The sequence below is a fragment of the Nicotiana tomentosiformis genome, chromosome 3 (genome assembly GCF_000390325.3).
Source record: "Nicotiana tomentosiformis chromosome 3, ASM39032v3, whole genome shotgun sequence".
Taxonomy (NCBI): Eukaryota; Viridiplantae; Streptophyta; class Magnoliopsida; order Solanales; family Solanaceae; genus Nicotiana; species Nicotiana tomentosiformis.
Window position 1 is genome coordinate 76842462 of NC_090814.1, and position 72089 is coordinate 76914550.

The following is a 72089-nucleotide window of genomic DNA, read 5'->3' on the forward strand; positions in this document are numbered from 1 at the left end:
AATCACAGCTAACAACATCAAAATCATGAATCACCCTCCAATTCAAACTTAAAGAACTTGAAACTTCAAATTCCTACAACTGATGTCGAAACCTATCAAACCATGTCCGAATGATCTCAAATTTTGCACACAAGTCATATTCAACATTTTGGACCTACTCCAACTTCCGGAATCGCATTCCGAGCTCGATATCAAAATTTTCACTATCGGCCGAAATCGCCGAAAAACTAACTTTCGCCATTTCAAGCATAAATCTACTACAGACCTCCAAAACACATTCCGGACGTGCTCCTAACCCCAAAATCACTCAACAGAGCTAACGAAACCAACGATATTCCATTTCGGAGTCGTCTTCATACAGTTCTGACTACGGTCAAAATCCTAAGACTTAAGCTTCTGTTTTAGGGAGTAAGTGTCCCAAATCACTTCGAATCACTCGATAATTGAATTCATCCACGCACGCAAGTCAAGGCACATAATACGAAGCTGCTCAGGGCCTTATGCCGCCATACAAGATTAAAATTATCAAAACGACTGGCTGGGTCGTTACATCCTTCCCCTCTTAAACAAACGTTCGTCCTCGAACGTGCTAAGAATCGCCTCGAAGTCTTCAATCACTGAAAGCACATATTCAACATACACCCGCGGGGGACCCAACGTCACCCCAATCCACATAAGCCTAACGACACCATCCCAACTATAATTTATCCTTTCTATCAACACCGATAAGCCTTAGAGTCAAAATTCTCACATTCCATTTGTCTTAAAAAGACCCGATTCTAAATCCATAATCGATATCAGTCTAACTCATGCCTACACCCACAAGGTATGACCACACAACAAGACACACCACACATAGGCCCATAAAAATTTCTGATCATAATAGTTGCCCGTAATCAAAACCATCACCAGCAATTAGCCTCATATCCGTTAGAACCCTGTTCAAACCTCCACAACACTTACAACGATGCAAGAAACAGGAAGACCTCTTAACTATACACTCGAATCAACAAGTCACAACTAACACCACCGGGCACACACCCCGCAAGCTAAAACTCAAGAAGCACAGAACGAAATTGACTGAATATGAAAAGAGAAACACATAAGGAAACTACCAAACAAGCCCGACAGGCACAACTCTCTATCAATACTAACCTACAAAACAATATAACAAGGAAAGAATTACAGCATATGTACAATCACACAAGCTAATACCCGGCTAGGCTATGAAATATCCAATCCCAAAAATTGGTTGGCTAAGGCCTGAACATTCAAGGCTAAGGGCCTCTCAGCTGCCGGAAGATATGCAAAACTCCCCAAACTCTCTGCCCGGCGACTCAAGGCATCGGCCACTACATTGGCCTTCCCTGGGTGGTATAATAGAAAACTTCTAAATACAACTATCCATAAATAAGAATAAATAGTACAAAACGAAAACTTGAAGGTGACTCCGAAACCTGCGAACGCAGCGGCAGGTTTACCTTAAGTCTCCGTAGCGACAGTCCCCACAGCTAGCTAACGAACAAATACCTGGGTCTGCATAAAAAAAAATTGTTCAAAAGAGTAGCAACGATTCCACAATATTCAAGTCAACAATAAGAAGCCAACACGAGTCGTATAGTTCCAAATAATGGAAAGTCAACTAAGATATAGGTTATCTAAATTCCTTTTGAGGTTGAGCAATTACGAGGAATATTCAACAATTCAAGTAAGGATAAGCAGCGGAAGATAATCATAACACCAATTAAGACTAAACAATTATAGGATGAGAAAATAATGATTTCAATTAAAGATAAGCAGTTATGCAAAATATAGCACGACGATAGAAAAGGTAAAATCTTTGGTTAAGTCGAATAAGGGTCAAATAGACAGTAAGAGTGAATCCTAAAGCAATTATCTCTAATCAAAGCATGTAGAGGTGAAACTAGCAAATAGGAATTCAAACGTATCAAAAACAATATCATACACGGTGAATATAAGGACATAAGAACCCTAAAAGGCCAACTTTCCACAAATAAGTCCGAGCACGCACTTGTCACCTCGCGCACACAAACTACAATCAACATAGATGACTCAAATCCTAAGGGGTAGTTCCCCCACATAAGGTTAGGCATGATACTTACTGGGTACCAGTGCGGTGTACTCATGCCCTTTCCTGCACATGTTTTCTTGTGCAGATCCAGGTACGAGCTATCAGCCTTGGGGTTAGTGTGTGCTGCTAATTCTAGGAGACTTCAAGGTACTTCTGCTTGCGTCCTCAGATCTTCGGAGTCCCCTTCTACTCCCTCGCCTAGAGGCTTTCTTTATTACCTTCAGACTTTTGTATAGAGCTACATAGATTATAGCAGCTTGTGACTTAGTGATATTCTGGGTCTTGGGAAATCATTTTGTATATGTCGAGTGGTACTACTCTTGGTTATTCACGATATGCTGTTTATCTTTAAAAATGCTGTATTTTCTTTATATTTTTCGTAATATTAGGCTTACCTAGTCGTAAAGACTAGGTGCCATCACGACACCTTACGGAGGGACAATTTGGGTCGTGACACTTTGAATCTTCCAACTTCCAAAACTCGTGTCGAAACGAATCAAATCAATCTGGAATTACTTCAAATTTTGCACACAATTCATAAATGACATAACAAAGCTACTGAAATTGCCGGAACCGATATACGAACTCGATATCATAAAAGCCAACTTCTGGTCAAACCTATGAACATTCCAAACTTTCAAATTTTCATTTTTTGTCGATTAGTACCGAGACATTCTAGAAATATCCAAATAAAATTTTGGGCATACGCCCAAGTATGTAATCATCATACGAACATATTGGAACCTTCAAATCCTGATTCTGTAGTCGTTTACTCAAAATTCAAACCTTAGTCTATTTTTCCAACTTACACCTTCCGAAATTAGAAATATTTTTCCAAATCAACTCCGAACTTCCCGAAATTCAATTATGACCATGCGTACAAGTCATAATACCTGAAGTGAAGCTACTCAAGGCCACAAAATGCTAAACGATGTGCTAGAGATCAAAAAGGCCGGTCGGGTCGCTACATTCTCCCCCACTTAAACATACGTTCGTTCTCGAACATGCCAAGAACTATTCGGGAGTGGTCCAAAATCACCATTTAACACCTCAAGCACCTGCCCATGCCACCACAACCCAGTGGAGCACATTAGCTCTAGCCAGACCGATGATCCTCCCTATAACCTTAGCTAACAAGCCTTTGAACCAAATTCCAACATCCGGAATCCTCCATGAGACTCGATTCTAACATACGAGCACCGCATCAATCACTATACACTATACCAAAACATAATCGTGCACCTATGCTGAAATCACACCATGCATCACATAAGTCGTTTGCCCATAATAATATCCTCAGACAAAAATAGCTATAAATTTCATGAATCTTGTGCCCGCAATATACCTCATAACACATATAAGCCATGTTCTAACTCTCGTAATACTGCAACGATGAAAGAGATGCACAGGAACTCATAACCACTCATCAAATCAATAACTCTCAGAGTTTCTTTGCTTGACAAGAACCGTTACCTCATTCTGAATTACATAGGGACATTCTCTCTTTATTATACTTTACATAGATCTGATCGCATCGATTTCAAGTCCAATTATCTCATCTCACCCAGTACAAGTTGCTCGGGCAATAAGCCGCATCAAATACTGACCAAGATCTCATATGACGCCATAAATGCGCCGACAAGTCACAACTTGAATATGACACATAAGGAGGAACGAACTCTGGAAAAGAACTACCCATCACATGTAATGAATAAAATGGCGGAATAGATGCTGTGAACTACCTCAGGGATGAAAAACAAGACTCAAAAAATGAGTGTAAGGAACTATGCTCAATATCTCACTGTTATGGCATGCAACCCGATCCAACATGGCACTGTTGCAGTGTGCAACCCGATCCACATATCATGCCTGCAGCGGCGTGCCACCCGATCCAAACAATATACCCGTGGCGGCATGCCACCCCATCCACACATAACAATCAAGAAGAAAACACAGGTCAAGACGTAACGCTTGTACTTACGAAATGCCTGAATATTGACCATAAGCATGCCAAGTGCACAATACAAATCCCGGGGACACGGATAGCACCATACTCTACGAAACGCAAGCACAACTAAGGTGCGATATATGATATGCATTTCGATAGTCATCCTACTCATATAACCACACGAGCTACACGGGACCCCAACATACGTGCAAATAATCAAGCTGTCTCACAACCCACATGGCATAATAGAGATTTCCATGAAGTAGCTAACAACGGGAATATCATCCAATGCCCGAAGACTCCTCCACAAGAAATGCTATGCCGAACGAATGCATCCGACCTGATGTAGAGCACACATTCACATTAGACCCACCAACAGACCTCAAGCCGATTCCAATCATCCCATATTGGGCTAACAACCTTTCAAGGATCCACAATGGCCTTATTTATGACACACATGAGCAGTCGTCCAATCTGGAACAACATCCCACAGTCCACAACCAAAGGAATAGAGCACCTTTCAGGCATAAACTCTCACATTAGCGATAGTACCAGAATCTCCATACTTGGTTTCAATCCTTAACAATCGAGTGACTAACATGTCACACTCATAAAAATTTCCCTGTGGGGTACACTCACACGGCCTTCCGCACCAGGTCGCAAAATTTGGACATCTATACCACCAACAAGACTAATCTGTAAAGAAATTCAAGAACTCGTAAATCAATACACAATGCTCCTTCCACATAACACCATTCCCAGGCGATACTAGGATGATGTCATCTTACTCTGAACATCTAAATTCTCCCTGGCTCACCCGAGCTCGTGACATTCTTGACAACACTGAACCGCAACCTTGATCCTCAACTTTCAAATTCCCATTTCGCTTGCTAGAAACCTTTCGCTTAGATCATTTCAGAAGAACCAATGCAACACGCAACTGAATTCCCAAATCGCAAAAAATACAAATCTCAAGTCATGATCTAAACTGCCATGACTCTTCTAGAATCTATTTACACAACAAAGCCACTCGAATCAAATACCTCCCAAATCAATCAGGGTATAGTGTCTGTCAAGCCCGCACGTACAACCACAAACCACATGTATAGCTTCACACGCTGAAGGAACTGATCATTTCCACAATCATACTGATTCAACCATTACTAACCGACCCAACTTCTTTGAATTTACTCTTGACCTGACTTAGAAATAATAATAATAGCTCTATTCATAACATAACGAACTTAATCCACACTCATCCTGAGTGACCCGAATCGCGAGACCACATTGTCTCAATACCCATGAATCATCTCATACCCTTCTCAAAAGCGCAATAGCATCTCCAACTGGTACTCCCATTCTGCAAGACCTTCCGCAAATCCGAAGCTATTTCCCTATTTCCTCTAATACTGCACCGCATACCCTATGATAACATAAAACATTCCAAGTCCTATTCATCATCCACTGCAAAAACTCCCTCCTTAACCACACAACGGACCCGAAATCCTTAGGCATTGCACTTTAATTCTTGAACCCACTAGTACCATTGTTGAGAGTCACCCACTCTGACCTGATCCCGAATATAACCAAATGTCAACACTCTGCTAGCACATGAACAGACTCTCAAAGAAGAAACCAGCTAAATTCCTTTCCTTGTACATTACATCCATAAGAAGCATAAACTCGGAGTCTTCCCAAAACTGCACATGAATCGATAAGGCAAAATATAGCACACATTCATCAAATCCTTTGCTCGAACTACCCCCGGTGTTTTCTTTTCTTAGTCATAAATAATCCACCAATGCACTGGTAACCAGAAGCTACACAAGCAGACAACCACGCGATATAATTGTAGACGGTGGGCTCCCCTACTTAGCTTTAAGCTACCATAAAATAATGTAGAGCCCATAGTTGCCTGTTACACTTTTCATAAAACATCCAGAATAATCAGCCACAGTTGCCTGTTCGACCTCCCACTGGATAGTAAGTAGAACTCTTCGTAGAAACTTCATCAAAATCACGTAACCGTCAACCTGCTCACTGGAGATCGCCCACCTGTGGAATTCCCTACTGACCTCTCCCAACGATGTTGCACTAAGTACAACTACCACGAATTCAGTAGACCCTCTTGAGCCCATGCTCGTCCATCAGCTGTACAAGTTTAGTCATTCCCCATTGACATCAACTAAAAGTCCGACAATACGTTCTAAACTCAAAGTCATGTTTCACACCTCTTCATTTCAAGCAAACTCCTCTCCGCCATATTCAATATTCCTCAGTATAGTAGCTACCAGCCCAAATAAAATCCGTAGACCTAGTCACTATCCACCATGATTCCTAAATGGCTCTAAACCTTTCTCAAGGCACGTGGATATCCTACCACAGAATCCATATGCTACTCTGCCACTCCCACTTCGGTTAAACCATTTCCTTTAAGCAACTTCTCGACCTCCGCTTTTCATACTCGGCCTGCTAGTAATTCAACCACCGCGAGATACCTCCCACCATGTCCTTCCTCATATTTCGCTGCCCAAATGTGCCTCAAATCAAACCCATACATGTAGCACCAGAACTAATGAATTGCTACCAACTCTGAACCTCCTAAAAGATCATCTTTCTCTAGCCATCAACATTAGAAATACCAATTTGATTCTGAACCGCTACACCTTGCTATCTCTGACAACTGTTTCTCAGGCACCATTTGACAATACCCTCCCCCGATCGCAAAGATCAAAGAAGACCATAATACCGGGGAACCCTAATGCGTTCGAACAAGGACGATGACACCACATCACAAATGAGAATTCCATCATGCTAAAAAATATCAGGTCTCATTACTTCATCACCCAAACCTGGACATCCATAGTCTGAATGCCTTTCCTCCGCTGGAATTAAGTGCTGAACCTCTAAATCATGTACTGAGAAATCCTCCTATCAAATCATCCACTATCTCGACATATAGACAAGCACCCTACCATTACGCCAACATTGTGCGATAACAACGCATGAATATCATAGCAATCCATGCATAGTCTCAAGACCATAGGAAGTACAGATACTGAACTAAAATGATAGAACACCCTTCCGCAAAGCGACAAAAATAACATGCCCAAACACGCAGGGAAAAATATCCTGCACCACGTCTGCAGTACCAATACAACTCCTGGACATCGAATTGACAACAAGCGCTTCACATCGCAAAAGATTGAGTAGGAAGGAAATAAAGGCACAAGCCTCAATGGAATCAAACTGCACGATGAGGAAATCAAGAAGGGAAGTGCTCCTAATAGCCCTGTAGCATCTCGAAGATAAGTACAGACGTCTCTGTACCGATACACAAGACTCTACTAGAATTGCTTACGACTCGTGAGACCTAAGTGAACCTAACGCTCTGATACCAAGCTGTCACAACCCAAAATCCACTATAGATCGTGATGGCGCCTTACAGCCGCCGTCAAGCAAGCCAACATTGATTTATCAATTTATTTACTCATTTTATTACTTTTGAAACTCATAATCTCCATTACTTAAATAGTATAAAATGGAATTTACAAGGTAAAATGATAATATGTACATAAACTACAATAACGAAGAACTAGTAGGAACCCCCAAAACCCGATGTCACAAGTGCATGAGCATTTTCTAAGGAGTACAATAATAATATAACATCTGTCCCAAATGTAATAAGACAGAATAAAATAAATAGTACAATGGATACTCGGTGGACTACGATACATAGCCTGGAATGCAGCTCATATAAAGTCTCATCAACAGGTGCGCATACGCGCCAAGGTGATCATCAAACCGCCACCTTTGGCGACGTGATCTTTTCTTATTCACGTTCTCACCCTGTCCCCGAAACTTTTGAAAAAGTATTCAAAGCATAGTTTACGAATTTTGCTTAGTAGGGACCTAAACACAGGAATTTTTTTTCTCAGAGTCAGACCACGCCTTATGACGAAAGGGGGAGAAAGGACGGATCACCTGTCGATCTGTGATCAAAGAAAACTATACCTGAAGAATGGGATACAGATTGACAAGCACAAAAGGGTAGGCTTGGCTATTAATCTACGCTCATTGATGAGACGGCGACATAGAGAAGAAAGTATACCCTTTGTCACCCCCTTGTCACTTAAAAGTAAAGAAGAGTGATTATCTCTATTTCAGGTATTCGGGGAATCAATAGGTCAAGGGCGCGTCGGAACGGTCGGTAGCTGCATCTATTCAATAGAAGAAGTTGTTCGACCTTTCTTTCATTTAGTTTGAACCACCCGAAACAAAAGGAAAATCAGGCTAGGAGATGACTCATAATCGATCCGGCTGTTGGACCCTGGACCCACCCGGCCCGTATATTTCATAAGATGTGTTTCATTCGGGAGGATGAACTAGACTTTTTTCATCGCCCCCTTTCCTGCGCTTGTCTTGTATTGAGGTATACCGAAGAAATGAGTAAAAGTAGGTAACAGAAGGGGAGGGATTGCTGTTTTTTATTAGTGAGGACAAGCTTATTCGCGAGAATTTCTTCTCTCCGGTCTTGTCTCCTCTAACCTTTCTCTTTTTTAATAATACTCATTTTTATAAGCAGGTAAGCTTTGAAGCTGGCTGCTTATGTAGTGGTCGGCCTTATAAAGCTCGCTAAGCCTCGCTTCCCTCTCCCCTTCACTTATTAATTAAGTGGAAAATAGTCGTCGGCATCCGGATGATTGATGGAAGAAACACCAAACATATCCCAAACTTCTCGCTCACACCGGCCGGCTGATGGAAATAGCTAGCTTTTGACTTATATGGCGCTTAGGCTTAGCTCATCAAACAAGTGCGCCAAAAGTGGGGAGAAAGATTTATCATCCGAAAAGAGGAAAAAACGGAGTCTTTGTCTAAAGAAATACGTTGAGAAAGCGATTCCTTCGGATCTTAGGTGCGACCTTAGGGAGCTTGTTTTGGCAACGGGAATCGGGAAGTTAGCTCTTGTATGATGAGTTGATCACCCTATACATACGGCTTTCTTTCTCTTTAAGCTTCAGGCATTAGAGAGATCATAGTGATTGATGGCTCTTTCAGTCCGCCGGGGTATAGACGGTATCTCTTTATTCTTCGTGATATTGACCACATTTCTGATCCCTATTTGCATTTTAGTGGGTTGGTCTGGTATGAGAAGTTATGGGAAAGACTTGACGTCATCCCCACCTTCCTCCAGTATATCACTGGCAGTCCTTCGTGAGTGCGGCACGCATCTTTTTGTTTGTTTCGGAGCCGTTTGTTTGGGCGGGGCGTACTAAACCCACTACGTACCACACCACTGGGTGGCTCGCCTGAATGCCGAGTCTTTCTCTGCCGTCAACTCGACGTTTCACAACTCTGAAAGCCGAAGACGAAGCTGTCCACTTTCTTCATCCCCCTCTATCAAAATGATCAAAAAGGAAGGCGAGCTTGCTTCTTATTCCCGTGTTTGATCTCTTCCATCTCTGCCTGGCTCGTTGTCACCTATGTTGAAGAAGGTTTGGAACCCTGTAGAGAATGAAGAGGGCCTTTCTCGCTTGTTTGAAGCCATATAAGGCTTTCTTCAATCGGCAAGGGAAGTCTGATCCCGTTCTTTTCTGGTGCACTCGCTTTATATCTCCGACACACAAGGAAGGACGCGGTGGGAAGGAAGCAGCCCTAGCCTCCGTTTCACTAATGGCATGGGGGACGGGCTGGGTAAGATTTCCAGAATCGATAAACTTTGTGACCTCAAACCCCTGCGGTCGATACTGTAGGTCGAAATACTTCTCGTAGTTGAATAGCAAAGCCGCTAAACGCTCTATAACCTGTCAGATCATGCACATTTAGTGCAGAAGTGCAACATGAGTACGTAAATCAATGCATACCCAGTACGTATCTAGCCTAACCCCGGAGAAGTAGTGATGAGGGGTCGACATCGACACTTACTAAAGGTCCAATAAAGCAATATAATGGGGTAAATCTGTAAGTTACATAATCTTCCAAATTACTTCTTTTAAAGCATGAATTTCTAAACCATGTATTCTACCTTAACAACTCAAAAAATGTCAAGTGTTAATATCAAATAAATAAGGAATACCATATAAAATACTAGGCATCAGTGGAAAGATTAGCTCGTGAATATTCGGACTACTAGCGATATAATGCACGATTCTGCTGAGGTCGTTCGGACTGATCCAGAATAATGTGTACACTGTCGAGGGTCGTGCGGCATGAATCATAGATGCATCTATATAATGCTGAGGCATTCGGCCCGCTCCACAAAAAAAGGAAGGAAGTTATCGAATTACGAGACATGTGCTTGCAATACAGTACATGAGCACAAAGTGAACATAATCTTTACCGTTTCTCAAATAACTAGCCAATAACTCAAAGTTATAAGGCTTGGCCTAGTATACTTTTTCTTTTTTCTAAGTCAATTTTAGTTATAACTCTAATTAATTAAGTCAGCAGAACAAGTTCAAATAATCCAATTATTACGTGATAAAGTCCTAAGTCTACCCGAACATAAACATGCTTTAGCTACCTACGGACTCTCATTACCTCGTGCGTACGTAGCACCCACAACTAGTTGTATATAATAATAAATATCACCCATGGGTAGTTTCCCCTCACAAGGTTAGACAGGAGACTTACCTCGCTCCGAAGTTCCATAACCGTCTCCAACGCTACTCAAACACCTCAAACTGATGCCCATCTCTCCAAAATTAGCCAAACAAATGTGCAAATCCATAAATATATACTCTATTGCCAATAATTTAACAATTTACAAAAATTGCCAACTCCGCTAGAAAGGTCAACCAAAATTTAATGGTGGGGCCCACGTCTCGGAATCCGACAAAATTATAAAATTCGAACACTCATTCAACCACGAGTCCAACCATACCAAAATTAGTCAAATCCGATCACAACTCGACCTTCAAATCCTCAAATAATACTTTATGAAGTTTATACAATTTTACCCAAATTTTCATCTCAAAATACTAATTAAATAATTAAAACAATGATATATTCATATATATTAACCAAATCCGAGTTAGAATCACTTACCCCGATGAATTTCTTAAAAAATCAACAAAATATCGTCACAAACCGAGCTCCCAAAGTCCAAATGTGAAATAATACTCTAACCCTCATTTATAAAGTACAAAAATCTGATCTCCCATTGTGTTGACTGCCCATTTTTGTGCGGTCCGTACATTCCAAGTCCCGCGGCCACGATCCAAATTATGCAGTCGCACATCCACAGTGACTGCACTACTAGGATTTAGTTAAATTTCCATAACATTCTGTACAAATGTCCAAATTATGAATGGTTTATCTTTCTTGAAACTAGACTCAGAGAGCTACAACTTTTATTTTTGGATCATCTCCAAATTTCTTATAGATTAAAACATATAAGTTTCAGAAGTCAGACTATCAAACCTGCAGATTCCCCTTTCTGCGGCCGCAAGAGGATTTTTGCGGTCCGCACATTTCCTCTGTTGTCCGCACATTTCCTCTGCGGTCCGCACATGAGATTTTGCCTCAGCACTGCAAAATGTTCCCTTCACACTTCAACTGTTCCAGAACATCAGCAGAGTGCCGAAATGCCAAAACTCGTTCAAAACTCACCCCAAAACACACCCGAGCCACTCGGGACCCCATCCGAATATACCAACAAGTCTCACAATATATTACGGACCTACTCGAGGCCTCAAATCACACCTAACAATATCAAAATCATGAATCGCACCTCAAATCGAACATAATGAACTTTGAATCTTCTAACTTCCAAAACCCGTGCCGAAACGTATCAAATCAAGCTGGAATTACTTCAAATTTTGCATACAAATCATAAATGACATAACGAAGCTACTGAAATTGCCGGAACCAAAATACGAACTAGATATAATGTCAACTTCTAGTCAAACTTATGAACACTCTAAACTTTCAAATTTTTAATTTTCGCCGATTAGTGCCGAGACCTTCTAGAAATATCCAAATAAAATTTCGGGCATACGCCCAAGTCCATAATCATCATACAAACCTATTGGAACCTTCAAATCCTGATTCCAAAGTCGTTTACTCAAAAGTCAAATCTTAGTTAATTTTTTCAACTTACAACTTCCAAAATTAGAATTTATTTTCAAATCAACTCCGAACTTCAAGAAATTCAATTTCGATCACGCATACAAGTCATAATACCTAAAATGAAACTACTCAAGGACACAAACCGTTGAACGGCGCACTAGAGATGAAAACGATCGGTCGGGTCGTTATAATAAGATTGATTTAGTTTTGCAATTTATTTTAAGTTTTAATCATCAACTCACAATTATACAACTAAATTTAATTAAACATTAACTAAACCCTACTTTAGACAATTAAAATAATTAAAATTACTTAAATTTTAAAAATATAGATAACTAACGTTGAAATGCTATTAGCACCTAAGACAAGCATCTAGGTCTTCCAAAATATACAAATCCAAAATTATACAAAATACCAATTCACAAAGAGGGGCTAGAGTACAAATATGAACTCTTCTAATATAAATAATCCTAAATGATAAATGATAACACATGAAATATTTCAAAGGTTCAATGAAAAGGCAACTCACAATTATACAACTAAATTTAATTAAACTTTAACTAAACCCTAATGTATACAATTAAAATAATTAAAATTACTTAAATTAAAAAAAATATAGATAACTAAGCTTGAAATACTAGGATAGGAGGTTTAATTTTGGGTGGCGGAGGACACAGTGGGGCCGACGGAACAGTAGCGGGGTAGGGGAGGCAGACATCAAAGTGCTTTGTTTTGGGTGAGGATGGAAATAGGAGTTGATTTTGGGTGGGGATTTGGGGGAATCGTGACAGTGGGGAGGAGGAGAAGAGAAATAGAGAAAAGAGAAAAATGAGGGGAAACCCCGTCTGGTGCTAACCTAATTTAAAAATGTTCGACCGAAATCGGTTGGAAATTTCGGTCGGTATGTTTAAGTGGTCTTTGACCCGTTTAACCACGACCATTCCGACCGAAGTCGGTCGGTAATTTAATGTTAAATTAAAAATATTATTTAATTTAATTACCGACCGAAATTGTGTATGTATATATATGTATATATTCACACACACACACACACACACACACACATACACACACACACACACACACACACACACACACACATATATATATATATATATATATATATATATATATATATATATATATATATATATATATATCAATCGTGAGATTTGACCGAGTATATGTTGTTGTTGCTACAACTTAAGGTTTAATATAGCACTACATCTTATAACACTATACATTTTGTTTTTAAGTGTGTTATAGCATGTTGGATGCTGATACTTAGACTCAAGCGCTCCAACATTAAAACTCAATATATATTTAATTTACTAAGGTCGACAGTATGCCCGAAGTCAGTCGGTTTTAACCAAGATTCAAATTATAGGTAGTATTTAATATTTAATTATTTTTGTACGTACACACACATACATACACATATATATATATATATATATATATATATATATATATATATATATATATATATACACACACACACACACTCCAATCGTGTGATTTGACCTAGTATATGTTGTTGTTGCTACAACTTAAGGTTTAATATAGCACTACATCTTATAATACTATACATTTTGTTTTTAAGTGTGTTATAGCGTGTTGGATGCTGATACTTAGACTCAAGCGCTCCAACATTAAAACTCAATATATATTTAATTTACTAAGGCCGACAGTATGCCCGAAGTCAGTCGGTTTTAACCAAGATTCAAATTATAGGTAGTATTTAATATTTAATTATTTTTGTACGTACACATACATACATATATATATATATATATATATATATATATATATATATATATATATATACACATACACTCCAATCGTGTGATTTGACCTAGTATATGTTGTTGTTGCTACAACTTAAGTTTTAATATAGCACTACATCTTATAACACTATACATTTTATTTTTAAATGTGTTATAGCCGATACTTAGACTCGATCGCTCCAACATTAATTGTAGGTACTATATAATATATAATTAATTGTGTATGTATATATATGTATATATTCATACACACACATATACACGCATTCACATAGTGCAAGGAGCCACCCTTCTCAGATGCTCGAGCCTTCTTTATTATCTATTTACTACGACACTAACTGTATCATAGCATGTTGGATATAACGACTATTTCAATTAAACTCGATCAATTATATTTATAATGTTTATCATCAGTGTGCTTTTTCATAAATTACACTTCATATCCGTATACGTGTGGTAGATTGTAATAAAGTGTATGATTTTATTTCATATATGATTATTTACACTTACATATATATGACAAGGGTTGATGATTTATTCTCAATTGTTCATTACATCGCTCGAATGCTTGATAGGTGAATAAATAAGAAAATATATCTTGAAGTTTAAGTGACTACATGCTCAGGTATAATAAGTGACTAGAAGCTCCAAGACGTATACAATCGATATAGGCTAGAATGTTTTATTCTCGATCACCTTATTAGTACTTTGCTCGAATACTTCATTAGTGGATCAATTGAAAATTCAATTATATTCGATTAAAACTTACTCTAACACATTTTAAAACAATGTGTATAGTTCTTTCCTTCTTAATACTACTCATTTATTACTACTTCATTGGAATCTCTCAATTTTCCTTTGCATTACTTCCGTTTTCTCTTCCTAAAATGAATTAATACCACAATTATGAGTGAGTAATGCATGGGCATTTTTCTTCCAATTCTTGCTTACAAATGCAGACCGTAGATGCCTTTCCTTTTAACAGGCGTCGGTTCCTCTTCTCTTTCCTTGTAATACCCCCATTGAAATGGATCAATAATTGCTTGGGATGAAGATGTTCTTGAATCTCTAACATCATGGTATGGTAAAAAGACAAAACAGTGAAGAACAAGAAGCTTCATCAGTCTGCTTTGTCGTTTGTATCCTTATTTAGCTTCTAAATTTTCTCTATGTTGGGAATAAACTCCCTACAGAAATAATATTCACAGTAATAAAAGCGAAATAATAATATAGTACCGAAATATGATAATTAACAAGAATAAAAGAGTGACAATGGCACCTATCTCAATACTAGGCAAGCCGACAACCTCAATAAAACATAATATCTTTTCTGTTTGAAAACATAATGTTTGAATGCAATAGAAAACCTCACAAATATGAATATAAAATACTCCTAAAACCCGGTGTCACTAAGTGTATGAGTATCTAAATAATAACAAAGTCTGGCTGATAAAATCACTGTCTGAAAATATAGAACAGTACAATAACTGAAAGGAAGAGAGTCAAGGTCAGCGGACGCCAGGAAGCTACCTTGATAGTCTCCAACTGATAACACTATGAGATCTAACAGTCGCCGTGTCCTGAAGCACCTGGATCTGACACACGAAGTGTAGAGTATAGTATGAGTATAACCAACTCAATAAGTAACAAGACTAACTTCTGGGCTGAAAGTAGTGACGAGTTCCGCAAGTACAGCCCAATATATAAATAACGGTACGGAAGTGAAGGCATACTTTCAAGTTCAACAGTTAAACTTAGTATAAGTAAAATAGATCAATATTACATGATATGAGGGATATGACATCTCAGTGGAAAACCTCGTGTACTCTTGATCACTAATCGCTCGGTCACTCGGTACTGCTTAAGGCCAATCCAGCCCAGGAATATTCTATCCCGTATATATATATATATATATATATATATATATATATATATATATATATATATATATATATATATAAACTGACAGTCAGTCACTCAGTACCGTATAAGGCCAATCCAGCACTGAGGCAATTTATCTCCAAATATAAATGTTTCGGACAAAATCCATGTCTAGGGAAATGCATCACAATTTTAAATAAGTAAGTCAAGTACATGCCCAGCGATGTCCATCCTGTATATATAAATCATCTACGCTCACTGTGGGAGGTGCAGACTCCGGAGGGGCTCCTTCAGCCCAAGCCTGATATAAAGCTGATAAGGACTGGTGCTGGCGGACAGCCCCGATCCGTATAATGATAAAGCTGATATGGCCTGCTATAGGCGGGCATCCCCGATCCATATATATATATATATATATATATATATATATAAAGTCGATATGGCCTGTTGCAGGAGGGCAGCCCTGATCCGATAAATATCCTCACAATTGATGAACATGACTGAGTATCAAATGTACATTTAAAAATAATTAAATTCAACAGCAACACGATCCTATGGGTCCCAAAATATCGGCACGTAGCCTAAACGTGATCTTTAATACGAGTCTCAGCTAAATTTCCTAACACATGGAGAATATTCGGATAATAACATGATTCTTTAAAAATACAAATTCACATAATTTATTTAAGTCACAATTTCTATGGTGCACGCCCACACGCTCGTCACCTAGCATGTGCGTCACCTTCAAACAATTGATATTACACCAAATTCGGGGATTCATACCCGCAGAATTAAGTTTAGAAGTATTATTTAACTCAAACCGTATAATTCTTTACTCCGCTATGTCTTTGCCTTGCAAATTGGTCTCCGAAAGCCTCGTATCTAGTCATAATTAATTCGATTCAGTCAATACAAATCATAGTAATTTATTCCAACATATTAATCATAGGAATATAATTAATTCGATTCATTCACTACTAATTTTCCAACAAAATTCAAAATTTAACTCAAAAATCATCCGTCATGTCTCGGAACCCGAAAAAAGTTTTAAAATATGAAAGCTCGTTCAACCACGAGTCTAACAATATCAATTTGGCCAAGTTCCGACATCAACTCGACCTCCAAATCATCAAATCTTATTTCCAAATCCATAGGTCCAAATTCCCAATTCACACCTCAAAAACACGTAATCTTGTCAGATTAGACGATGATAATTCAATATTATGGAGTAGAAATGATCACTAGTGACTTACTTCAAGTTTTGTCGGTGAATTCCCACTAATATTCGCCCCAAAACCGTGCTTGAAAGCCCAAAAATAGCAAAACTCGGAACCCCTTCGAAATGTATATTGTCCAGCGGTTCCGCACCTGTGACTCACTTAGCCTCTTTTGCGGTCTCGTGCGAGAAACCAACCGCTTCTGTGACTGCCCTACTTCCACGGACTCGCTTCTGCGAAGAAGCGTCCGCTTATGCGGTTTTGCCCAGCCTTCCTTACCTCCGCATCTGCGACCTTGGTGTCGCTCCGCGAGATTCTGTCCGCTTCTGCGAACTTCCTGCTTCTACGATGCCAGGTTTGCTTCTGCGAGCTCGCACCTGCGAGCCAAATTCCGCATGTGCGATTGCATCAGAAGGCAGAAAATTCCAGATTTCTTCCAAGTCCAAAATTTAGTCCCTTAACCATCCAAAACTCACCTGAGGCCCCCGAGACCTCAACCAAATACACCAACAAGTCCTAAAGCATCATACGAACTTAGTTGAATCCTCACATCACATCAAACAACACTAAAATCATGAATCATGCCTCAATTCAAGCTTAATGAAACTAAGAAATTCCAACTTCTACATTCGATGTCGAAACATATCAAATCAAGTCTGATTGACCTCACATTTTGCACACAAGTCATAAATGACAACTGACCTATTCCAATTTTCAGAATCGGATTTCAACCCCGATATCAAAAAGTCAACTCCCCGGTCAAACTTTCAAATATAAATTTCTATTTTAGACATTTCAAGCCAAATTTAACTACGGACTTCCATATAATTTTTCGAATACACTCCTAAGTCTAAAATCACCATACAGAGCTATTGGAATCATCAAAACTCTATTCCGGGGTCGTTTACATATAAGTCAATATTCGGTCAACCTTTTCAACTTAAGTTTTAAACCTTGGAACTAAGTGATCCAATTTATTCCAAAACCTCACCGGACCCGAACCAATCACTCTGGCAAGTCACATAACAACTGTAAAGCACAAATTGAGCAATAAATGGGGGAATGGGGTTGTAATACTCAAAACGACCAGCCGGGTCGTTACATTCTCCTCCTCTTAAACAAACGTTCGTCCTCGAAGGGGTTTAGAATCATACCTGGAGCCTCAAATATTTGTGGATATTTTCTTCGCATCTCCCGCTCAATCTCCTAGGTAGCTTCTCCGGCTGGCTGGCCTCTTCACTGCACTTTCACTGAAGCTATGTTCTTTGATCTCAACTTTCGAACCTGCCGGTCCAAAATGGCCACCAGCTCCACATCATAAGTCAGTAATGAAATCCAAAATATGAGATGGATCTCCGACATACTTCCGGAGCATAGATACATGAAACACTGGATGAACACCCGATAGATTAGGTGGAAATGCAAGTTCATAAGCCACTCCTCCAATCTTCTTAAGTATTTCAAAAGGTCCAATATACCTAGGACTCAACTTTCCCTTCTTTCCAAAGCTCATAACATCCTTCATATGCGAAACTCGGAGTAGCACCTTCTCTCCTACCATGTAAGCAATATCGCGAACCTTTCGGTCGGCATAACTCTTCTGTCTAGACTGCGCCGTGCGAAGTAGTTCCTGAATCAATTTAACCTTTTCCAAAGCATCCTGAACTAAATCAGTACCCAATAGCCTAGCCTCACCCGGCTCAAACCAACCCATCGGAGACTGACACCGTCTCCCGTATAAAGCCTCATATGGAGCCATCTGAATGCTTCATTGGTAGATGTTATTATAGGCAAACTTTGCCAGTGGCAGAAACTGATCCCAAGAACCCCCAACATCTATAACACAAGCGCGTAGCATATTTTCCAATATCTAAATAGTGCGCTCGGACTGTCCGTCCGTTTGAGGGTGAAATGTTGTACTCAATTGTACCTGTGTGCCTAACTCTCGTTGTACTGCCCTCCAAAACTGTGATGTAAACTGAGTTCCCCGATCAGAAATGAAGGACACTAGCATACACCGTGAAGGTGAACAATCTCACGGATATAAATCTCAGCCAACTGTTCCGAAGAATAAGTAGTACCGACTGGAATAAAATGCGCAAACTTGGTCAACCAATCTACAAACACCCAAACAACATCAAACTTCCTCAAAGTCCATGGGTGCCCAACTACGAAGTCCATGGTAATACGCTCCCACTTCCATTCCAGAATTTCAAGTTTCTGAAGCAATCTGCCCGGTCTCTGATGCTCGTATTTCACTTGTTGACAATTTAAACACCGAGCTACAAACCCAACTATATCTTTCTTCATTTTTCTCCACCAATAGTGCTACCTCAAGTCTTGGTACATCTTAGCGGCACCCGGATGAATGGAATACCGCGAACTGTGTGCTTTCTCAAGAATCAATTCACGCAACCCATCCACATTCAGCATACAAATACGACCATGCATCCTCAATACCCCATCATTCCCAATAGTAACATCCCTGGCATCACCGTGCTGAACAGTGTCCTTAAGGACAAACAAATGAAGATCATCATACTAACGCTCTGTGATGTGATCATATAAAGAAGACCGAGAAATCACACAAGCTAGAACCCGACTGGGCTTTGAAATATCTAATCTCACGAACTGGTTGGCCAAGGCTTGAACACCAACTGCCAGAGGCCTTTCACTAACAGGAATAAATGCAAGGCTACCCATACTCACCGCCTTTGTACTCAAGACATTGGCCTTCCCGGGATGATACAGAATAGTAATATCATAATCCTTCAGCAGCTCCAACCATCTCCGCTGCCTTAAGTTTAGATCCTTCTGTTTGAATAAGTGCTGAAGACTCCGATGATCTACAAATACCTCGCACTACACACCATAGAGATAGTGCCTATAAATTTTTTAATGCATGAACAATAGCTGCCAACTCTAAATCATGAACAGGGAAGTTCTTTTCATGTGGCTTCAACCGACGTGAAGCATAAGCAATCAGTCTACCCTCCTGTATTAGGACACACCCAATACCAATTCGAGAAGCATCACAATACACCGTATAAGAGCCTAAAGCTGAAGGAAAAATTAGGACTGGAGTTGTGGTCAAGACAGTCTTGATCCTCTGAAAGCTCTCTTCACACTAATCCGACCACCTGAATGGAGCACCTTTTTGAGTCAATTTGGTCAAAGATGATGCAATAGACGAAAAGACATCTATAAAGCGATGATAATAACCGGCCAAGCAGAGAAAGCTCTGGATTTCAGTAGCTGAAGATGGCCTGGGCCAACTCTGAACTGTCTCTATATTCTTCGGATCCACCTTAATTCCTTCACTGGACACTATGTGTCCCAAGAATTCCACCGAACTAAGACAGAACTCACATTTAGAGAATTTGGCATAAAGTCTCTCCTCTCTCAGCCTCTGTCAAGATATGGCAAGAATACACTATTCATCAAATGCATAAATGTTGTTGGGGCGTTGGTCAACCCAAAAGACATCACGAGAAATTCATAGTGGCCATAACAACTCCTGAATGTTGTCTTTCAAATATCCGAATCCCAAATTTTCAACTGGTGATACCCGGATCTCAAATTAATTTTGAAGAATACCGTCGCTCCCTGAAGCTGGTCAAATAAATCATCAATACGCGGCAAAGGATATTTATTCTTGATTGTAAATTTTTTCAACTGCCTGTAATCAATGCACATCCACATAGTGCCATCTTTCTTTTTCACAAATAGAACTGGTGTACCCCAAGGTGACACACTCGACCTAATAAAATCCTTATCAAGAAATTCCTGAAGTTGCTCTTTCAATTCTTTCAATTCAGCTAGTGCCATACAATACGGAGGAATAAAAATGGGCTAAGTGCCCGGCACCAAGTCAATACCAAAATCAATATCCCTATTGGGTGGCATACCCAGCAGGTCTGCAGGAAATACATCTGGAAAGTCTCGCACTAGCGGTACAGAATCAATAGTAGGAGTATCTGCATCAACATCTCTTACAAAGGCCAAATATGACAAACACCCCTTCCCAACCATACATTGAGACTTCAAGTAAGAAATAACCCTGCTGGGAACATAATCTGGAGAACCCCTCCACTCGACCTTCGACAATCCCGGTATCACCAACGTCACGGTTTTTACGTGACAGTCCATAATAGCATGACATGGAGACAACCAATCCAACCCAAGATGACATCAAAATCAACCATACTAAGCAATAAAAGATCATCTCTAGTCTCCAGTCCCCCAATAGTTACCACACACGACCGATACACACGGTCTACAATAATAGTATCGCCCACCAGCGTAGATACATGAATAGGTGAAACTAAGGACTCACGGGGCATATCCATATAATGAGTAAAATAAGATGAAACATACAAATAAGTGGAACCAGGGTCAAATAATATAGAAGCTTCCCTGTGGCACCTTGAGACAATACCTATGATCACTACATCTGAAGCAACGACATCTGGTCTGGTAGGAAAAGCATAGAATCGGGCCTGACTGCCACCTGATCGGCCTCCCCCTCTTAGGTGACTCGTAGCTGACTAAGCCCCACCCCGAGCTGGCTGGGCGGGTGGTGGAGAAACTGGTACATGAGTTATAGTCTGACTCCTCTACTGAACTGGACCTCGCAAAAATCGGGGACAATATTTCCTCGCATGACCCAGCTCTCCACACTCATAGCAATCCCTCTCAAAAAATGGTGGCGAGTTCTGAGGCGGACCTCGAGAACCAAAATAACTACCAGAAGAACCTGGTATAGATGAACCCTGAACTGATGGTTCACGAGATGAACTCTAAGCTGGAAGTGCACCAAAAGAAGGCTGACTCTATCGAGCACTGTATGGACCATGGCTAACTGATGCGCCACGATGAGATGAATGAGAAATCTAAGCGAGCCTATAAGGACGACCCCTATTGTGTTGGGGTTGTCCCCCAGAAGGAACACCGCTGGAATTTCCCGGACCACGAGACCTCTTGGCCTCCCTCTCCTCATGCTCCTGAGTATGGACCATCTCTAGCCGTCGAGCACTGTCAACCACCTCGTCGAATCTAGCACCTGCTACATTCCCTAGAGGCATAATAAAATGGAACTACTAGTTGAGGCCATTAATGAACCTCCTGATCGTTTCCCTCTCAGTGGGAACCAACCAAACTACATGACGAGCCAACTCTAAAAACCGCATCTCATACTGAGTCACGGACAAGTCCTCCTGACGTAAATATTCGAACTGCCTGCACAGTTCCTCTCTGCAAGTCTGTGGCACAAACTTCTCCAGAAATAATACAGAGAATGGATGCCATGAAAGTGGTGCTGCATCAACTGGTCTGCTTCTCTCATAAGTCTCCCACCATCTGAAGGTTGCCCCAGAAAACTGAAAAGTAGTGAACGAGACCCCACTCATCTCCAGAATACCCACTGTCTGAAGCATCCGCTGACACTTATCCAGAAAAACTTGAGCATCCTCTGACTCAGCACCGCTAAATGATGAAGGTCAAAGCCTCCCAAATCTCTCAAGTCTCCTCTACTCATCATCAGCCATAACGGGGACTACCGGGGCCTGAGCAGCTACAACCGGCTGGACTGGTGGTGCCCCCGGTATCTGAAGTCCCTGCACTACCTGCTCTGGAGTACGGGCAATAAGGGTATGAGTACCTCCCCCAGCCTGAGAAGTGGCAGGTGCGGCCTGAGCCAAAACCACTTGAGCAAGGCCAATGCAAACAGTCAACATCTGAGTTAAAGCCTCCTGAAGGCTTGGAATCACAACAGGCACAGTTGGTGCTTGAGTTGGTCTTGTCGACTCAACTATATCTGGAATCTTCTCCTGAGCTGGAGCAACTGGTGGTGCTACAGGTGCTGCTCCGACTACTGTACGAGCTACACCTCGACCTCTACCTCGGGACCGGCCTCTACCACGTCCCTAGCCTCTCGCTGCCCTAACTGGTGTCTTACCGTCCGATCTGATAGTATGTGTCCTCACCATCTGTGAAAGAATGGAATAACAGCAATTTAGTTTCCGGAATTAACAAATTCGCATGACAGGGTACAAGAAAATAAAATTTTCCTAAGGGTTCGGCAGCCTCTCGAAGATAAGTACAGACGTCTCCGTACCGATCCGCAAGACTCTACTAAACCTGCTCATGACTCGTGAGACATATGTAACCTAGGCTCTGATACCAACTTATCACGACCCAAAATCTGCATGTCGTCATGGCACCTATCTCAATATTAGGCAAGCCTACAACCTCAATAAAACACAATATCTTTTAAGTTTGAAAACATAATATTTGAATGCAATAGAAAACCTCACAAATACGGATATAAAACACTCTCAAAACCCGGTGTTACTAGGTGAATGAGCATAAAAATGATAATAAAGTCTAACTAATAAAAACACTTTCTGAAAATATAGAATAGTTCAATAACTGAAAGGAAGAGAGTCAAGGTCAGCGGACGCCAGGCAGCTACCTTGATAGTCTCCAACTCATAACACTTTGAGATCTAACAGTCGTCGTGTTCGGAAGCATCTGGATCTGCACACGAGGTGCAGAGTGTAGTATGAGTACAACTAACTCAATAAGTAACAAGACTAACCTCTGAGCTGAAAGTAATGACGAGCTTCGCATGTACAGTCCAGTATATAAATAACGGTACAGAAATGTAAGCATGCTTTCAAGTTCAACAGTTAAACTTAGTACAAGTAAGATAGATCAATATTGCATGATATGAGGGATATGACATCTCAGTGGAATACCTCGTGTACTCCTGATCACTAATCGCTCGGTCACTCGGTACTGTTTATGGCCAATCCAGCCCATGGATATTCCATTCCGTATATATATATATATATATATATATATATTATCCCCAAATGTAAATATTTTCGGACAAGATCCATGTCCAGGTAAATTCATCATAATTTTAAATAAGTAAGGCAAGTCCATGCCCTGGGAAGTCCATCCCGTATATATAAATCATCTACGCTCACTGTGGGGGGTGTAGACTCCGGAGGGGATCCTTCAACCCAAGTTGTAATATAAAGATGTATGGCCTTCTGCAGGCGGGCAACCCCGATCCGTATAATGATAAAGCCGATATGGCCTGCTGCAGGCGGGCAGCCTCGATCCATATAATAATAATAATAATAATATATAAAGCCTATATGGCTTGCTGCAGGCGGGCAACCCCCATCCCATAAATATCCTCACAATTGATGAACATGACTAAGTATGAAATGTACATTTAAAATAATTATATTCAACAACAACACGACCCTATGGGTCCCAAAGTATCGGCACGTAGCCTAAACGTGATCTTTAATACGAGTCTCAGCTAAATTTCCTAACACGTGGAGAATATTTGGATAATAACATGATTCTTTAAACTTACAACTTCACGGAATTTATTTAAGTCATAATTTCTATGGTGCACGCCCACACGCTCGTCACCTAGCATGCGCGTCACCTTCAAACAATTGATATAACACCAAATTCGGGGATTCATACCCTCAAAACCAAGTTTAGAAGTGTTACCTCAAACCGTGTAATTCTTTACTCCTCTATGCCTTTGCCTCGCGAATTGGTCTTCGAAAGCCTCGTATCTAGTCATAATTAATTCGTTTCAGTCAAAACAAATAATAAGAATTTATTTCATATGAAAATACTAATTTTCCAACAATATCCGAAATTTAACTCAAAAATCGCCCGTGGGACCCATGTATCAGAACCTAACAAAAGTTTTAAAATATGAACGCTCGTTCAACCACGAGTCTAACTATACAAATTTTACCTAATTCCGACATCAACTCGACCTCCAAATCATCAAATCTTATTTCCAAATTCCTAGGTCCAAATCCCGATTTACACCTAGAAACACGTAATCTAGTCGGATTATACAATGATAATTAAATAATATGGAGTATAAATGATCACTAGTGATTTACCTCAAGTTTTTCCATTAATTCCCTCTGAAAATCGCCCCAAAACCGTGCTTGAAAGCCCATAAATGGCAAAACTCGGAACCCCTTCGAAATGTATATTGTTCAGGGGTTCCGCACTTGTGACTCACTTAGTCGTTTATGCGGTCTCGCAGGTGCGAGAAATATACAACTTCTGCGACTGCCCTGCTTTTGTGGATAAGAACTCTGCTTCTGCAGACTCGCTTCTGCGGTTTTGCCCAGCCTCCCTTGCCTCCACATCAACGACCTTGGTGTCGCTTCTGCGGACTCGCTTCTGTGAGATTCTCTCTGCTTCTGTGGACTTCCTACTTCTGCTATGCCAGGCTCGCTTCTGCGAGCTCACACCTGCGAGCCAAATTCCGCAGGTGCGATTGCATTAGAAGGCAGAAATTTCCAGATTTCTTCCAAGTCCAAAATTTAGTACGTTAACCATCCACAACTCACTCGAGGCCCCCGGGACCTCAACCAGATACACCAAAAAGTCCTAAAATATCATACGAACTTAGTCGAAGCCTCAAATCACATCAAACAACACTAAAACCATGAATCATACCTCAATTTAAGCTTAATGAAACTAAGAAATTCCAACTTCTACATTTGATGCCGAAACCTATCAAATCAAGCCCGATTGACCTCAAATTTTGCACACAAGTCATAAATGACATAACTGACCTATTCCAATTTCCAAAATCAAAATTCGACCCCGATATCAAAAATTCAACTCCCCGGTCAAACTTTTGAACATAAATTTCTATTTTAGGTATTTCAAGCCTAATTTAACTACGGACTTCCATATAATTTTTCGGACACGTTCTTAAGTCCAAAATTACCATACGGAGCTATTGGAATCATCAAAACTCTATTCCGGGGTCGTTTACACATAAGTCAATATTCGTTCAACCTTTTCAACTTTAGTTTTAAACCTTGGAACTAAGTGTTCCAATTTATTCCAAAACCTTATAGGACCCGAACCAATCACTTTGGTAAGTCACATAACAACTGTAAAGCATAAATTGAATAGTAAATGGAGGAACGGGATTGTAATACTCAAAACAATTGGCCGGGTCATTACATTCTCCCCCTTAGGTACTTGAGTATCAACTTGACTGCTTCCCAATGTTCCTTTCCAAGATTTTCAAGGAATCTGCTGACAACACCAACTGCATGAGCAATATCAAGTCTGGTGTATACCATTGAATACATCAAGCTTCCGACTGCTGAAGAATATGGAACTCTAGCCATGTTCCCTTTCTCATCCACTGTTGTAGGATACATCTTCTTGCTCGACTTCAAATGACCAGCAAGAGGTGTGCTGACTGGCTTAGCATTCTTCATATTGAAGCGTTCCAGTACACGTTCAATGTACTTCTCCTGAGACAGCCACAACTTTCTGCGTGTTCATTCTCGAACTATCTTCATACCTAGAATTTGTTGTGCTTGACCCAAGTCCTTCATATCAAATGACTTGGACAAATCTCCCTTCAATTTTGCGATCAGACCCTTGTCTTTTCCTACAATTAATATGTCATCCACAAACAACAATAATATAATAAAGTTATTCTCAGAAAATCTTTTGAAGTATACACATGGATCAGAAATAGGTCTTTATGTATGTTTGACTTTTCATGAATGAGTCAAACTTCATGTACCACTGCCTTGGTGCGTACTTCAAATCCTTCTGGTTGCTCCATATTAATCTCCTATTCCAAATCTCCATGAAGAAATGCAGTTTTCAGGTCCAACTGCTCCACTTCAAGATCTAGGATAGCTGCTAAGCTCAAAATTATTCGAATAGAAGTCATTTTGACAACATGTGAGAAACTTTCATCAAAATCAATACCTTTCTTCCGTTTGAAGCCTTTAACCACCAAGCTGTATGGGACCAGCTTTCCATTTCTATCTTTCTTGTGTTTAAAGACCCACTTAAATTTGAGTGGTCTTTTACCCTTTGGAAGTTCAACCAGCTTGTACGTGCCATTTTTCTGAAGAGATTTTATCTCTTCTTGCATGGCTTTCATCCACTGGTTCTTTTCAAGATGGGACACTACCTCCTTAAAACATTCAGGCTCCCCTTCATCACTAATGAGGATATACTCTATGGAAGGGTACCTGCATGACTCTACCCTTGGACTCTCTGATCTCCTCAGAGGTTGAGGTTGTTCTTCTCCCTACGTGGGGTGCTCCACTTGCTCGACATCATCATCAAGTTGCTCTCCCTACCCAATAACCTCACCAGGTTGCCCCCCTCCCTGATCGGCAACCTCGTCGGTCGTACTTTCTGTACTTGTGGGATTGTTAGAAGTAGAAGTGTCACAACCCAAAATCCCATCACAGGCTTCGTGATGGCACCTAATCTCTAAGACTAGGTAAGCCGATTTCAATTACATTTTGAAGCCTTTATTTTTAATTAAATAAGTAACCAAAACTAATAGCGGAACAAATATGGATATACAACCTCTCAAGACTGGTAGTACTGAATCACAAACTCTAACTGAATACATGGAATGATCACGATGACCGAATATACAATACTGTTTGATTAAAAATTAACAGTATAATAAAAATAAAAAGACTCCAAGGGACTGCGACGACCAAGCAACTCTACCTTGAATCCTTACGATCCCGCTTTAACTCTGCTCAAGTCCGATATCTCCAATACCTGGATCTGCACAAAAATTTGCAAAAGTATAGTATGAGTACACCACAGTCGGTACTCAGTAAGTATCAAGACTAACCTCAGTGGAGTAGAGACGAGGTACAGTCAAGACACTCACTAGTCTAATAGCTTGTGCAATATAATGTACAAAATAATAATAAACAGATAACAATAAGGGCAACATAAAACAACCAGTGGTATGCACAGTAAGACAATACAATCACCATTAATATCGCTCAACAATTGATAAATATAATTACACCCAGTTAAATCAAGTTCTTCAATTACATATCTTTCGCATATAATTCTTACGAATAAAACTCTTTTTCAAATATAATATTCTCAAATAATTATCTATGAAATATAATTCTTTCATATAATACTTTCTAAATAAGAATCCTTCCAAATAAATATTTTTAATATAATTCTTTCAATTAAAAGGTCACCATGTGACACCTCATCTCATAATCATAAAAATACGGGTCTCAGCCCATTTTCATTATTTCCACGGCACCTCGTGCCCATAATTAAATCATCATATTTCTCTGGCACCTCGTTCCCTCATTTCATACCACAACTGCACGGATAATTCACATGCCAAATATCATTATCAATACATATAAGATCCACATGATCAATTTATTTCCGATAAAGTAAGTTTAAATTTTTTTAAATCAAGTAAGAAAATCAACAAGGAAATGAATTTATTTTAGAAATTATTTGGGTGAAAAAAATAACATTTCAATTAAAATGAAGCACCCGATAGTTGCTGATTTGAATGTAAAACTTATAAGAACTAAAGCACACAATAATTTCTTTTATTCAAAACAACTTAACCTTGAAAACTAATAAAGACTAGAACCATAAATCCTCAAAGTCTCGTACAAGAGCCAAATCCAACACATTACAATAAGGGATACAAACACATAATAAAATCAAATATTACATCACAGAAGAACACAACAATTTACCTATTACGGAAATATAAAAATAATCGAAGATAAGTGCAACCACAGAGAATGTCAACAAAGGCACTCCCGAGATACCGTCTCGTAGTCCCAAAAATAAATATGCAACAACAACAATGCCCCCAGGCCATAACAAGTCATCACAATTCAATCTCCGATTTAGCCCACCTTGTCTCGCCACGTGCGCAATAATAAAGTAAATGGCCTGCCTTGTCTCGCCGCACGCGCATAATAATATTCCTACCTTGTGTCGCCACATGCGCAAACCCACATATATATATAAATAGCCCGCCTTGTCATGTCGCATGTGCATAAATCAATAGTAATAATAGCACGGCAGAAATCTCGTGCAAACACCCGAACATAACTCCCACAATATAATATGCCAATATCACATCTTATAAACTGCACCTCACGTGCTCAAATATTATAACATATCAAAGATTGTACATCAAATGCTTAATTAATACAACTTATCACAAATTGTACATCAAGTGCTCAAATATTACAACTTATCACAAATTTTACATCAAGTGCTCAAATATCACACTTGCCACAAAAATCAACAATACCTTATTTTTCACAATAAGGAGCCCATGGCTCAACCATATTGTGCACAAAATCTTAACAAAATATCCGGAAGTGAACAACTCAATAAAATAATATTTCACATAAAAATCAAGGTAGCAATCACACCAAATCATCATGTAAAAATAATTTCAACAAACAAGGATCTAGGCATGACAAATAGAGGATTTAATAAGTGCCAATAATTATCAATTTAATACATAAGGGCGTCTAAGGATTTTTAATCAATGAAATTTTCACATATATACCAAGTACGTACTCGTCACCTTGCGTACATGGTTTTAAATTACACAAATTGTACATAAGACTCAATGACTAAGGGTATATTCCCCCACTCGAGGTTATGCAAGACACTTACATTTTTGAAGTTATGTCGATATTCCAAAAATCGTCTTCTTGCTTGAATTGACCTCTGGACAGCTCAAATCTATCCAAATAAATTGTATAACTTCATTAAAATTCATCAGAAATAATTTCGGATAATAATACGTCGACTTGAAAATTTATTCTAAAAGGTCAACAAAAGTCAATGTGTACCCCAAACACCCACACAAGAATCTCTCTAAAAATCGCATTCTACCGAGCTCCCAATTTGATTTTGTGTTATGAACTCAAACCCCCGTTTTTGAAACTTTTAATTCTGCCCAGAAGACTATGCATCGCGATCACAGAGATTGGGTCGCGATCGCGGAGAAGAGAATTGAGGCTGCCAAGAAAGACCCTTCCCTTCTCGTTCGCGAGTGAAGGGATGCGAACGCGATGAACAATTGGCAAGAGCTTACGCGAACGCGGGGCAAATGATGCGAACGCGAAGAAGAAATAGCCAACAGTCCCCGGCTCCTAATTTCTACTATGCGGACGCGAGGGAACAGACGCGAACACGAAGTAGAAGAGAGCAGACCTTCACGATCGCGTGAGGTACTATGCGAACGCGCTGAAGAAAAATGGGTCAGATCAACAAAACACTACGCGATTGTGACTGGAGCTACGTGATCGCGAAAGAGAGCACCAGACACCAGAAACCAGCAATCCAAAAATAGAAGAAATTGGCCTAAGGCCCATCTGAAACACACCCGAGGCCCTCGGGACCCCGTCTAAACACACAAACAAGTTCCATAACCTAACACGTACTCGCTCGAGGTCTCAAATCACATCGAACAATGCCAAAAATACGAATCGCACCATGAATCGAACTTAAGAACTTTCAAATCTTCCAACTTCGAAAACTCGTGCCGGAACCTATCAAACCAACCCTGAATGATGTCAAATTTTGCAGGCAAGTGCCAAATAACATAACGGAGTTGTTCCAACTCTCAGAATTGTATTCCGACCCCGATATCAAAAGGTCCACTTCCGGTCCAAATCTCCAAAAAAAATTAACTTTTGTCATTTCAAGCCTAAATCAGCAACATACCTCAAATTCACTGTCCGAACACGTTCCTAAGTCCAAAATCATCCAACAGAGCTAACGGAACCGACGGAACTCCATTCCGGAGTCGTCTTCATACAGTTCTAACTACGGTCAAAATCCTAAGACTTAAGCTTCCGTTTTAGGGACTAAGTGTCCCAAATCATTCCGGATCATCTGGTAACTGAATTCAACTACGCATGCAAGTCAATACATATAATACGATGCCTTATGCCTCCAAAAGGAATTTAAATTCTCAAAACAACTGACCGGATCATTACAAGAAGGAATAGTAAAAAGGTTAGGAAGTATACCATTCTTGGCCTTCTCTGGCATATGATCAGCAGTTCCAACTTCACTTTCTCGGAAGACTACATCTCTGCTTCTGATGACCTTCTTCTTTACTGGAACCCAAAATCTGTATCCGAACTCCCCATCTCCATATCCGATGAATGTACAGGGAACATATTTATCATCCAACTTTGTTCTATGCTCATTTGGTACATGTGCAAAAGCTCTGCAACAACACCTTCAGATGTGAGTAGGACACCTCCTTGTTGGTCCAAACTCTCTCTGGGATGTCAAATGCCAACGAAACTAATGGACTCCTATTGATCAGGTAACAGGCTGTTTGAAATGCTTCACCCCAGAATGACTTAGGCAGTTTAGCCATTCTGAGCATTCTTCTCACCTTCTCCACAATGGTGCAGTTCATCTTTTCAGCTACGCCATTGTGTTGTGGAGTTCCAGGAACTGTCTTTTCATGTTTGATCTCATGGCTCGAATAATGCTCTTCAAATTTCCTTGAAGTGTACTCACCTCCATTGTCACTTCGGAGATGCTTTAGCTTTTCGCTTGTCTCCCTTTCCACCAGAGCATGAAACTTCTGGAAAACTTGAAACACTTGATCTTTGGTTTTCAAAATATAAACCCATAATTTTCATGAAGCATCATCAATAAAAGTAGAAAAATATTTGTTACCGCCTATCGATTCAATTTCCATTGGCCCACATACATCAGAATATACTAAATCAAGCATATTTAATTTTCTTTCAGACGATGTATGAAATGAGACTCTATGTTGCATACCAAATAAACAGAAGTCACAAGGTTTTACCATTGTCCCTTTGGCATAAGAAATGAGTGATTTCCTGACAAGAATCTGCAATCCCTTATCGATCATATGACCGATTCTTTTGTGCCACAAATCTTCAGAAATCTTATCTTGTGCCGCGTTCAATTCACCTTGGCATATTTCTGTATTTGTCATGTACAATGTATCACGAGCAACTCCCTTTTCAATCACCAATGATCCCTTGGTGAGTCTCCACCTTTGATTTGCAAAATAGTTCTCGTATCCATCTCGGTCTAAAGCAATATTTGAGATCAAGTTCATTCGCAAATCAGGTACATATCACACGTCCTTTAGAACCAATGTGCATTCGACATTTGTCTTGATACAAATGTTATCCATCCCGCATTCTTTGAGTAACTTGTGTTACTCATTTTCACAGTGCCGAAATCACCTGCTACCTATCTACAAAAAAAAGATCTCTTACCGGTGTGGCATGGTAAGATGTTGTTGTATCAACCACCTATTCCGAATCTGGACCTGACAAGTGCATGCATTCCTCATCCTCATTTATAAAGAAGACAATATTATCACTGTTTTGCACCATGGCGACTGTGTTGTCGTCATTCTTCTGGCAACTTCTTTTACCTCTGCCCTTCCTTGGATTTGGGTAATCTCTTTTGAAGTGACCTGGTTGATCACAATTGTAGCAATTTCTGGCTCTTGATTTGGATCGGTTCTTAGACTTCCCACAAGCTCCGGATCTACCATAATTGTACGAACTCATTTGATAACTACTGCCTCTACCTTCTTGTGATGAGAGCATGTCCTTGATTTTCAGGCTTCTTTCCCATCTTCTCATTGAGTAGAAGAGCCGATGTGACATCTTTCAACTCAATGATAGTCTTACCGTGCAGGATGGTTGTTGCCAGATTATCATAAGAAGATGCCAACGAGTTCAACATCAAGATGGCTTTATCTTCTTCCTTGATTTTCACTTCGAGATTGGAGAGCTGTGTGATTAGTCCGTTAAACACATTTAAATGTGACAAAAAATTTGTACCTTCACAAATGTGTAGGGCATATAGTTGCTTCTTCGGATACAATTTATTTGTTAGCGTTTTGGACATGTATAGGCTTTCCAACCTTATCCAAATTCCACGTGCGGTGTCTTCATCAATGATGTTATTTACCACATCATCTGATAAGTGCAACCTGATTGCACTAGTAGCCCTTTCATCCAAGTTAGCCCAATCCTCAGCTTTCAAGGTATCAGGCTTTCTGGCATCAGCATCTAGTACCTTGTGTGATCCTTGTTGGATGAGCAGATCCCTCATCCTTCTTTGCCAGGTTGATAAACCGTTATCTCCGTTGAAATTTGCTACCTCGTACTTTACTCCGGATATTTTATTTTCACCGAGTATAGTACTACCAACAGTGAATAGTACTTCTGTGAGCGAGCTGAACCTGTGCTTTGATACCAGTTGTTGGGAATAAACCACCTATAGAAATGATATTCACAATAATAAAAGTGGAATAATAACTTAGCACCGAGATACAGTAATTAACAAGAATAAAAGAGTGACAACGATACCAGGACTTTTACGTGAAAAACCCTTTTGAATAAGGGGAAAAACCGTTGCCCTGAGACGAGCAACTGATATTATTATAGAAAGGAATTTTACACTTTGTAGATATGAGTAAAATACTCCAAAGACCACTACAACACTCAAAAGAAATAACCCTCTCTTGATATTCCCACCTCACTACAATATCACTCTCTCTATTTTTCTCACAGACTATTTTCTTATACCTTGTATGTGAAACCTTATTCTTTCTTTCTCTCTTTGTTGGTGTGTAGAAATGAGAGCCAAAGCTCTTCTTTTATAGCCGAAGCCTCACTCTCTAAACCCTACTATATTTGACAATTTGCGCATACTTTTCCTTTGTTTTCTTCAATGTTGACAATTCAACAAAGTTGGCTACCAAACCAAAGAAATTCAACAAAGTTGGCTACCAAACCAAAGAAATTCCCAGCCAAATACTTCTCTTAGGCACATGCCTATTACTACCCGGCCAGTCGTTTTCAGAGTTATAGCCTTGATCCCCTATTTACTGCTTTCCCCGTATCTGTCTCAGTTTATGTGACTTGACGGAAGGTTTTGTTTTAGTTTTTGGGGTGTTTTGGGACACTTAGTCCCTAAACGAAAGTTAATTCTTAGAATTTTGTCCGTAATAGAACTGTATAAAGACGACTCCGGAATAGAGTTTTGTCGGTTTTGTTAGCTCCGTTGAATGATTTTGGACTTAGGAGCGTGTTCGGATTGTGAATTGGAGTTTTGTAACTGATTTAGGCTTGAAATGGCGAAAGTTGAATTTTTGGGAAGTTTGACCGGAAGTGGACTTTTTGACATCGGGGTCGGATTCTGATTTCGGAAGTTGGAGTAGGTCCGTAATGTCAATTATGAGTTGTGTGCAAAATTTAGGGTCAATCGGACGTGATTTGATAGGTTTCGGCATCGGTTGTAGAAGTTTGAAGTTTCAAAGTTCATTAAGTTTGAATTGGAGGGTGATTCGTGTTTTTAGCGTTGTTTGATGTGATTTGAGCGCTCGACTAAGTTCGTATGATATTTTAGGACTTGTTGGTATGTTTGGTTGAGGTCCTGGGGGCCTCGGGTGAATTCCAGGTGGTTAATGGACTCGTTTTGGACTTGAAAGATTTCAGATATTTCTGGTGTCTTCAGTTATTGGTTTCCTCTTATGCGGTCGCGTAGGACGAGAAGCGATCGCGAAGTTTGCGTGGCCATTGATACGCGAACGCATAGCCCTTTCCGTGTTCGCAGTGAAGAAGAGAGGACCTGGGCAGTGGGAGGATTTAATCTATGCGGTCGCGTGGAGTGTTACGCGATCCCGTAAGTCAGCTTGGCAGTAGTACACGTTAGCGAACAGATATCCACGTTCGCGCTGAGTATTTTTAAACGGTTGGAATTTTGTTCCACGCGATCGCATGAGATATTCCGCGATCGCGTAGTGTGAGCACCTGGGCAGAATATAACATTTCAAAATCGAGGGTTTAGCCATCTTTAACATAACTTGAGATAGAGAGCTCGAATTTGGATGAAATTTTGAGGGATTTTCAGAGGTATCGATTGGGTAATGATTCTTTATTTGATTTTGGTTATATCACACTAATCTATCATTAATTCCATCCTTTAATTTCGGGTTTGGTTTGAGAAAATTGAAAAAATGGGAAAAGTTCTTCAACCAAATATTTGGGTTTTGATTGAGATTTTGACATCGGATCTGAGTAATTTTGGTATGAGTGAACTCGTGAGTGAATGGGTGCTCGTATTTTATAACTTTTACCCGATTCCGAGACGTGGGCTCGGGGAGACCTTTTGGGGAGATTTTCTAATTTTTCGCTTTAGCTTTGATTTCATTAACTAGACTAGTTTCTTATAGTTATATTTATGATATGTAATTGATTTTGATTAGATTTGGGCCATTCTGAGTCGGATATTCGTAGAAAAAGCATTGTTACGGATTGATTTAAGCTTGGTTCGAGGTAAGTGGTTTGCCTAACCTTGTGTGAGGGAAAATCCCCTTAGGACTTGGTACTGTTGTGATATGTGAGCGTCGTGTACGTGAGGTGACGAGTGCGTACACGAGCTATTGTTATAAAAACCGATTTTTCACTGAGTAGTGACCTGTTTTCATTTTAATTGAGTTATACCAGCATGTGTAGTTATCCTATTTAGTCTATTATCCCATGTCTACGTGCTTTAACTGCTTATTTGAACTCTGTGCAGCATGCCTAGTTGATTTCCTATTTTCCTTAATCTTTATCAGTCTTAACTGTAGAATTCTTGCTGTTAATTGTTGTATTTATCGGTTTGAACTGTGTGTTTACTTTTGAGACTACGAGGCGGTACCTCGGAAGTTCTACCTGTATATTTACGAGACGGTATCTCGGTAGCGCCCCTGTTGTTATATCATTGTGCGGTGTTGTTATTGCTTTGTAAATACTTGTTGTTGTCTACTCCATTTTACTTCATGTTTATTATAGTATCTGTCTTATTATTATATACCAGTAGGGTCCGGACCTGACCTCGTCACTACTCTACCGAGGTTAGGCTTGGCACTTACTGGGTACCGTTGAGGTGTACTCATGCTACTCTTCTGCACATATTTTGTGTGCAGATCCAGGTATTTCTTATCAGCCCCGCTACTAGCTGAGAGTGCTTGCTGTTGTACGGAGACTTCAAGGTATATCTGCCGCGTCCGCAGACCTCGGAATCCCCCTATATTCTCTTTTATGTCATCTACTTTCCGTATTTCTTTTATTAGACTCTGGTGTATAGAGATTCTAGTTTCTTGTAGCTTGTGACTTATGATATTCCGAGTTTTGGAAATACCGTATATTACTAGAGTGTTGGTTATTGTACATACCGAGCGGCATTGTTATCAGTTATCTATTGCAGTTAGTTGTTAAGTTTTCCTTCCATTTGTTTATTTCCGCATTTTTGTTAGGCTTACCTAGTTGTAGAGACTAGGTGCCGTCATGGCATCTTACGGAGAGAGAATTTGGTCGTGATAATTACTTTGGCTTTTGAATGAGATAGACCCCATCACTCTTAACCTTTATTTCCACGTTTTATGCTATAATTCTTTTTTGTACTAAAAGGGTTTAATTTTTGAACTTTCAACAAGCAAGAGTTTGCTCTCATCAAGGTAAGTTCTATTTATCTTCTCTTCAATAGTTTTGGATTTGATTATTACGATTTCTATTTCAAATTCAAATGTATCAAATGCTATATAGCTAATTTCTTTATTAGTTAAAATAAGAAATATTGAATATGTGTAACACAAGTTATGCTGAATTTTTGTTTGTATGTGAGCACAAATGTGATTGCGAAAAATAATATTTTCTTTGTCAAATTGTTTCCAAAAACTTAGATTTTTCTTTTTTTTTTCTTTTTTTAGTTTGCAGTGAGAACTGAGAAGCACTGTTGATGTACGTATTGGCCAATGGCTATAAATTAGTTGCATCTAATGAGGAGGACAAGCAAAGGAAGGAAATAGAAGGAGTGAGGGCATTGAAAAAAGATGGAGGTTAAAACAATTGATTGAATACGACAGTGGCAGCAAAAGAGGCCACAGAGTTCTGATGCTAAGGATTAGGGCAGCAACTCCACTATTTGAAAGGATACTATATATATACACTTTATGTTCTCGCTCTCAGTTTAATCATGCATCTCTTAAATCAGATAAAAGTCTTTCTTTTTTAATGTAAATCCACCTTTATTGAGCAAGAGAGTTTTAAGATCACAAATTCTGTCAATATGTTATCAAGGGATTGATTTTTAAAACTCAAAATTCTAGAGTATTATTTTGTGTCATCTTTAGAGGCTGAAATTTTTAAAATTTGAGTATAAATGTAGATTGACGAAATGGAAGAAGTGCCAAAAGTGCTAGAGATAGCCGGTCAAACTTGAAAGGTAGTACTAATATATTTAACTCTCTATAGGCGTCATCATCATCCAAGAGTCATAGAAATGGTCTTAGGAAAGGTGAACAAACACTCTCTTAGACCTTTATGTACATTCTTTTTCATACTTTTGTGTCATTTTAATACAATTAACTACTCATTTAATTAACCCAAATTACTCCGTTATCAATAATAGAATATAAAGAAAGAGTAATTACTCCGTTGTTATTATTATTGTATAAGGCTTTTATGTTCTAAAATGAATATTTATTTATTGTAAACTATGACATTAGTATATCATTTAATTTCAGGTAAATGGAAAAATATAACCATCATCAACTATATTATCTTAAATGAAACAACTAATCTGCTAAAATACTTCGAGAAAAATATAACATATGTCTGCATTTTACTGGGATGTAATAATATGATATGAGAAAATTCGTATGTAATAGAGTCGGAGTTTAGCAGTCTTATTATCGATCGCGCGAAGCACGGATGAGTTTTCTAGTTCATAAAATAATACCAATATTTGCCAATTAGGTATTTATACCCAAACAAAAATTAATTTTTTACTTTCTTTTGTGTGGGTGTTGTTTGAATAGATTAGATACATTTTAAGGAATTTAAATCTCAGTTTTGGGATGATTTAGTAGAGTTTTGAGGTTGTTTGAATTGAAAACTCAAAATAAAAGATGAACATGGAAAAAGATGATATGTGTATCACACTGTGTATCATTTGTATATCCACATGTATCCTATTTGTATCAAATGTGTATTACATGTATACCTGTGTGTGAGATACATGTGTCGCAGAAAAATTTTTAAAACTCGACTTTAACTACGAATTTTGATACCAAATCACCTTCAATCTTCCTTAAATTGTGTATATTGACTCATCTATATGTTTTTAATGAATTTCACCCATTGAAAAAAGGGGGAAAATGTCTATTTTTGCATATATATATATATATATATATATATATATATATATATATGATTTTGGGAGAGAAAGAATCCTTATTTAGTTGGGTTTTCTATTTTTGTATGTGCTTGGCTAATTTGGGAAGTCTATGATTAATGGCAATAAATTGTTAAGTTCGGACTTATTTGAGAAATTTCCGTAAGATTCCCTTGTTTTTTTGAGCAAGTTATGCAAAATACCCATTGAGCTTAAAATAATTACCCTTCTCTACCCATTTGCAAACTAGTTACAATATATATACGCAATTAAAACTAATTACCCAACCTACCCACCCATCCCAATATTTTTTTTACCCATTTGGCTTAGCCTAACTTGATTTTGGCTTGGCTTGAATTGGCTTGAATTAGCTTGGCTTGACTTGACTTGATTTGGCTTGGCTTAGCTTGGTTTAGTTGCTTAGTTTGACTTTATTTGGTTGCCATTGACAGGGTATTAAAAATAATGGAAATGGCCAAATATACCCCTCTACTTTCGGATATTATCTACATTTACCATCCGTTATACTATCCGCCCAAATTTACCCTTACCATCAGCAAACTTTTAAAAATTACCCCTTAATCCGTCAGGTGACCTAGAATCTCCCAAATTATTTTAATTAAGTCACTTCTTCTTCTTCTTTTGATCCACTATTTTCGAAATAATTGGCATTTATACGTTTTTTAAAGGAAAAAAATAAGAGAAAGAAATATTAAAATAATACAACGTTTAGTAAACAAAGTATAGTAAATTGAAGAATTTAAATTTGGTAGCTTGTCTAAATTCCAAAAGTATTTACAACATTCCAACTTTAATGAATTCGATGCACCAAAGGTATGGAGACTTTGCAAGTATTAGTGATAGAAATTGAATTTCCTTAGAGACTTTACATTATCGAATTCAACTTTGCTTTAATCAAATACATACGCATTGTACACTCTTAAGTTAGTCGATCTTATTCTATACTAACCAGACAATATATATATATATATATATATATATATATATATATATATATATATATATATATATATATGTGTGTGTGTGTGTGTGTGTGTGTGTGTGTGTGTGTGTGTGTGTGTGTGTGTACATACATGATGATCATCTGCATATAATACACAATAAATAGATCCATTAAATTTTACGGCGTGTATATTGTTGAAAAATAAATAAAATTTTAAACAAATTCCAAACTTATTATCACAGGAAGAGAAATGGGCATTGGTAATTTAAAAAGCCCATGAATAATATGTATAGTCTAGTACCTTTAGCATTCACATAAATAGTAATTTCTGAAAATAGTGGATCAAGAAGGAGAATAAGTGACTAAATTAAAATGATTCGGGAGATTCTGGGTCACCTGACGGACTGAGGGGTAATTTTTAACAGTTTGTTGATGGTAGGGGTAAATTTGACAGGATAGTATAACGAAGGTTAAATATAGATAATATCTGAAAGTAAAGGGACATATTTGGCCCTTTTTCAAAAAATAATAAGGGCAAGTGCACAGATAGATGTAAACACTTATTTTGTCATGAAATTTTAAATTAAAAACCTTAACTTCATGACATTTTATCCCAAAAATTTGAACTGAAAAACTAAAATTCAAGACGCACTGACTAATTCTTAAATAGCTGCCTTTTAGAGCGGCTACCTGGTGTCATTTCTACAAAAAAAAAATGGGCAGGGAAAAAACATCATGGACCCCGCGGATAAATACTTGGTAATCTTAAAGAAATGTCCTAAATAAGTCCTAACTTACCAACCTCTAGCCATTAATCATAAGCTTAGCAAAACTAGTCAAACACATATAAAAATTGAAAACCCAAATAAATACGGTTCTTTCTCTCCAAGAATTACACACAAAGACCTCCTTTCATATTTTTAAGTGTGATTAGCAACATTAGATGCAAGACAAAAAATAAATTTCATTGGATGAGGTAGTAAATAAGGTGATGAAATACAAAAATATATATATACGAGATTCCAAAAATCTAAACAAAAAAGGTCATTTTTCCATAGGCACGGTTGAAATTCATTGAAAATATATAGATGAGTCAATATATGTTGGAGGTGATTTGGACTGATTTGCTATCAAAATTTGTAGTTAAAATCAAGTTCGAAAAATTCTTTTGTGTCACATGTATCACATACATGGATATATATTTGATACAATATATGATACATATGTGATACACAAATAGTACACATATTATTTTGTTTTCATGCTCATATTCTACTTCGAATTTTCAATTCAAACTATCCCAAAACTCCACCAAATCATCCCAAATTTAGGATTCAAGCTCCTTATAATTAAGATGTACTCAATCTATTCTAATAACACACACTCAAAAGAGAACAAAAATTTGGCCTTTTTTTGGCTATAAATAGCTATTTGGTTAATATTAGTAATATTTTATGAATTGACCAATTTTTATAATAAGCTACTTATAAATAGACATAGGTAATTCCCCTAAATACTTTCTCCCACCCGGGTATTTGCCAAAGATTCCCTTCTTTTTTATTGGCTACTATTGACCTAGTCGTAGGCCTGCTATAGTACAGCCCACATTATATATGGACTATATGTTCTCGTCTTGTAGCGCTTGTAAACGGGCAAGCCCTTTCAGCACTTGAAGCCTATAACAGACTCCAACTAAATGCCCATTACGATGAAGAGAATGGGCTAATACATTTTGTTCATATCTTAAAAACAAAACAATTATGATTAGACTAAAAGTGTTACTATTTCCGTTCTAAGCATATATTAGGCATCAAAGTATTATATTATTGTGAATTCACACTATTTATCAATGTTAAAAAGATAAAAATTAACATAGTTAGAAAAATATTAAAAGGGTTGTACACATCATACTTTTTTAACTAAAGAGGATTTTGAAAAGAAATCATAGTTAAATATAAATTTTTTGGAGTCTGACTAATTCCCGCATGATACTAGTTACATATACATTGGACAAAGGGAGTACGTCCAAATGAAATTACAAAGTAATGTACATTAACTCTTACTGTTCATATTTGTGTTAAATAAAATGGGAAGTTCTAAGGCAAACTACCAAAGATCTTCATCTTCCAAGTTAAAGCTTCATTTTTATACTCAATTTTAAAGCAAATAGGCAGCGTGACAATTTACACGAAATGAATATTGAGGAGAAAAAAGAATTATTTGAAACGCGGGATAGTTAATACATTCAGGTAACATAATTAAAATTTGATTAAGTGATCCCATCAAATGGTATTAATGTCCATTTCTTTGGTTCAAATCCAAGGAACATCGATAGCGGAAGCAAGTTCATCACCTTTGCCAGTTTGGGAATAGCCTTATCCAATTTCAGTAAACAGATATTTACATTACATTAACTAAACTAAATACTAGAGTCTAAACCGATTGAATTGGACGAGTCCATAGCTAAGCTTAATTGTTTAAGATGATTCTTTGAAGGGGTCGTTTTCCATTAACATAATTAATGAGATCAGCATCATAGAATATTTTAATAGAAAAAAAAAAGCAGCATCTAGAAGACCTATTACACAATATATAAAAGCCTAAAAAAGTTTAGGCACAGAAATATGAACTTAAAGATCAAATACGGAAGTTCACAAATTTGAGTGCTTTAATTTCTGTCTAATATGTAACATCATGTTTTTATTAATTTAAAACCAAGTCCTTGACTTCCAAGAATGCCTTTTGTCTCTTCTCTAGGACTCTTTCCATAATTTGCATTGATATATTCAACATTTATTTACACCATTTTCTTGCTGGTTCCATCAATTCCATCTCCCTTGTGCTCCTCTCTCTCTCTCTCTCTCCCAAAAATAATGTTGAAGAGATGTTTTAATTGCTTTGGTGGTGAACAAAGACCAGAGATCAGGTATCTACTCAACCTTGACATATTCGTATCTTCCTTACCTATGCTTGATTTACTTTTCTTTAATTCAGCCTTGTTAAAATTACAAGTATTTTCTTTCTTTCTCGTGAATCCAGTGCTCAGAAGAACAGGGATTATCCATGGGATATTTACACATTAAAAGAGCTTGTTAACGCAACAAACAATTTCCATAATGATAACAAAATTGGTGAAGGAGGGTTTGGAAGTGTTTATTGGGGTCGAACTAGTAAAGGCATCGAGGCAATCAAGTCTATCATTTTCCCTTTTCCTAATTTATTTGGAACTTTTTTCTAAAGTAGTCAAACTAAGGTTTCAATAATTAGTTCCCTTTTTTATTCTTGGATTAAAAATCTCTCCTTTATTTTTTTTCCCTTTAATTGTTCAGATAGCAGTTAAAAGGCTAAAGGCGATGAGTGCAAAAGCAGAAATGGAATTTGCAATAGAAGTGGAAATACTTGGAAGGGTGAGACATAAGAATTTATTAGGTTTAAGAGGATTTTATGCAGGCGAGGATGAAAGGCTTATAGTTTATGACTATATGCCTAATCACAGCTTGATCACCCATTTGCATGGCCAACTTGCTGCTGATTGCCTTCTGGATTGGCCTCGACGAATTAGAATTGCTATTGGATCTGCCGAGGGATTATGGTAGGTACATTCAATTGAATCATTTCTCCATTTGCGCGTGTTATCCTTGCCCAAATGATAATAATATCAAGTTATGCTGAATTGGAATTGGTCTCTGTATACTTCTGTTTGCCGGCCTCTCTTTTTCTAATGAAGGCCTCTTATTCTTCAACAAAGTTATTCCCAACTAGTACTCCCCCGGTGAAATAGTTTGATGAATAGTGTATGTGTGTATATGTATGTATGTACGTATGTATGTATGGAGCGGCCTGCAGCCTCATATTGTTTTTTTTTTGTTTTTTTGTTTAATTTGTAGTTACTTGCACCATGAAGCAAATCCCCATATCATACATAGAGACATAAAGGCAAGCAATGTCCTCTTAGATTCAAATTTCCAAGCAAAAGTCGCAGATTTTGGATTTGCTAAGTTGATACCTGATGGGGTTACTCATCTAACAACAAGGGTTAAAGGAACCCTAGGGTATTTAGCACCTGAATATGCCATGTGGGGAAAAGTCTCTGAGAGTTGTGATGTCTATAGCTTTGGAATATTACTTCTCGAGATAATTAGTGCTCGTAAACCTTTAGAGAAACTCCCTAATGGTGTTAAACGTGACATTGTGCAATGGGCACTTCCATATCTCCAAAAGGGTGACTTTAATCACATTGCTGACCCTAGGCTCAAAGGAAAGTTCAATCGTGATCAATTGAAAAATACAATCTTGATTGCAATGAAATGCACTGATGGAAATCCTGAAAACAGGCCAAGTATGTTAGAAGTTGTGGATTGGCTTAAGGGTGGGGTGGAAAAGAGGAAGAAAGAGATCAAAATAGTGAAGAATGATGTTGATGACAACGAGAACGATGACTATGTTGATGATATTGAGACTGACTATGAAGATTATGCAAAGAAAAAAACCAAGCCAAGATTACCAATTTCGGAGTCGAATAAGAGGAAATAAGTTTCCAATAATCTTGCAATTGTTCCGAATTATTGAACTGTATATTTTAGTGTGATGTATTTGTGCTTAATTATTGAAAGTTAATTACCTCATTTGGTACTTTTGAAGGTAAGAGGAGTCACTGATTTCATTCATTCGGTTGATTGAAAACAATAGGCATGAAAACTTTTTTCTCTTATGCTAGAATTTGCATGAATGTTGATCATTAAAGAAATGGTACATCATTTCCACAGAGGACGATACTAGAAATTAACTATTTCTGCAAAGATCAGTGGTCAACAGCTTTTATAATAATAACATAGGTGGATTAGATCCAAGCATATATATACTACTCACGTTATAATTAATTTCTTTATTATTATTATTATTATTATTATTATTATTATTATTATTATTATTATTATTATTATTATTATTGTATTATTATTATTAGTAGTATTATTATAGTTGCATTTTCGCTGGTTTGTAGTTGTTAATTTCTTCTTCTACTATACATAATTTATCTGAGATATATTCAATTTCCACAGCCGGCTTCTGATGCGTTACGTAAGTTGCTAACAAGACGATCTGAAAAGGTCATTTAATTAAGCAATCAATGCCTTTAATTAGTTTAGTCATGTCTTTAACAAAACTAGTGGCATATTAATAAAGGTAGTGAGGGATATTATATATTATTATTATACTAATTAAAGGCATTGATTGCTAATTCCTAGCTACTCTCGGAGATCTAAGTTAGAACACGGTATTGTTCCTTCTATTTTATAATTAAAGGACGGCAAGGATTCTCAAATTACGATATGATGTAAGCACTTTACAGTGTGTTTCGGTCCTCTTCGTTTCTCTTGAAAGTAATATTTATGAAATGGTGGGGTGACGAATAAAATAAATATCATTTTGGTTCAGTGTTCCAGTACCATCTAGTAATGGAACATCCTATAACAACAACAATAACTCAGTATAATTTCACTAGTGGGGTCTGGGGAGGGTAGTGTGTATGCAGACCTTACCCCTACCCTGGGATAGACAAGCTGTTTCCAATAGAAACTCGGCATTCTTCCCTCCAAGAACTCTCACATTGCTCTTGGGGTGACTCGAACTCACAACCTCTTGGTTGGAAGTGGAGGGCGCTTACTATAAGAGTAACTCACCTTATCTAGTAATGGAACATCCTGATCTCCCAAATTACCTTGGTCTAATGCCGTAATTAAATGATCTTTTCAAGAGGGTGACAAAAACTCAATCCTTCTTAATTCAAATTCATATATTTATTGAACTTGCAATCAGCATTACTACTAGAGTTTTATCCTACACTAGTATACTTCCCAATCGAACTGAACTTCAGGATCAGAAAACAACTCAACATCCGAAACATGCTTCAATTTGGAACTTTAGACCACCTCGGGATCAGGCTCTAAAACTCCAGCAAAAGGCTCTTTTCCATATGAAGAAATGGAAGGCCCCTGGCCCAAATGCCCGCACTGTGGAGCTCTTACAAAATTGGACATGTTGGCCTGACCTCCGAGGGGATGTAGTGTTCTAGCGATGGTTCAATTGAATTCATAATTTTTAATACAAAATATAAAAATTTATTAAAATAATAAAAATAATAAATATGAAATCATAATTTTAAAAATATTACGGGTCTAATATTAAAAATCTTAAAAGTTAATCTCATAGTCCATAAAGTTTAAATCCCGGACCACCTCTGCTAACCTCACTACTACTTATATTATTTATTTCAAAAGGAAAGATGTTATTAACTACTAGCTCTACATTCATAATATATTGGCGCCTAAGGTCAGAACACCAGACAATATGAGGGTGGATGACAAAAACACCATTGGGATCTAATATGACCTTCAATATGTTATGCCAATTCACCTAAAGGCATGTTATTAAGGTGCAAATAAGAATATGAGACTATTAAGATTAAGGGATTTCGAATATAAAAAGGCAATATCATATAAAATGGAGGGAGTTTCTGTTTTGGATAATTTTAAAATGTCTTATAGCATTCAACTCAAATTAATAGAAGGCATTGAGGTTATTAGATGACAGGTTGCTCTTCCGTTTCTAATAGTCTGTTTTACCGAGATGGAAAAATCAGCTTATTTTGAGAAGTGCTTTTTTTTTAAAAGTGCTTTTGGAAAAAATATTTTTGGAGAGAAGCAATTTGTGTTTTACTAATCATTCTGAAAAACACTTTTGAGTAATAATTTGTGTTTGCCCAAGCTTTTAAATAAGTGCTTTTAAGTATAAAATTACGAATAAGGACATGATAGATTTACTTAATAGTTAATATTATAAGTAAATAAATAATCTCAAAAATTTATTATTAAAGATAATAATTAAATCTTTTTATTTTATTTAAATAAAATATAAAAATAAAATATAAAAGTACTTTAAATATTCACCCCTAAAGTCACTATATATTAGAAAGATATCCTAAAAATAAGAAGATATACTTATGCATTAATATCCTAAGTATTAGGTTTAAAATAAGGTTATTTTGATATATAATATATTTTGTTAAGGGTATTTTTGATAAGAAAAAAAGTCAAAACTGCTTCTGCTTCTGCTTTTAGGAAGAATCTATTTTTTTCTGTTTCTAAGAAAGTGTTTCTGTTTCTTCCCAAAAGCACTTTTTTGCCTAAAAAAAACTTGACCAAACACCTTAAATTATGGAAAAAAAATACTTTGAAAAAAAAAAGAAGCACTTTTGGCCTTTAAAGAAACTTGACCAATCCAATTAAAAAGGAAACCCGTTGGATACTATGAAATATATATGAATTCATGTATTCCTACTAAATCAGACTCTTCTTAATATAGTTAATTTGGTCCTCTCCATCTTGCCTTCTTGAGTAACTGAAGACTCACACATCAATCTAGTGTCCAGGAGTCATTAAAGATGAAAATTGGAAATGACCACGAAAATTTAGCATGACTAGTGTATAATCACGTTATCTTACGTGAGCACGTAAAAGTTTGTCACGACACAAAACTCTAATCTGTTGTGATAGCGCCTATCGATGGTACTAGGCAAACCGACCTTTCAAAATACTTCAATATTTCATAAAAAGCATAATTCAAAGCTTTTTCATACTAGAAAAAAAAAAAAGAAATCAGAGTTGAATTCAAAATAAAATGCGGAAAGATAGCCCCAAACATCGGGGTGTCACCAAGTCATGAGCATCTAGATATCCAGTCTAATAAAAATAGTGTCTAAGTATCAATACAGGAAAGAAAGAAAACATAGAAGGAGAGACAAGGTCTGCGGACGCCGGCAGCTACCTCGTAGTCTCCGGTACTCGATTGCGCACGAACTCAACGACCTCCGTGATCAAACACATCTGGATCTGCACATGAAGTGCAGGGTGTAGCATGAGCACAACCAACTCAGCAAGTAACAGAAATAAATACGGAACTAAGAAGCAGTGACGAGCTATACAATTACAGTTCATTTTCAATAATTCCAGCAAAGAATAGACATGTTTTCGCATCTGGCAGTTTAAGTCCAATCAGTTTTATACATTTAAAGTTCAGGTAATTCAGATATAAAATCTTTTAGGAATTTTACAACAACGACAGATAGCAACTAAGTGCATCAACAAATGAAAAGGCAAGTACAGCCTCTCAGGGCAGCAGTCACTTAACTCGTCACAACAGCTCAAATCACTCGACTTTCAGCCCTCAGTACTCACACTCAATAGGTACCTGCGCTCACCGGGGGTGTGCAGAATCCGGGGGGCTCCTTTCAGCCCAAGCGATATATTCGCACGGACAACTCACGTGCTACAGTATCAATATGTGGAACCGCACGGACAACTCACGTGCCATAACATCAATACCTCACAGACAGGCCCTCGGCCTCACTCAGTCATCAACCTCTTTAGTCTCTCGGGCTCTCGAAAATCACAAAGATCTGCCCAAACAAAGATAACATAATATATCAACAAGAATCAAGAAGAGACTGAGATATGATACGCAAGTAAAACCATGACTCAGTACAAGACAATAATTAGCAATTAATTCAACAAGTACGCGACCTCTGCGGCCCCTAACAGTATCATCACATAGCCTAAGCATGATTTTTAACATGATTTGCAATCAAATTTCTATAACACAGGGAGAGCATATAGCTAGCAACAAGTTATTCAATTTTATATTTTTACGGAATTGACCAAGTGCCAATTTCCACGGTGCACGCCCACACGCCCGTCACTTAGCATGTGTGTCACCTCCAAAATACCCACATAATCCAATAATCAGGGGTTTTATACCCTCAGGACCGGATTTAAAACTGTTACTTATCTCAAACCGCGCAAAATCCTACTCCGTAATACCTTTACCCCTCGAATCAATCTCCAAATGCCCCGAATCTAGCCACAAGCAGTACAATATAATTAATATAGGCTAAAAGAATCAATTCCACAAGAAAAATATGAAATTATAAGCCAAAATCTGAAATAGGTTCAACCCGCTCCCCGGGCCCACGTCTCAAAATCCGACAAAATTCACAAAATATGAACACCCATCCACTCACGAGTCCGATCATATAAAAATTACTCGAATCCAACCTCAAATCACCTTCCAAAACTCAAAATTTTAGCCTATGAAGTTTCTACCATTTTCCCCCAAATTTAATATTCAAATCCCTAATTAGATGATGAAAACAGTAATAGATTCATGAAATATAGTCCAATCCGAGTTAGAATCACTTACCCCAATAATCTTATCGAAGACACCTCGAAAACTCGCCTCACACTGAGCTCTCAAAGTCCCAAAATCGAAATGGGAATCAAACTCTCGAAATTCCATTTTCTGCCCAGTTCTTCCGCATCTGCGGACATACTATCGCACCTGCGGAATTTCTCTCACAGGTGCGGAAATGACTTAAGGCACTGGGTCTGCATCTGCGAGCAAGAAGTTACACCTGCGTGTGCGCACCTATGGACAAGGGTCTGCTTCTGCGGTCTTCCCTCCCCCCCAGCTTACTCTCCGCATCTGCGGAGGTTTAAGCGCATATGCGGGCTCGCAGATGCGGAAATTCCCTCACACCTGCGACCCTTGGCCATCTCCTCCACTCCCAATTCTGCGCTCCTTCACCCGCACGTGCGAGTACGCACCTGTGGTCTCCCTACCGTAGGTGCGAAGCCATCAGATATCAAAAACCTTCAGCCATTTGCCTAAGTCCAAATTCAAACCGTTCAGCATCCGAAACACTCCCGAGGCCCCCGAGACCTCAACCAAATAAACTAACAAGTCCTAAAACACTATACGAACTTAGTTGAGCCCTCAAAACACGTCAAACAATAACAAAAACACGAATCACTCTCCAATCCAAACTTAATGAACTTCAAAATTTCTAAATTCTACAAACGATGCCGAATCATACCAAACTACGTCCGATTGGCCTCAAATTTTGCACACAAGTCATATTCAACATTACGGACCTACTCCAACTTCTGGAATCGTAATCCGACCCCAAGATCAAAAAGTAATCCCCCCGGTCAAACTTTCAAAAAATTCGACTTTCGCTATTCCAAGCCTAATTAGCTACAAACCTCAGATTCACAATCCGGACACGCTCCTAAATCTAAAATCACCCAACTGAGCTACCGGAACTGACGGAACTCCATTCCGTAGTCGTCTTCATACAATTCCGACTACGGTCAAAATCCTATGACTTAAGCTTTCATTTTAGGGACTTAGTGTCCCAAAACACTCCAAAACCAAAAATAAAACCTCCCGGCAAGTCACATAAGCAGAAATAGATATAGGGAAAGCAATAAATAGGGGATTTGGGCTAATACACTCAAAACGATCGGCCGAGTCATTACATCCTCTCCCTCTTAAAACAATCGTTCGTCCTCGAACGAGCATAGAGACATACCTGAAGTGGTGAAAAGACAAGGATAACGGCTACGCATAACATGCTCGGTCTCCCAAGTCGCCTCCTCGACCGGTTGACCCCTCCACTGAACCTTCACAGAAGCAATATTCTTCGGCCTCAGCTTTCGAACCTGCCAATCTAAGATCGCCACCGGCTCTTCAACATAAGATAAATCCTTGTCCAACTGGACTGAGCTGAAATCCAACACGTGAGACGGATCGCCGTGATACTTTCAGAGCATAGAAACATGGAATACTGAATGAACTCCTGCTAGACTGGGAGGCAAGGCAAGCTCATAAGCAACCTCCCCAACACGCCCTAATACCTCAAAGGGACCAATAAACCTTGGGCTCAGCTTGCCCTTCTTCCAAAACCTAATAACACCCTTCATAGGCAAAACCCAGAGCAAGACCCGCTTTCCAACCATGAATGCAACACCATGAACCTTCCGATCCGCATAACTCTTCTGTCTGGACTGGGCTGTGCGTAGTCTATCCTGAATCACCTTAACCTTCTCCAAAGCATCCTGAACCAAGTCTATACCCAATAATCTAGCCTCATTCGGCTCGAACCAACCCACCGGAGACCAATACCGCCTACCATACAGAGCCTCATACGGTGCCATCTGGATGCTCGACTGATAACTATTATTGTAAGAAACTCCGCTAGAGGCAAGAACTGATCCTACGAACCTCCAAACTCCATCACATACGTACAGAGCATATCCTCTAATATCTGAATAGTGCGCTCGGACTGCCCGTCCGTCTGAGGGTGAAATATTATGCTCAACTCCACTCGAGTACCCAACTCATACTGTACGGCCCTATAGAACCGTGATGTAAACTGCGTACCCCGGTCAGAGATGATAGATACCAGTACGCCATGAAGCTTGACGATCTCGCTGATATACACTCGAGCCAGCTGCTCGGAAGAATAGGTAGTCATCACAGGAATGAAATGATCTGACTTGGTCAACCTATCCACAATCACCCAAACTGCATCAAACTTTCGCTGAGTCGGTGGAAGCCCAACAACGAATCCATAGTGATCCGCTCCCATTTCTACTCTGGAATCTCTAACTTCTGAAGCAACCCACCTAGTCGCTGATGCTAATACTTCACCTGCCGGCAATTTAGTCACCGAGCCACATACTCCACTATGTCCTTCTTCATTCTCCTCCACCAGTAATGCTGTCTCAAGTCCTAATACATCTTTGCGGCACTCGGATGAATAAAATACCGCAAACTGTAAGCCTCCTGGAGAAAAAGCTCATGCAAACCATCTACATTGGTCTGCAGGAAACACATCCAAAAAATCTCGCAGGAACAAAATAAATAGCAGGGACCCCTGCACTAACATCCCTCATAAAATCCAAATAGGATAGACAACCCTTCTCAACCATCCGTTGAGCCTTCATGTATGAAATCACTCTACTGGGAACATAGTCTATAGAACCGCTCCACTCAACTCTCAGCAACCCCGGCATCGCTAACATCATGGTCTTAGCATGACAATCTAAAACAGCATGACATGGAGACAACCAATCCATACCCAATATCACATCAAAATCGACAATACTAAGCAGCAGAAGATCTACTCTGGTCCCCAAACCCCCAATAATCACCACACATGACCGATATACACGGTTCACAATAATAGTATCGCCCACTGGAGTAGATACATGAACAGATAAAATTAGAGACTCACGGGGCATATCCAGAAAATGAGCGAAATACGAAAACACATATGAATAAGAGAAACCAGGGTCAAATAATACAGAGGCATCTTTGTGGCAAACTGAGATAATACCTGTAATCACAGCATCTAAATCAATGGCATCTGGTCTGGAAAGAAGAGCATAGAAACAGGTCTGGCCACCCCCTGATCGGCCTCCCCCTCTCGAGCGACCCCTAGCTGACTGAGCCCCACTTCGAGCTGGCTGGATGGGTGGTGGAGTTGCTGGTGCTGGTGCTATCAGCCGAGTACTCTGCTGTGGAGCCCCACTCAACAACGTAGGGCAATCTCTCTTAATGTGACCAAAATCTCCACACTCGAAATAACCCCTCCTCTGACGAAACTGCTGCTCCTGATGCCCAGAGGAACTACCCGTGGAAACCTGAGCTTACGAGGCATGGTGAGAACTCTGTGCTGGTAGTGCACTAAACGACAACTGGCCATGCTGATGACTATGTGACCCGTGGCCAGATGATGCACCACAATGAACTGGGCGCGTCGTCTGAGCATGTCTGAAAGGACGACCCCTACCGTGGTGGAACTGCCCCTAGAAGGAACACCGTTGAATCCACCATGGCCACGAGGCCTCTTGGCCTCCCTCTCAACCCGCTCCTGGCTGCGAACCATCTCAATCTGACGAGCAATGTCGACAACCTCATCAAAAGTAGCACCCGACACTCTCTCTCTCTAGTCATAAGCAAACGCAGCTGAAAAGTGAGGCCATCTATGAACTTCCTGATCCTCTCCCTGTATGTGGGAACCAACCAGATAGCATGACGGGAAAACTCTAAAAATCTGATCTCATACTGCGTCACGGACATATCACCCTGACGAAACTGCTCGAACTGCCTACGCAGCTCCTCTCTGTTGGACTGTGGCACGAACTTCTCCAGGAATAGACCGAAGAACTACTGCCAAGTAAGGGGTGCTGCGCCGACCGGCATATGCCTCTTCTAAGCCTCCCACCAACTGATGGCAGCCCAGAGAACTGAAAAGTAATGAACGAGATCCTACTGGCCTCTAGAATACCTATGGTACGGAGTATCCTCTAGCACCTATCTAATAAGCCTTGTGCATCCTCTCCCTCGGCACCGCTGAAAGATGGAGGCTGGAGTCTCCCAAGCCTCTCCAATCAACGCTTCTCATCATCAAGCATGACAGGAACCACATAGTCCTAAGCAGTTGCAACCGGCTGGGCTGGTGGTGCCCCAGGTGTCTGGAATCCCTGTACCACCTACTCTGGTGTGCGGGCGGCGAGAGTCTGAGCGCCTCCCCCAGCCTGAGAAGTGACTGTTGTGGCCGGAGCAGAGACCGCCTGAGCAAGACTGGTACACGCGGTCAGGATCTGAGTTAAGGCCTCCTGAAGGCCTATAATCACAATAGGCACATGTGGTGCCTGAGCTGGTCCCACAGGCTCGTCCACAACTGGAGCCTGCTCCTGAACTGGGGCAACTGGTGGATCTGCAGGTGCTGCCCCAGCTGCGGTGCGAGCTACACCTCTTCCCCTACCGCGACTTCTACCGCAACCTCGGCCTCTCGCGGTCCTGACTGGTGGTACTGGTGGCTGTCCATCCTGCCCCGTAGTACGCGACCTCACCATCTGTGAGAGAATTAGAACAACAGAAATTTAGTTACCAGAATCAAAAGATTCACACGACAAGAATTCAAGAATGTGAAATTTCCTAAGGATTCGGCAGTCTCTCGAAGATAAGTACATATGTCTCCGTACCGATCCGCAACACTCTACTAAACCTGCTCATGACTCGTGAGACCTATGTAACCTAGGCTCTGATACCAACTTGTCACGACCCAAAACTCTAACCTGTCGTGATGGCACCTATATATGGTACTAGGCAAGCCGACCTTTCAAAATACTTTAATATTTCATAAAAAGGATAATTCAAAGCATTTTCATACTAGAAAAATTTACAAAAAAAAAAACGGAGTTGAATTCAAAATAAAATACGGAAAGATAGCCCCAAACATCGGGGTGTCACCAAGTCATGAGAATCTAGATGTCCAGTCTAATAAAAACAGTCTCTAAGTATCAATACATAAAAGAAAGAAAACATAGAAGGAGAGACAAGGTCTGCGGATGCCGGCAGCTACCTCGTAGTCTCCGGTACTCGATCGCGCACGAACTCAACGACCTCCGTGATCAAACACACCTGGATCTGCACATGAAGTGCAGGGTGTAGTATGAGTACAACCAACTCATCAAGTTACAGAAATAAATATGGAACTGAGAAGCAGTGACTAGCTATACAATTACAGTTCATTTTCAATAATTCTAGCAAAGAATAGGCATGCTTTCGCATCGGGCAGCTGAAGTCCAATTAGTTTTATACAGTTAAAGTTTAGGTAATTCAGATATAAAATCTTTCAGGCATTTCACAACAATGACAGATAGCAACTAAGTGCATCAACAAATGAAAAGGCAAGTATAGCCTCTCAAGGGAACAGTCACTCAACTCGTCACAACAGCTCAAATCACTCGGCTCTCAGCCCTCAGTACTCACACTCAATAGGTACCTGCGCTAACTGGGGGTGTGCAGACTCCGGAGGGGCTCCTTTCATCCCAAGTGCTATATCCGCATGGACAACTTACGTGCTACAGTATCAATATGTGGAACCGCACAGACAACTCATGTGCCATAGCATCAATACCTCACAGACAGGCCCTCGACCTCACTCAGTCATCAACCTTTATAGTCTCTCGGGCTCTCGAAAATCACAAAGATCGGCCCAAACAAAGATAACATAGTGTATCAACAAGAATCAAGAAGAGACTGAGATATGATACGCAAGTAAAACCATGACTGAGTACAAGACAGCAGTTAGCAAGTAATTCAACAAGTACGCACTGCGGGCCGCAACAATATCATCACATAGCCTAAGCATGATTTCTAACATAATTTGCAGTCAAATTTCTATAACACAAGGAGAGCATATAACAAGCAACAAGTTATTCAACTTTACAGTTTCACGGAATGGACCAAGTCCCAATTCCCACGGTGCACGCCCATCACCTAGTATATGTGTCACCTCTAAAATACCCACATAATCCAATAATCCGGGGTTTCATACCCTCAGGACCAGATTTAAAACTGTTACTAACCTCAAACCTCACAAAATCCTACTCCGCATTGCCTTTGCCCCTCGAATCAATCTCCAAACGCCCCGAATCTAGCCACAAGCAGTACGATATAATTAATATAGGCTAAAAGAATCAATTCCACAAGAAAAACATGAAATTATAAGCCAAAATCTGAAATAGGCTCAACCCGGCCCCCGCGCTCATGTCTCGAAATCCGAAAAAAATCACAAAATACGAACACCCATCCACTCACGAGTCCAACCATATAATAATTACTCGAATCCAACCTCAAATCAACTTCCAAAACTCGAAATTTTAACCTATGAAGTTTCTACCGTTTTCCCCCAAAATTACAACTCAAATCCCTAATTAAATGATGAAAATAGCAATAAATTCATGAAATATAGTCCAATCCGAGTTATAATCACTTACCCCAACAATCTTCTCGAAGAAACCTCAAACAATCGCCTCACACCGAGCTCTCAAGTCCCAAAATCGATATGGGAATCAAACCCTCAAAATTTCATTTTTTGCCCAGTTCTTCCGCATCTGCGGACATACTGTCGCACCTGCGGAAGGTCCCTCGCAGGTGCGGAAATGACTTAAGGGACTGGGTCCGCATCTGCGAGCAAGAGGTCTCACCTGCGGAAAAGGTTCCGCTTCTACGGTCCCCCCCCCCCCAGTTCACTCTCTGTATCTGCGGAGCTTCAAGCGCATCTGCGGGATCGCAGATGCGGAAATTACCTCGCACCTGCGACCCCTGGCCATCTCCCGCAGATGCGAAAATTCCCTTGCACTTGCGACCCCTAGCCATCTCCTCCATTCCCGCTTCTGCGCTCCTTCACCCGCACGTGCTAGTACGCACCTGCGGTCTCCCCACCGTAGATGTGAAACCATTAGATATCAGAAACCTTCAGCCATTTGTCAAAGTCCAAATTCAAACCGTTAAGCATCCGAAATACTCCCGGGGCCCCCGGGACCTCAACGAAATATACCAACAAGTCCTAAAGCACCATACGAACTTAGTCGATCCCTCAAAATGCGTCAAACAACTACAAAAACATGAATCACCCTCCAATCCAAACTTAATGAACTTCGAAATTTCCAAATCCTACAAACGATGCTGAATCATACCAAACCACGTCCGATTGACCTCAAATTTTGCACACAAGTCATATTCAACATTACAGACCTACTCCAACTTCCAGAATCGGAATCTGACCACGGTATCAAAAAGTCAAACCTCTGGTCAAACTTCGCAAAAATTTAGCTTTCGCCATTTCGAACCTAATTACTTACAGATCTCAGATTCACAGTCCGGACACGCTTCTAAGTCCAAAATCACCTAACGGAGCTACCGGTACCGACGAAACTCTATTCCGGAGTTGTCTTCACATAATTCCGACTACTGTCAAAATCCTAAGACTTACGCTTCCGTTTTAGGGACTAAATATCCCAAAACACACTGAAACCAAAAACAAAACCTCCCGTCAAGTCACATAAGCAGAAATAAATTATGGGGAAAGCAGTAAATAGGGGATCGGGGCTAATATACTCAAAATGACCGGCCGTGTCGTTACAAAATTACTCCTAAAAAATCTCAAAAAATGCTGTTAAATATTTTATAGAATTTTAGAAATTTTTCTATATTTAACTTGATTTGTTTTTTGCGTATTTGTGTTTGGTGCATTTTAGTAGCATTTTAAATCTTAAAAAATAACAATTTTTTTTATCTTTATATTTTTAGATTTTAGTTGCATAATTAATTACATTTGTAAAACATTAAAATACCAAAAATACATTAGGAACTTTGCATACATTATTAGTTAAATAATTTCGTTAATTGTTAGAAAAATAGATAATTAGGTTAATTTTACAAAGTTAGCTTTAATTAGAATAAAATTGATCAATTTATAAAAAATATTTAGACTAAGAAAGATAGAGGCTATTTACTTTGTTTTCAAACTAGGCTAGTGATAAACGGCTCAATCCTCGCCCCAAACCCGTCCGCTAGCCCATGCCCATCTGCCTAAAACCCTCACACTCATATACATTCAGACTCTCCCTCCTTCACAAAAAAAAAAGAGAGAGAACAAAACCCCCCTCCCTTTAGGAAAAAACGCTAGCCACCTCCTTCTCCCTCTTCACTCTCTCAAAAGCACCCACCCTCATACACAATTCTCACTCTCTCATATGATCGCACAGACACACTCATAGAAAAGGAAAAACTCTGCCTCTTATTCTGAGATCAAAAATTTCGAGGAAAAAAAAAGAAAAGGAAAGATTTCGAGCTGTTTTCCTATTTCCTTTCTTCTACTCCACATCTCCTGGGTTTCTAAAAGACTGTTAGCTGCTAGAAGTGCTGATTTTTCTTGCTGGATTTGCTGGAAATATGTCCAGATTTGGGATTCTGCCTTTGTTTTGGAATATATTTTTGTTGTTTCAGTTAAGTATGTTCAAAACTCCCTTGTATCATGCTTTGTTGAGTGATTTAAAGTGGCTGAATCTTTGTTTGATGTCTTTAGATATGCTCCACTTTTAATTTCTGTTAGTTCTATGTGTAATGAGTGTGTATTTTGAGTCAATTTAAAGATAATAAATAATTTGTAATATAACTAAAGGGAATCTAGTTCTGTCTCTAGATTAAGAAGATGCAACTATGAATCAGGTGATCATTTTAATTTGAAATGCATTCTTTTAGCTTGAAGATAGTTGGACCCCTTTTAATTCCTGTCGATTTACCTAAAGGTTTTCTTTATGACCATGATGTTTAAGGAGTTTGCTCTTTGTGAGTTTGCCTGGTATTGAACTTAGTAAATGTTAGTGGCTTGTCGTGAAGCAGGAAGTTTTCATGGTAAAACAATCGACTCATTTTGGCGTGGCAATGTAGTTAATTCATACATCTACCAAAGGATTCAAGTCTGAATTGGGAAGATACAAAAGCATGTGAACTAAGATTTTTAGTTGCAAGATGATTAAAGAATTAGATTTAGATTTATGATTAGATTTGGCATGTGTATGATTAATTGATGGTTGTCCTTATTCATATAATTAACATTTATTATTATTATTATTATTATTATTATTATTATTATTATTATTATTATTTCTTGTCTAAGCCTCTATTTTTACATTATAATATGCTCCAGAATTCTCACATTGTTGGGCTCAATACAAAAGCCCAAATGCTTTGCCTAGAGTTTGAGAAATTAGGCCCAGTCTGCGCAAGTGCATTTGGGTCTGCACTCAACTTAGAGTCAATTGGACTCTGCAACGCTGCCCAGTGAGTTTAGGGTCCTGACAGATTTGTGGCTCACTTTAATATAAGATAATAACATGAATGAGTTCCCTCTTTGGATATTGAGTTATTAAAATCCTTAACTGCTTCGTTTAGCTGAATTGCGTCCATTTTGTAATCCAAATGTGCGGCTTCGACGAAATCCTAGCCAACTAAAATCATGGCTAGTTCTGGTTTTATTTAGACGTATCAAAGATCTAGTCCATATGGATGAACCAAAGTCTCAAACTCCAACAACTCATGTACCACAATATGCGGCTTTCGAAAATCTCAAATATAGAGAATAAACAGTTCTCGAACATCGTAGTTTGCTTTAGGCAAGATTAATAATAATCATCGTGACTATGGGTACAGTTCCCGTGGCATAGTCATGATACATAATCCTCAATTCGAGTGCGCGTTTCATGTGACTCGACCATAACTTTAAATAATAATAAAAATAAATATGTTGTAAATCGCGGGTGTGTTTCACGTGGCGCGATTCACTATGTACAAAAACAAACAAGTGCGCGATATCGCGACTTGTTCAAATAAATTCCATAAATATTTAAAACGGTTAGATAATTAATTGAAATCGGTTAGAAGTTAAAAATACACAATAGGTTTAAAATAGGTAATAAATTAGATAATTAGGCCAAGTATTAATAGTTGAGCGACTGTGCTAAAACCATAGAACTCGGGAGTGCCTCACACCTTCTCCCGGGTTAACAGAATTCCTTACCCAACTTTCTGATTTTCGCAGACTTTAAAATATAGTCAAATTTCTTCGATTTGGGATTTAAAATAAATCGGTGACTTGGGACACCAAAAACTATCCCAAGTGGCAACTCTGAATTAAATAAATAATTTCATTTCAAATAATATCACTTAAATTAGAAAAACTCCCATATCCCTTGGAAAAAGGAGGTGTGACAGCTCTGACGACTCTGCTGGGGATTATACCCAGAATCTCTGATTCAGGGTTCAGAATTCGAGCTTAGAATAACTGTTATACTTGGCCACTTGTGATTGTCTGATATTACTTGTTTGAGCCTAATGTGCTAAATGCCGCTTTTTACCGCTTTGATATTATTTGAACTGTATATAAAACTGTTACGAAACTCTTCCTCTCTCTGAGTCTTCTAAATCTTTTGGGAAGTGTACACTGGCGTGACTTCTTTTCTATTAGTGTCATACCCTAATTTAGAACGAGGATCAGATCAGTTAAAAAGCCGGATGGCCTTTTGGTTCTCGGTACATTTCCCCCCTCGGCTCGAGTTGTCCGCTTGAGTAAGCCAGATCTAGAACAATACACCCCAGGATTCAAAACTAGAATGACATAACCTCATGCCAGATCCCCAGTAGGTACGTTTGTTTGTATCACGTGCATTTGACTTTGGGGACTCAACACACGAGTTGGGTCAATCTAGGACAGGTGTACCCAATTTAAAAGACAACACTGATGCATTTTATGTGCTACTTGTGCATTTATTTATTTCGTCTTGCATGTTGACCGGTTTCTAGTATAGGGAAAGAAAAAAAATCGAAAAAAGAAATAAAAAAGAAAAAAAAAGAAATCAAAAAACCAAGAGTGAGAGGTAGGTATTTGAAAAATTCCGAAACTCAGCCAAAATTTTGAAAAAAATGAGAAAATAAGCGAATGTTTTCAAACAGTCATGTTTCCCCTGTTCTGTCAAAACCGACCGAACTACGCGGGTTTGATTCTCACTGAACGTGAGATACGTAGGCAAACCTCATCGGTTCCGGCCCTAATTTTCTAAAAATCCAAAAATATTTTCTTTTAATTCTTTCTTTAGAAATCTTATAGAGGTATCAAATTATTGAGTCATACCATGAAAGTGTGGGAGAGGGTGGTTGAAGCGAGGGTGAGGATGACAGTATCTGTATCTGACAACCAGTTCGGGTTCATGCCGGGTCATTCGACTACAGAAGCTATACACTTTGTTAGAAGGTTGGTGGAACTGTACAGAGAGAGGAAGAAGGATATACAAATGGTGTTTATTTACCTAGAAAAATCGTATGACAAGGTTCCTAGAGAAGTTCTCTGGAGATGCCTGGAGGCAAAAGGTGTGTCGGTTCCCTACATTATGGCGATTAAGGACATGTATGATAGGGCTAAGACTCGGGTTAGGATAGTAGGAGGCGACTCTAAGCATTTTCCGGTTGTAATGAGGTTATACCAAGGTTCTGCGCTCATTCCGTTCTTATTCGCCCTGGTGATGGACGCGTTAACACACCATATTCAAGGGGATGTGCCATAGTGCATGCTATTCGCCAATGACATAGTTCTGATTGATAAGTCGCGAGCCGGTGTTAACGAGAGGCTGGAGGTTTGGAGACAGGCTCTTGAGTCTAAGGGTTTCAAGCTGAGTAGGACGAAGATGGAATACCTGGAGGGTAAGTTCAGCGTTGAGCCAGGGGAAGTGGGCGTGGCTGTGAGGCTTGATTCGCAGGTCATCCCGAGTAGAGGCAGCTTTAAGTACCTTGGTTCGGTTATCCAGGGAGGAGGGGAGATCGATGAGGATGTCACATACCGTATTGGGGTAGGATGGATGAAATAGAGGTTAGCATCTGGAATCTTGTATGACAAGAGAGTGCCACTAATACTCAAAGGTAAGTTCTATAAAGCGGTGGTTAGACCGGCCATGATGTATGGGGCTGAGTGTTGGCCCGTTAAGAACTCACATATCCAGAAGATGAAAGTAGCAGAAATGAGGATGTTGCGGTGGATGTGCAGGCACACTAGGATAGATAAGATTAGGAATGATGATATTCAGGAGAAGGTGCATGTGGCTCCCATTGATGACAAGATGCGGGAAGCGAGGCTTAGATGGTTCGGACATGTTCAGAGGAAAATCCTAGATGCTCCAGTACGGAGGTGTGAGCGGCTGGTTGTGGAGGGCACGAGAAGAGGTAGAGGGCGGCCTAAGAAGTATTGGGGAGAGGTGATCAGGCTCGATATGGCGAGACTCCAGATTTCCGAGGATATGACACTTGATAGAAAAATATGGAGGTCGAGTATTAGGGTTGTAGGTTAGAAGGTAATTGAGTCATGCCTTACTTCGTACCATTGTGGGACTAGCCATGTAGGGTTTTTATCTAAGATAGCTATGTGCAATGTTGTGTCTTACTATTTCGCTTTTCAGTGCATGTCCTATTTACTATCTATCGCTTTTGCTTTGTATTTTTCTTCTAGATTTCATGGTGTTCCTATTTTCTTATGATTGTTATGGTGATACTAATATTTACTAATATTGTCTCCCTTTGCTTTGCATCTTTCTTCTGAATTTCATGGTGTTTCTATTTTTCCTATGATTTCTGTTGTGATACTAATATTGTCTCCTTTTTGTCCTTTTATCTTTTTATTTTTTTGAGCCGAGGGTCTTTCGAAAACAACCTCTCTACTCCTTCGGGGTAGGGTTAAGGTTTGCGTACACACTACCCTCCCCAGATCTCATTAGTAGATTTTACTGGGTTATTATTGTTATTGTTGTTGTCTTTCTTTAGAAGTCTTTTCTGAGAAATATAAAAAAACGATTTTAAACCCAAAGTATTTTTCTTTTTTTTAGAAGTTTTTCATTTGAGAAAAAAATAAACAAATCAAATCAGAATCCAAAAAATATTTTCTACCTTTGTTTTAGAAGTCTCTTTCCCAAAAATTCAAAACAATAAAATAAAAACAAATTTCAAAATCCAAAAAAAGAGTTAGTTTATTTCCTTTATTCCTGATGTTCCCGAACTACACAAGATCTGATTCATGTGGAACATGATATGTAGGCAACCTACATCGGGTTCGATCAAATCATTTTTGAAATTAAAAGAAAAAAGAAAACAAAAGATGAAGTTGTGGGATGAGAAAAAAGAAAAGACTAATAATCAGAAAGAAAAAGAGAAGAAAGAAAATGAGCAAGCCAAGGAGTGTTAAAGAGGAAAGAAAAGAGGGAGGCTAGAACAAGCAAATTGGGATGATGCCCTATGACCTTCGTACCCTCGAAGTCATTTTAGAACCGTTAACTGTGACTAGGTGCATTGCACATAATGTGAGATTATCTTATGTTAAATGCCCTAACACTAACGTGATGACTTCACTTTGTTCCTCTTTGTTGCTTCATTATAGCAGAAGGGTGGTTGGTTTGTGGTTCTTAAACTGGTAACTCTTCCCTATAACATAAAGTTGAAAGGCAATGGCAGACGACAACAAAATTGAGTTGGTTGATACTGGTGCCCAAAAGCAATTGTCTGAATGAGACATTGGGTTGGTTGAAGAGGTAAGGATGTTAAGACAACACATGGCGGACATGTATCAAGCTTGGATGACTGGTAAGGCACCACCCCCGCCACCACCTACCTTCCTAGATGCCACCCCTACCCAAGCCTCAGTCATATGTCAGATGATCTACCATATTCTTCAGATTTTCCAGCTTATCATAGCTTTCCTAACCTCCCTAGTAACTCCATTGTTCGTCCTCCAACTATATTTCCCAAAAATAGCCCTGCTGTCATATCCAATATCCCCACTATCATAACCTCTCCTTAGGTCGAACTGTGAACACCAAATCAAAACCTCATGATGCCCAATATTACTCCTCGGAGTTAGCCCACCAGGTCCCGGACTCATATAATCATAGCTCTAAAAATGAGCCTCATGTTGAGAATGAAAAGTTCACTAGGAAATAAGAGCGAGATGAGATATCCAGAAAGCTGAAAGGTATAAAACAATCCTTAAAGAACATGCAAGGGATGGGAAATCAGATTAATATGTCTTACAATGACTTGTGTATGTTCCCTGATATTCATCTTCCCACAGGGTTTAAAATGCCAAAGTTTAAATTATATGACGAGCTTGGAGATCCAATAGCCCATCTGAGGGGTTATTGCAGTGAAATGAGAAGTGTTGGCGGGAAAGATAAGTTGTTGATGGCGTATTTTAGTGAGAGCTTGAGTGGGGCAGCCTTGGAATGGTATACTCCTCAAGATGTCAGCAAGTGGTATGCATGGGATGACATGGCTCAAGATTTTGTTTGATACTTTCAGTATAATATAGACATTATCCCAGATTGCTCCTCCCTATCTAAGATGGAAAACAAACCCGAGGAAAGTTTTAGAGAGTTTGGGCTCAGATGGAGGGAACAAGCTGCTAGGGTCAGTCCCCCGATTGATGAAGAAGAAATGGTTAAGCTTTTCCTACAAGTTCAGGGACCCACCTACTTCAGTCATTTGATCCCGGCTTTAGGTAAGCCTTTCAATGATGTGGTAAAAATGTGGGAGATAGTAGAAAAAGGAATCAAGTCAGGCAAAATCATGAGCTATTCTGCATTGAAAGATACTACAGAAGATATTCAGAACATCTCAGTAAGTTTGGGTGGAATAAAGAGAAATAGAAAAGATGTTGTTGAGCCCTGCCAACGACAAGATCTAGTGGTCGTTCTCGCTCAATGCTTTCAGCCTCAATATCGACCCCATGAATATCCCTGTGCTCCAGATAATCCTTCCCAATGCTATTTCTCTTCATAAAATCCCCAAAGTCATACCTCACCTTCCCAGTACTCTATCCACAATGCACCGCTATATGCTCCAGATCCACCAGACCCGCAATGGCCTGCACCACCTCTACAAATGTCTTACCCACCTCTACAAACATATCAACCACCTACCCGCAAGAGGTTCGAACCGAGGCTGGAGTACAAAATGAAAAGGCAGCAATAAAAGGAAAAGTCTTTCACTCCTATTGGAGAGTCATACGCTAGTTTGTTCCAAAAATTGAGGCAATTGGACATGTTAAAGTCGATTTAGATAAAAATACTAAACCCCCTCCCGAAGAATTTTGATTATTATCAAAGGTGTGCATATTACTTAAATGCCCCGGGGCACAGTGTAGAAAAGTGTTGGCATATGAAAATAACAGTCAAGAAGCTTGTCGATACAGGTGACATTACCGTGAAAAATCCAGATGCAGCGGATACTAGCCAAAGTCCACTGCCTGTTCATAATGAGACGCATATGGTGGGCATGATTTGTGTTGAAAAGGAATATGAGAACTTTTCTGAATCCCTTGGAGGGCCACTTATCGCAAAGTTTTTAACGCTATATGTCTCGGTTCCAGAAGTTGATCTTAAGAACGAGATGGCAAAAGTGGCCCAAAAGCTATTTTCTAAGGTCAACTTGATGGAGACTTGTGAAGGTCCAAGTAATGTCGATGTGTGACTCAGTGTCTAAGATGTCGAGCTTGGTAATTGGAAAGACACTCCTTTCTTGGCTAGCCAGGGAGGAGTCTTAGTGGTTTATTTTGTTGTCGTTTCTGTTGTCCGGGTTATTTCAGGGTTGTAATCCGGATATTGTCTTGTGACTCAAACCCTTCTACCCTTTTATTTTTCCTAGTTCGTTTAGTCGTAGTAACTCGTTTAGTGTTATCTAGGTTTGTTCCAGGGTTGTAACCCCAGTTTATCTTGCTTGTTTTGTTGTTCAAACCCTTTTACCGTCTGTCTAATGCAATCTCCTGTTTTCTATTATTTCCAATAAGTTTTGGTTTAGCTCTCTTTTCCTTTTATAATTCTTTTCATGGTGACTCTAGTGACATGACATGCACGTGGAATTCTCAGCCTGGTCTTAAAAGTTCGTCTAATCATGAAACAATGAAACAAGGTTTGAAGATGGCAGGGACATTTGAGGGAAATAAGTAAAGATTTGGACATTTTGAGATCATTTAAAGCCGAATTGTGTGAAACTGGGGCAGATAGTTTGGGAAGTTAATAGGACGATAAGAATTTGTTACAAGAATGCGTCCCAGACAATGTGAAGCAAACAACTTTGAGTTCGGATATCCATTGTAAAGAAGAAATCACCCAACGAGAGTTCTGTACTTGACAAGGCACTAAAGAAAAATGGAAGGCATATCAGTGATATCAATGCTGATACTGCAAAGGAAATGTTATGCATGATCTTCATATTCCGTTCTCAAGTTGCATGTGTCGTACTTGGCATTTTTAGAGATTGGGAGGCCCTCTTTTAGCCACTCAAACACTTTATATCCTTCGGTACCCTTTTGAGCATGTGCTGATTTCTTTGACCTCCTCTCTTTTGGAATCAAGCTAGAGAAAAATATACACAAAAAAAAGAAAAAAAAATAAAGTGAAAAAAAAAGAAAAGAAATAGCAACAACAAAAAGTATTCTTTTGAACTACGTTCGACCTGATTCTTGTGTTAACAAGATACGTAGGCAGCCTTATTCTAGGGTTCGGTCACACCAAGTCAAAATTCTAAAATTCCTCACTTCAGAAGACACTGGGGCAGAAGTTTTGTTTTCTATAAACGACGGTTCCAAAAGTTGTAAAGTTATACCCCATTTGGTCTTAACTTGAATTTGAGCCTTCATGCCTTTCTTTCTAACCCTGTCCAAAAGCCACATTACAGTCCAAAAAAGACCTCCCAGATAATCTTTGAGAGTGCCGAGTTAGACATGCCAGGAGCATATGATATTTTTACCATGGTTAATGCCTTGTCATCGGCAGAATCAGAGGAAATAAGAAGAAAAGAACAAAATGAGAGAGTCTTATTGGTGAAAACCCTCATGGGAACCATAAGGCGACAGTGAGTTGAGAGAAAGAACAAAATGAGAGAGGTTTGATGGTAAAAACCCTTCATGGCACTACAAGTCGACTGAGGGTCATGGATCAGATAGGACTATTAGAGCACTGAAGCCCAGTCTCATAGCTTAGAGGTATAACAAGAGTTGAAGATTAGACTCGCTTGACAGATCAGGCCGCTTAATCCAAAATGCATGTCATGGTCAGTGGAGCTGGCTTTCAAATCAGATTAGTTTCTACTTTGTTCTTTTTCCTGGGTAAATAATTTTCTTGTTAGATACCATCTCTTCTCGTTCTTCTCCTTACTTTGTTCCTCTTGTTTTGTTTAAGTCCCCCTTGAGTTTATTTTTGTTGAAACAAGTAAGAAATAACTTCAAAATCTGCTACCAGCTTTTTAATCACACAAAGCAGAGTCTGGCAAGCACATCAAAATGGCATAAGACATGGGAGAATACTGTGTACACTGAGTTGGTGATAATAGATGTCCTTTGGGATTGATGTAAAATGCAAAGATTTGGTGAATGTTAGAATACGAGTGCAATGCATCGGGTATAAGGTATTGGACTTGAATGAATCAGGAATATTTCTTGTGATAAGGGTTGTTCGGAAAAGTGGTTGGCCGATAACAAGCACTGTCTTCCAAGTTGAAGTCCAAGTTGATCATGACAAGTGCAAGAGAAATCGCCCTCGAAGTCGAAGCCACAAACTAACCACCATGTTTAAAACTCAGAAGTTTTCTTTGTCTAAAACAGGGATGAAGGCTACTTTCATATCAAAGCTTGGAAGCTTGAATTTTTAGGTGTAATGCCCCAGTTCTACTAACGCAAAAGCTATTGAGAAGATCATACCTCCTGGGGATGTTCCTAGTTGAGAAGCACCATACCTCCTAGGCATATCCCTAGTTGAGAGGAATCTTTGGCTTTTCTTAAGTTTTGGAGTCCCGCCTGTAGAATAGGGTCACTTTTAGTAATCTTTAGTTTTCTTAAAGTTCAGGGGTCCCGCCTGGAGAATAGGGCCAGTTTTCAATTTTGCCAGGTTGGTAATTATTAGTTTTCCTTGAGTTTAGGGGTCCCGCCTGGAGAATAAGGTTAGTTTTTATTTTAGTCAAGCTTAGTTTATAGTTTTCCTCAAGCCCAATCCCACATCCAGGAGACACACTTCCTAGTTTAAATCTTTCAGGCCACACTTTTTAGGAGATGCACTTCCTAATTCTGTGTTAGGTTTCACCCCTAGGAGACGCACTTCCTAGTTTGAGTCATTCAAGTTTTATCCCTAGGAGATGTACTTCCTAGTCTGAGTCTTTCAGGTCATACTTTTTAGGAAACGCACTTCCTAATCTTAGGTTACAAGTTTCATCCCTAGGAGACGCACTTCCTAGTCTGGGTCATTCAAGTTTTATCACTAGAATACGCACTTCCTAGTCTGGGTCTTTCAGATTATACTTTTTAGGAGACGCACTTCCTAGTTTTGCTCGTTTAAGTTCATCCATAGGATACACATTTTCTAGTTTGAGTCATTCAAGTTTTATCCCTAGGAGACGCACTTCCTAGTTTGATTCATTCAAATTTCACCCCTAGGAGACGCACTTCCTAGTTTGAGTAATTCAAGTTTCACCCCTAGGAGACGCACTTCCTAGTTTGGGTCTTTCAGAAGCTCGCTTCAAGAATGCGAGTCGACAGTTCGAGATGCACAACAGGACTGTAGAAGATTCAAGATCAAGATTTAAAAGACTTATAGATAGGAATCTTGTAACTCATAGCTGATAGGCTTGTTTAATCTCTTTTTTATTTTGATTTTGGTGTAATAAGGAGTTCAGCAAGTAGTAACAACAACAACAACAACAACAACAACAACAACAACAACAATAACAGTGAAATCACAGCTTCTTGGTAGTCCTAGTTACCAAAATTCCCAGAACTACACTGACATGATTCCTTTATAGCCAAGGATATGTATGCAACCTCTGAAGCAAGGTTTGGTCAAACTCTTTCAAAAATGGTTCCCATGGAGTGTTCAAATGGGCAATAATTGTTCATAATTGCTCACTTTATCTTTGTCCGAAAATTTTTCATATTTACGAGCAAAGAGGGGTAGCTGTGAGCACGTAATATTTTCCCAATATATGCAATTACTCCTAAAAAATCTCAAAAAAAGCTTTAATTATTTTATAGAATTTTAGGGATTTTTCTATATTTTACTTGATATTTTTATGCGTATTTGTGTTTGGTGCATTTTAGTAGCATTTTAAATCTTAAAAAATAACAAAAATATTTTAATCTTTATATTTTTAAATTTTAATTGCATAATTAATTGTATTTGTAAAACATTAAAATATCAAAAATACATTAGGCACTTTACATGCATTATTAGTTAAATAATTTAGTTAATTATTAGAAAAATAGATAATTAGATTAATTTTGCAAAGTTAGCTTTAATTAGAATTAGATTGGTCAATTTAGAAAATATTTAGACTAAGAAAAAAGAGGCTATTTACTTTGTTTTCAAACTAGGCTAGTGATAAATGGTCCAATTCTCGCCCCAAACCCGTCCGCCAGTCCAAGCCCATCTGCCTAAAACCCTCACACTCATATACATTCAGACTCTCCCTTCTTCACAAAAAAAAAAAAAGAGAGAACAGAACCCCCTCCCTTTAGAAAAAAACCCTAGCCGCCTCCTTCTCCCTCTTCACTTTCTCAAAGGCACCCACCCTCATACACAGTTCTCACTCTCTCATCTGATCACACACACACACTGATAGAAAAGGGAAAACTCTGCCTCTTATTCTGAGATCAAAAATTTCGAAAAAAAAAAGGAAGAATTTCGAACTGTTTTTCAAGTGGCGACTCTGAATTTAATAAATAATCTCATTTCGAATAATGTCACTTAAATTGAAAAAACTCCTTTGTCCCTCGAAAAAAGGAGGTGTGACACCATAAGCCCTAAAGCAGAACAAAAAAAGGTAGTAAAAATTAATTAAAAGCTTCACCTCTTCTTAAAAGTAACCGTCCAATCCATCTATCACAAGTGTCACTTTTAGTTTACCATCTTCTTTTGATTCGTTGCTGCTTAATGACGAAACACACTTGTTAATTTAGATTAGGAATTGGGTTAAAATTTAATTGTAATAGTTCAGCCCACTAGTGATATCGTCCGTTTTGGGTTTATACCCGCACAACTTTAAAATACGTCACTAAAATTTAAGACATGTCTATTTATATATCTAGCATCTTTCCCATATTTTTCGATATGAGATTTACCTAGAGTGTCACATCAATTCAGAGTAATTCTCCAAGTAAAACAAACTTATCTTTGTGAAATTCATTTGTGGCTAAGGTTAAAGACGATTATTTCGGTTTCCGAAGGCGTCAGAGCCGTGAAATACTTTAATTCTGGATCATTCATGGTAGGAAGAAAGGCCAAAGAGCAAAACCCTATACATTTATATATATGTGATTTATTGGACACTAATAATTGACAAAGTCACAGATATATACAAACAAAACTCTCCGTCTAACAAATTGGCTCGCAAGACTTTGGTTGTCTGTTTCCTAGTAAAATTTAGAAGTGCTATACTCGAAGCGTGACTCTCTCGACTTGCAGTTCGTTCATTTTTTATTTAATTTTATTTCAGAAACGTCAACAGAAGAGTGCAAAAACAACCTGGCGTGGTGCTGCGCTGACAATACAAAAAGTAAAAGATAAACTAGTTTTCCTCACTATCCGTAGTTAGTAATACTAATATTGATTTGATTTTAACCGGAGCAAAATGCGACCTTTTCTGCTATATGGCGTTTAAGATGTGAATTAAATTGACATATATATACACACACACTAGCGGTGAATGAAGAAATTATTAAAATATTAATTGGAATATGATAAAAGATTATACTAAAATTAAAATTGTATAGGGTAAAATCGGTTCACATTAAATACTCGAATAATAGAATGACACGCGGAACCGGAGACAAACGAAAGACGAAGCGAGTGAAAACCAAGACCGAGGACAATAACTTTGGTTGGCACCGGGTAGACCCTGAAGGGAACATTGTTAACGAGGGCAAACGAATATTTGCCAACAGATGACATTCAATGAAGAATATTCTTCAGTATTAGATACACAATCCGTTACAAAGAATTTTGGTATTCATAGCCCGTCGTTATATATTCATCAATGACCTTATTATTGTCATTTAAGAGGGGCTTGATCCTGGAACTTTGTTCCCTAGGTATAGCTATAAATAGTGACTTAAACCGCCATTGTAAGACACAAAATTTCTGACAAACTTATACTACACATTATTCCAAACGAAATAATACTTTATTTTTTGTCTTACCATATTCTTATCGTTGTCTTTGGAAGCCCTACCCCCGGAACCAAGCTGTCTGCTATTTTATCTCGATTTCTACGCTAAGTCTTGTATTTTATTTAACTTATTTTATCATTTTGGATCAAATCAGTTCATTTGTCTATAAACTACATAATAAATTCAACTGTACCGTTTTACAGGTAAACAGTTTAGCATACACCGTGAGACTTAGACAGTTGCGTAATTGAGTTGATCGTTGCGTCTATTACTAATCTGTTTGATTCTTTGTTTCTTAGCAAAAATCGTAAAAGATGGCAGATAACGATGCCAGCTTCGCACACAATGTTGAGGCATAGGAAAATTCGCCTCAACACGATGATTCAATGAGCGACACTTGTAACGAGGAGGACGTAGCCACGCCGGTATATGGCGGGGGTATCCCCGACACGTACGGGAAGCGACTAATGATGACGCTGAAGACGAGCACATTATGAAAACAGTGAGGGTCCTGAGGGAACAACAAAAGGCTATCATGGGCCATCTCTCGCGGCAAGACTAGGCCATGACAGAACTCGGGCAAGCATTGTCGGGCGCCTCCAACAATGCGGATGGAAGAGGTCCAATTCCTCCCAGGGCTCAAGCAAACCAAACAGCGCAAAGGGTTGATAACAACACCCGAGGGGTTAGGCCGCCTTCGACGGGGTCGGGGGGATCGATAATGGATCTGGTAACAATAATGGTAATGATCCTTTCAAAACCGAGCTCATGCGATTTATGAGGGAACTAAACGCTCGAATGGACCAAATTCCGGGCACACCACTAGTACCGGGACTCAAATAAATACACCCAGTTGCCGTTCAAACCGAGCGCAATACCAGAGTTGATTCCAAAGCGGTTCAAAATGCTAGACGTACCGAAGTATGATGGGACTTCGGATCCTCAGGAGCACATAACCACTTATACAACGACGGTGAAAGGAAACGACTTAGCGCCGCACGAGATTAAGTCGGTCATGGTGAAGAAGTTAGGAGAAACTCTCATGAAAGGGGCCTGACATGGTATTCACTTTTAGCCGAGCACTCAATAGATTCTCTCGAGATGCTAGCAGATTCTATCATCAAGGCCCATGCCGGGGCCAGGAAGGTACATGCCCGTAAGGCCGACATATTCAGAATAGCGCAAGGAGAGTCTGAACTGCTGCGGGAGTTCGTGACCAGGTTTTAGAAAAAAAAAAAGGATGCTGCTACCGGCCGTACCGGATGAATGGGTGGCTGAGGTTTTCATTAAAGGTTTGAACTCGAGGAGCTCTGACGCCTCTCAAAAACTGAAAGAAAGACTTCTTGAGTTCCACGTAACTACATGGGCAGATGTACACAACCATTACGAATCAAAGATAAGAATAAAAGATAATCAGCTTGGTTTCTAGGCATCAACCAAGGGTCGGGATCGAGAAAAGAACAGGGATAAGTCGAAGGAAGATTTTGATGCAGATCGGTGATCTTCTAAGGTACAATATTTGCCCTACGAAAGGGCCGAAGGATGCGGCAGAGGTTTCCGGTCGGCAGATAGGTTCGTATCTAATAGAAGAATTGACCGTGGCCTGAATAACAGGCCATTGCAAGATAAAGAGGTATCGGGTTCCCGGGATTCCACCTATCCAAGACTGTCCGAGTATAATTATAACGTCAGCGTAGTATAGCTGGTATCGACAATGAGGAACATTAAGGAAGCACGATTCTACAGGCCAATGAGATCTGATCCCAGCCAAAGGGATCCTAACCTATGGTGCGAGTATCATGGGACTAACGGCCACCAGACTGGGGATTGCTAACGTCTGGGCAAGGAGGTGGTGACGTTGTTGAAAAATGGCCATATTAGAGAGTTCTTAAGCGACCGGGCCAAAAACAATTACGTCTGCAACCGAGATAACGCAGAGCCTTCGAAGATATGTGAAGACCCTCCCCGACAAACCATCAATATAATTTTCGGGGGAAACGAGATCAACGGTGTGACCTTCTCGGCAACAAAAAAGACAAAGGTGTCGGTGACTCATTGCAAGAGACTCCGGGAAGTCGCCGAGGACTACATCACATTCACAGAAGAGGAAGACGATGGACTTCTACTGCTGCACAATGATGCCTAGTAATTTCCCTTAACGTTCTAGATTTTAAAATTAAACGTGTTTTGGTGGACCTTAGGAAGTTTGGCCAATATCATTCAATGGAGTGAGCTGGAGCAAGTTAAACTAACCGAAATAAATCATTCCGACCACAAATATCCTCACCGGGTTTAACTTTTCAAGTGCGACAACCCGATGGGATATCCTGCTGCCCACAAACGTCGGAGGGGTCATGAAGACTACCTTGCTTGAAGTAGTAGATGACGACATTGGCTATAAAATTATTCTTGGCAGACCATGGCTACACGAGATAAGGTTGTGCCATCAACATATCATCACCTTATGAAATTCCCAACTTTAGATGGAATCAAACAAATAAGATGAGATCAACTAGGGGCAAAGAAGATGAACGCGATCTTGGTTTCCAGCAGTAAAGAGAATGAACATGTGGCGTAGTAATTACA

The 72089-nt window shown here is 39.2% G+C and overlaps 1 protein-coding gene across 1 annotated transcript; it reads left to right on the forward strand.

Annotated features, from left to right (window-relative positions):
- The first annotated feature begins 41715 nt into the window (after positions 1–41715).
- On the forward strand, positions 41716–43701 carry LOC104120811 (PTI1-like tyrosine-protein kinase At3g15890). Its single transcript, XM_009632653.3, has 4 exons — positions 41716–41987; positions 42101–42245; positions 42391–42653; positions 42949–43701. Exons 1-4 carry the CDS (start codon positions 41935–41937, stop codon positions 43592–43594), a joined length of 1107 nt encoding a protein of 368 aa, XP_009630948.1. The 5' UTR covers positions 41716–41934; the 3' UTR covers positions 43595–43701.
- The last annotated feature ends 28388 nt before the right edge of the window (positions 43702–72089 follow it).

Bases quoted from the DNA above. Each gene is read 5' to 3' on its own strand.
- LOC104120811 (XM_009632653.3), top strand. From the start codon at position 41,935: ATGTTGAAGAGATGTTTTAATTGCTTTGGTGGTGAACAAAGACCAGAG. The intron at 42,246-42,390 runs GCAATCAAGTCT...TTAATTGTTCAG, and splicing joins GAACTAGTAAAGGCATCGAG to ATAGCAGTTAAAAGGCTAAA. The intron at 42,654-42,948 runs GTAGGTACATTC...TTTAATTTGTAG, and splicing joins GGATCTGCCGAGGGATTATG to TTACTTGCACCATGAAGCAA.